This window comes from Paramisgurnus dabryanus, chromosome 9, assembly GCF_030506205.2.
Source record: "Paramisgurnus dabryanus chromosome 9, PD_genome_1.1, whole genome shotgun sequence".
In the NCBI taxonomy this organism is placed as follows: Eukaryota; Metazoa; Chordata; class Actinopteri; order Cypriniformes; family Cobitidae; genus Paramisgurnus; species Paramisgurnus dabryanus.
In genome coordinates this window covers 11,553,282-11,625,370 of record NC_133345.1, presented here as the reverse complement: position 1 = coordinate 11,625,370, position 72,089 = coordinate 11,553,282, and the positions used below count along the sequence as shown (strand labels likewise).

The following is a 72,089-nucleotide window of genomic DNA, read 5'->3' as shown; positions in this document are numbered from 1 at the left end:
AATAAGGCTATTTCCATCTCATATGCTTTCTGTTTAACAGTCCATCCAAAACTGTTTTTCATACCATTCTGTCTCTCTTGACTCTCTACCAGTATAGCTTGACTTAAATGGTCTTCCCTATGACCTCTAAGATTTGCCCAGAACACCAGACTGAGTTGGTCCCTTGTAAGGTCTAATGGCATCTCCCCCATCTCTACTTGGATGGCTGTCACTGGAGTAGTTTTCATAGCTCCACAACATAATCTTAGACCTTGATTCTGTATTCTGTTTAGTTTATTTAAAATAGTCTTAGCAGCAGATCCATATACAATACACCCATAGTCAAAAACTGATCTAATAAGTCCAATATATATTGTTTGCATAGCACTCCTAGTTGCACCCCATTCCACCCCACGCAAACACCTCATTACATTCAATACCTTTTTACATTTTCCTACCATCTTCTGAATATGTATTGCCCATGTCATTCTTTTATCAAACCACATTCCAAGATATTTAAAAACCTCTACTCTTTCCAATTCCTTACCAGCTATTTGAATATTTAGCTCCTGATTTATTTTCTTCCTAGTAAAGAAAATAACCTTAGTTTTTTCAACTGATATCCTAAATCCCCAATCAATTGCCCATTTATGCTCTATATCCACTGCTTGTTGCATCTTACTCACACTGTGATAGACATTTCTCCCCCTTTTCCACATTGCTCCATCATCTGCAAATAGAGCTACTCCAATATTTCTTTCTACATTTTTAAATATGTCATTTATCATTACTGAAAATAACAATGGACTAATAATACTCCCTTGAGGAGTACCATTTTCTACCTCATATACCTCACTCAAAACTCCATTTACTTTAACTCTAATTCTTCTTTTAGATAAAAATGATTTAATCCACTTGAATACTCTCCCCTTTACTCCCAACTTATATAACTTGATAAGAAGCCCCTCCTTCCACATCATATCATAAGCTTTTTCAATATCGAAAAATATGGCTAGTACAGTTTCTTTGTTTACTTGAGCCTTTCTTATGACATCTTCAAGTAGCACAATTGGGTCCATCGTCCCCCTACCTTTCCTAAAACCACTCTGGTAATTCTTTAACACATCCTTAGATTCTAATAAGAACACCAATCTATCATTTACCATTCTTTCCATGATTTTACCCAACTGAGATGTAAGTGCAATAGGCCTATAACTACTTGGCAATTTAGCATCTTTACCAGGTTTCTTGATAGGAATAATAATTGATTCCTTCCAGTTGTCACGGTTGATCCGTGTCATGTCTTGTTTCTGTTCTGATTGTCGTCACCTGGACTCTTGTTAATTAATTACCTGCCTCATCACACCTGTGTATCGTTAGTCTGTTTGTGTATATATACCCCTGCCTGTTGTATGTGCACTTGCCGGATCATTGTCATTACTTCCCTGTCTGTTCCTGTGTTGGATGTTCCTGTTTTACTTACTTACGTGCATGTTGTTTTACTCTTCGTGTTTTGTTTCTTATTTATTATTAAATGTTATCTATTTATTGTGAACTCTGTGTATGCGTCCTACTTCCTGTTTCCCAGTCGTGACAGAATGATCCGGCCTTCAAAGGACGCAGCGAGTTCATCGAGGAGTGCTTCCCATAATATTTTTTTGAAGGGGAGTAGTGGACATCGGGTCCTGCAAGCTGCCAAACCCCGATGCCCCTTGGAGCTGACTGTGAGGGAACGCTCGGAACTCCAGGACGGGCTCAAGCTTAGCGGTCGCCACGCTCGATTCATTCCCCGGGGTGGTCGCCGCGACAAACGAGCCTGTTCCTGTAGTACCGAATCGATTCATGTGGTTCCCCTGCTGGTCTATCCGTCTGGTCTGGTTCCTGGGAGGTCCTCTGCCGTGCTCGATTCGGGGCTCGGAACGGACGCCACGCCCGATTATTTCCCCGGGGTGGTCGCCACCGTGTATGAGCCCGTTTCCCTGAGATGGTGTGAGTCGACTTCCAGGGGGATCGGATCCCCGTTGGTTCCCAGGAGGGTCAAGTTGTCTGCCTCGGTTCCAGAGATGGCCGCTCCGGTCTTTCCGGCTTCGTCCCGGCTCCCCGCCCTGCCAGCTTCGTCCCGGCTCCCCGCCCTGCCGGCTTCATTCCGGCTCCCCGCCCTGCCGGCTTCATTCCGGCTCCCCGCCCTGCCGGCTTCATTCCGGCTCCCCGCCCTGCCGGCTTCATTCCGGCTTCCCGCCCTGCCGGCTTCATTCCGGCTCCCCGCCCTGCCGGCTTCATTCCGGCTCCCCGCCCTGCCGGCTTCATTCCGGCTCCCCGCCCTGCCGGCTTCATTCCGGCTCCCCACCCTGCCGGCTTCATTCCGGCTCCCCACCCTGCCGGCTCCGCTGTGGTCTCCAAGCCCTCCGTCCCTCCCCCTGAGTCGCCCTCCCAGACTTTGTATTGTTGTGTCTGGAAGCCACTTTTTAAGGGGGGGGGTAATGTCACGGTTGATTTTTGTGCTGTGCCCACACTGGTAACGTTATCTTCTCAGGAAACCAGGGTTACATACGTAACCAGAGATGTTTCCTTTTGAGGGAAATTTACGTTGGGTCAGAGAGCTGACGCTATGTGGAACACTACACCCAATCCGCCAGACTACAAGTGCCTGTCTTTGTGTAGATCCCCAGGAGTAGAGTTGAGATCCAACACAAAAGTGTACAAAAGTGAGTGGTGAGGACCTTCCTGCCGCATCACAGACATCCTGGATCGATGCCCCTGCCCACAGGGCCGTAGATGCTGCCATACCTAAAGTTGAATGCACTCTGACGGTTAAAGGAGAGGGCCATCCAGAGGCTTCATAAGCTAAATGAGATAGCCTTAACTATCTATTTATACATGGTCTACTTGGAATATAAATATAAATAACTGCTTTGTTTACCTGAACTGGGCAGTTCTATGCACTTACATGTCCAGTGCATGCAATTAAGCGCCCTCTGGCTAAAATATCCTTGAAAGGTGGAGGGCTGAAAGCCTGCAATATTATGGGATATGAAATATTATTCCGAACCTGAGGCACGTAACCTGGCAGGTGAGTGAAACGAGAGAGACACTAAATATCGTATCCTCTTAAGGGATGTAATAGCTTAGTTTACTCACGTAACCCTGTTCCCTGAAATAACGGGAACAAAGCATTGCGTCAGTTAGCTGACGCTATGGGGGAAACTCCTGTTTAGTCCGTGATTGAAGCCTATTGGTTAACGTCTGTACAAAGTACAGACCAATGACGTTTGAACCCGCGTGCGGGAATGTACACGTCCTTATATAAGCGCGGGTCAAGCGTCAAGAGCTCATTATTATTCGACTGAAGGGCGCAGCCGAATAACACTCGCTAGACGTTTGTAGCACGGCAAGAGACGCAATGCTTCGTTCCCGTTATTTCAGGGAACCGGGGTTACGTGAGTAACCTACAGATGTGGCCTTTAAAAATGCGCGTTTTCTCCCGCGGCATTCGCCAATTCGTCTCGCAGAGTCTCGCAGCATTCTGCAAGTGCTTTCGGGGGGGCTACTTTCCATTTTCCCTTAATGTGTTTCGCTTCACAGAATATCCACCAGGTGGGGCATAAAAACATTGCATTGCGTTGTTTCCAGAAGTTAATAAGGGCATTGCTGAATATTTTACATTGCTACTGTATTAAAACAGCAAAGTGATATGTCAACCCATTCTTGCCAGCATAACAGCGCATACAACTATTAAGATACGTGCAATGCGAACTTATAGGAAGTGCAACAGAGAATTTAGTGTGAGCCTAATAAACGCGACTCTATTTACAATGAATATCTTAATTATTTGTGTTGTCGAATTTTGACACCGTTTCATTGTTTGTTCATAATATTTATAATTGTCAGTTTTTCTAAAAGTATCAATATTTTAAAGAGATTAATGTGGTATAAAAAAAGACATGTTTTAAAGTTAAAAATGTCTCAACCACCACCAATAAAGTTTACAAATTATTCTTTAGAAAAAAGGCGTTTAAACCCGGACTGTACAGTTGGCATATGATATCTTTTTTATTTCGTTTTTACATATTTATATTTATAAAATCTTTAATAATAGGCTGCCTTTCTTGCGCATATGCAGTCAGTGTTTCTACGTAATTCATAATTGTAAAAAATATTATTGTAAAATAGAATATCACTAAAATAATTTATTAAAGTAACTTAATAAAATGTCTTAATGTCACTTATGTGTTTTTTTAGTTGGTCAAACCAAAATAATTGACGCGAACAGAGAAACTGTGCCTTTTGCGGACGAAAAACACCTCCGAAATGTTGAGTTTATGAATATTTACAATATGTACTTTGTGAAATGTGTGTGTAAAATAATCAATTTTATAACATGTGGCTGTAGAGACAAACACGCCGCATCGCCTTCCAGATATCTTACACGTTCGCATTCAACACTTTTCAAAACTTATTTATATTAAATCTAATTAATAATTATAAATTATGACATGAGAAAATTAGAAGTGTGCAAAGAGCCAATTCAGATATTGTTAATTAAAGCTGTTTTATACACCTTTCTGTTATAAATGTTTTAAAAAATATATTAGTATTCTTATATATTAAGAATAACAATATGATACATTTATATTGCGCTAAAATGCGTTACATATGGAAAGAGGAATTATTCTCAACCAAAGCCAATAAAGTTTAAACATTATTCTTTAGAAAAACGCCTCCGAAGTGTTGAGTTTATGAATATTTACACTTACAATATATACTTTGTGAAATGTGTGTTTAAAATAATAAATTTCATAACTGTAAAGACAAACACGCCGCATTGCATGATTTTATAAATACCGAGGTCCATATAAGTATTTTCCAGGGCATGCACCCCAGGAAAAAAAGCTTCTTATTTCCCTGCTCTACATATATGAATTTTAATACATCAGAAAACCAAAGAATCAAATACCTATAGATTTCAAACCATGTCAGTATGCAGAAGACTTGTGTTGGTCATTAGGAATACATTGTAATAATTATTTTACCATCCTGGGCACACTAGTTGCTGCACACTTTCTCTTCTTTTGTTATTTATTTAACTTTAATGACTTCAACAGGTACTGTTTATTAGGCTTTAAGACTGAATGCAATAAAATGTTCAAGCCAAAATATGAACATTTAAACTCCGTGCATGCGCGCTACGGGTGGATGAAGCGTTGTACCGTGCACGTGATGCATCGCGTTTTCAAGTTCAAGCTTAGCAGAAGTCCAGTGCAACACATGGAATCTAATCATTATACAGTTAAAAACATATCTTCAAGAATTAAAGGGTGGCGTGGAATGTTGTTAATAAACATGCTGAATAACGGAAAGTGAATTACTGGAGGGAGAGAAAGCAGCGCATTAAATTTGGACACCCAAGTGCTCAGCGGCATTAATGTTTCTTGTCCTGTCACCTTGACAGTCACTACGGTTTCATATTTCTCGTCAATAAACTGCTGTATAATAGTCAGCGTTTGATTACTTACATCTCTCTTGCACTTCCACTAACTGCGCATCTGACCTCTGTGTTGCACCTCTGTCTGCCTGGTTTGATTTTATTGGTCATCTCGGTTTCATTTTGACTTTATCTTACTTAATAGACCCTTTAACTGTTTGTACACCATGATGACATGGCACCGTATGCGTGCGCATTTAGGCAACGGAGGTATGGCAAGAATCAGCAGTGAAGCAACCTACCCATTACACAAAAAATGCACACGGCCGCGCCGCTCTCAGTGTGTCTGCATCTATGAAAAAAATGTGCACCACCTGCATGCAGAGAGGACGCGCGCTGCCTGCACGACATCCAATCACTGCAGTCCCACGTTGGTTTGGATGTTGGGACCGTACCAGTACAGCTCAGCAGTGGTGTAGTCTACTAGGAATTGTAAAGGATTTCCGTATACCCGCTAAAAATAGCGTGAGGATGCGTAACAGCATGGTTTTGTGACTTTTTAAACTTTTAGTAATAGTGAAGCACTGACCATTAGCATGCTACACTTGCTACTTTAACGGGTTGAAATGCATATACATATTAGGCTATATATTTGGTGTGTTTGACTTTCTGCCGAACTGCGCGATCCGATCGGCATATGAAATCACTATAGCGGCGCGAAAGTGACTGGGGAGCAGAGTGGTGTGGCGCTACAAAACCCACAGGCGAGTGACAGCAAAGTACCGCGAGAGCGATTCAAAGCGGATTTATCCACGTGATAACTGGAATCGCTCTCGCGGTACTTTGACATCACCAAGAGATCTATACCACTGCAGCTAAGTCACTACATTGACATGGCAGAAGGACAGAATGCCATTTTGTTCTGGGCACTCTTCCTTCACTCTTTCAAGTAGCCTTGGCAGTGCCTGCTTCTAGTGCTACAGTGGAGCGAGTTTTCAGCCATGGTGGCATCATGGCCAATTTGATCTTTTGAAAATGCAATGCAGTATAGGGGCCTCCCTCCACCTGTCCACAGCATGCATTTTATTTCTGTTGTAAGAGGACTTGACATGACTCGAAACTAAAATGGTAGGACTTTGGACTCGACTTGAGACTTGTTGGGTTTGACTTTTGACTCGACTTGGGACTTGCCTCATCTTTGACATGACTTGACTCGGGACTCGAGGGCAAAGACTTACTTGTGACTTGCATAACAATGACTTTGTCCCACCTCTGCTTATAGACGTCACATGCCGATTGGTCTGCGCTGCGCAGCAAGAAGCCACACGAGCGCTGAGCGTTGAGTCAAATTATAAGACGAGCGTAAGAAAATGACTGGTCAGGGAATTAACCCAACACAAAAGTGAAAATGATAGCAATGACTCTTTAGATAAGATCTATAGACATGCACATCAGTGTTTTATTTGTCTGGAGAAAAGGACAATTTGATATCCAAAATAGTGTCCAACATAATACTTACTCTATCAATATACTCAAATAAGTAGGGCCTACATGCACTGCTATCAAACGTGATGTGTTTTTGGTGTTGTAATCTGGAACTTGGTGTATATCAAATGTGTTTGTTAAATGTCTCCACATGGAAACAGAATGCCCTCCCCTCGCACAGTCCTGCAATGAGAACCAGAAAAACCAGTTTCTAACCATTTTATTTACATGTGAATAGTGAGAGCACCCCCTCAGGAGCTGTAGCAGGGTTTTTGCGGGGTCTTTATAAGCTTAAGCCAGGACTTAGTTTAAATAGGAAATATAACTAGTTTTAACAAACATGCCTTACTAAAAACATTATTTGTCTGCATTTTGAGGCAAAAAAGGGCATGGCCGCCCGGACCTCGGTAATTTTCTGACGCGTGTCTTATTTGACTCAATTCTCAGCGCTCGTTTGACGACTTGCGGCGCCACGCAGCCCGATCGGACGGCATGTGACGTCTTAGCACCGCGAGACAGTAGGCCTACAGTATGCTTTTGAATAGATCTCGCGGTAGTGGGATGTCACAGGCCAACGGGTTTGCGCTGCGCCCCATTAAGTAAGATAAAGTGAAAATTATTCCTAGATGACCAATAAAATCATACCAGGCAGACAGCAAAGGAGGAAGGATACCTCAGTTAGTGGAAGTAATAGGTTAAATTGGGCCGGAGCGCACCGGAGCGCAGCTCCCCCTTACGAAAATTAACCATGGTTTTATTGTGGTAAAAGTGTAGTAACCATGGTTTTTTGGTGTATTGATTACTATCAGCAAAACCATGGTTTTACTACACTAACTATGGTTTAACTATGGTTTTTGAAAACCATGATTGTCAAAACCATGGTTATTTTGTAGTTACTATGGTTTTACTACAGTTCCCATGGTTTTTTTGTTTTAACTGTAGTAAAACCATGGTTAATTTTCGTAAGGGCCGCCTCCTCGGGTCCACAACACACCTTGCCGGAGCTCCGGTCCGTCTCCTTCAGCAACAGGGTTTGACGCAAAGCGAATAATAACGTTTTCATTCATAGGCTTCAAACTCGTGCTTGCGGGGCACCCTCGACAAAAATCTTTTTGAGAAAATCATGCTTCTCAGAGGTCCACTGTGTTTTTAATCCCGTCTGAATCGGCCATGTCTGTGTTTTTCTCTGACGACCTCTGTAATCTGTAAATTTCAGAGCATTTTACCTACTGTTTCACGCCGAACTCAGAGGTCATCTGAGAAATGTAATTCCGTCCGATTGAAGACGTCTGTGTTTGCTTGCAATATGTTTTGAAAACGCGTTTCTTTTCATGTTTTGGCAAACGTGATCTGCCGACAGGTCTCACTAACGCACGTATAGACTATTGTACTTAATTCCTGAATCCCATTCATTCAGATAGCCTATGGATTTTTTTCCATTCGGCGGAATAAAATAATTAAATTAAGACGAGCTGAATATCATACACTGTTAAGACTGGACAAAACCGTTAGTTTTGTAGGTGTTCAGCTTGGGAGTTATACTCGGTTTAACCAAAAATGGGAATAATAATACAACAGAATATTTGGAATTGGGGCAAGCAGAACATGAATTCACAAATCACAAAAAATGTAAAATTAGATAAATTAGTCAATGATATTGCGCAAATGCTCTCGGTCTCTTCAAGGTCTACGCGAATAGAGGTTTGTTATAAGACTCAGTTATACATCACGTCTCTTCTAATTGCACAGAAAAAATGAATCAAATGATGCGCATTTAAGTCGGATTTTTATGGAGAATAGGCTTTGTGACCGTTTTACCCCACGTGGACTGAACAAGAAACGTATGCTTTCATGGAGTCCGTGTATGACATCTCCTTTATTTAGTTTTACATATTTTTATTTATATGCATTTAATAATACCGTAAGATCATAATGTATACACTGTAAAAATGATTCAGTGGCTTTGTAAATGTAGGCTATCTAAAATAAATGATTAAATTAACTTAATAAAAATTTTTTATGTCAGTTATGTGTTTTTTTTTTTAGTTAGACAAACCCAAATAAATGACTAGAAATAGATATTTTGTTTAAAATGTACATATTTTATTTGATGTATACGCCTTAATAATATAAGTATTTAATTTACAGATTATTTTAATCAATATATTTGATAAGGTCAGAATTATATATTTAAGTTTTTGAAACTGTAATAATTGCTTTCTTCAAATTAATATTATTTGCATTTAACATCAACTTAAAAAATGTACGTTTTACGCCTAACTTGAACTATGATGTACTTACTATTTTTACAATGATATTATTTGAGTAAATGTAGGCAAAAAAATAAATTAATAATAAGTAGAACAAATGTTAATTTTAAAAAATCCCATATAGCCAACAGGTTTTAATCAGCAACAGAGAAACTGCGCCTTTTGCCGATGAAAAACACCTCAGAAACTCCTCGAATTTATGAATTATTACACTCACAATATGATTTAATTTACTTACTACAAAAATATAACTCATTATACAAATTTATTCAACACCATTGCACACTTTATATCGAGTTTCATACCATGTAAAGGAAAACATGATAATATAAAAAGTACAGTAATGCAGAAAAGCGCATTACAACCATGTCCAAGCTATTAAAAACGTTCAGATGCAAAAATGAACTAAATGTACAATTAGATAAACTGGTTAATGATATTGCGCAAATGCTCTCGGTCTCTTCAAGGTCTACGCGAATAGAGGTTTGTTATAAGACTCCGTTATACATCACGTCTCTTCTAATTGCACAGAAAAAATGAATCAAATGATCCGCATTTTAGTCGGATTTTTATGGAGAATAGGCTATGTGACCGTTTAACCCACGTGGACCGAACAAGAAAACGTATGCTTTCATGGAGTCCGTGTATGACATCTCTTTTATTTAGTTTTACATATTTTATTTATATGCATTTAATAATACAGTAAGATCACAATGTATACACTGTAAAAAATGATTCAGTGGCTTTGTAAATGTAGGCTAACTAAAATAAATGATTAAAGTAACTTAATAAAATCTTTTAATGTCAGTTATGTGTTTTTTTTAGTTAGACAAACCAAAATTAATGACTAGAAATAGATATTTTGTTTAAAATGTACATATTTTATTTGATGTATACGCCTTAATAATATAAGTATTTAATTTACAGATTATTTTAATCAATATATTTGATAATGTCAGAATTATATATTTAAGTTTTTAAACCTGTAATAATTGCTTTCTTCAAATTAATATTATTTGTATTTAACAACAACTTAAAAAAAATGTACGTTTTACGCCTAACTTGAACTATGATTTACTTACTATTTTTACATTGATATTATTTGAGTAAATGTAGGCAAATAAATAAAATAATAAGTAGAACAAATGTTAATTTAAAAAAATCCCATATAGCCAACGGGTTTTAATCAGCAACAGAGAAACTGCGCCTTTTGCCGATGACAAACACCTCAGAAACTCCTCGAATTGAATATTTACACTTACAACATGATTTTATTTACTTACTACAAAATATAACACATTATACAAATTTATTCAACATCATTGCACACTTTATATCGAGTTTCATACCATGTAAAGCAGTGGTTCTTAACGTTATTCCTCGAGGCCCATTGCTCTGCACATTTTGTATGTCTCTTTTATCTGACAGACTCAGTTCAGTTCATTGAGAGCTCTTCTAATGAGCTGATGATTTGAATCAGGTGTGTTAAATAAGAGAGACATACAAAATGTGCAGGGCAGTGGGCCTCGAGGAATAACGTTGAGAACCACTGATGTAAAGGAAAACATGATAATATAAAAAGTACAATAATGCGGAAAAGCGCATTACAACCATGTTCAAGCTATTAAAAACGTTCAGATGCAAAGATAAACCAAATGTACAATTAGATAAACTAGTTAATGATATTGCGCAAATGCTCTCGGTTTCTTCAAAGGTCTTTGCGAATTATTTTGTTATAAGACTCCGTTATCATCACGTCTCTTCTACTGTAAGTGTACACAAAAAAAAATAAGACGAATGATCCGCGCTTAAGTCAGATTTTTATGAAAAATATTTGACTGTTTATGTAACTGGCAAAAGAAAACTTCGCCAACCAAATGTTTGTCAAAAAGCTTGCATGTGACATCAAAGTACTGCCAATGCACCAAGAATCCCTGTCATGTTACTTCGATATCATATAGTATGCTTAAAGCATAAAGTCGAGCACACATTGTCGTCAGTATGCCCTACTTGAAACACGACTGCCCTCTACAGGTTTTTTATTTCCTACGTCCCCCACCGAATCCCCCTTCTGCGGGATCTCGCAGAATTTCGGAAGTGCTCGCGGCATTCTGCTTTCAGAGACGCGCATTTTTAAAGGCCACATCTGTAAGCGTTCCCTTTCAATATGGCTCACTTCGCATTGCGTCAGTTAGCTGACGCTATGGGGAACGTAATCCCATCACGCCGTGCATACACAACGTACTGAAGTGCCCTACCGGAGAGACACTGCGTGTGGCCCTATACCCGGCATATTCGCGCCACGGGTGTGCGAGATAAGTAAATTCAAAGTCACGTTGATGAGCTTGCTGAGCGCACCGTGGTGTACACATAAAACGCATGAGCGTGCATAATTGAGCCGAGAGAACCTGCGCTCCTAGGGCAGGGACGTCTAAGCTGTAAAATCTGACAAACGTAGACGGCGAAGACCAGCCGGCCGCGTTACAGATATCAAATATAGATACCCCTGTAGACCAAGTCCATGATGAAGCCAAACTCGCCCAGAGTGGGCTCTAACATATAGGACATAGCTCATAGAGGGGCGTGAGCCAGTGCGATGGCTTCAATGATCCATCTAAATAACCACTGTTAGCAACAGGCATACGTAGTGAGTGATCTGCGAAGCTCATGAACGGCCGATCTGACTATAATATGCGGCAGAACGGTTCGTAGCGTGGGATTATACAGATACCACAATAGTGTGAACTAGGGGTGACCCCGAATAGTCGAAGATTCGATGCATCGATAGGAGAAGCCTGATTCGACTACCAATCTCATAGTCGAATCGTCGCAGATGTGTTATGAAATGAGGATCATTCAATTTTGGCCGTATATGGGTGCACACATTATATGATTTCACATATAACAGCTTTCTCACAATATATTAATATACTGCATATTATGATATTGCTGCAAATAATATGTGAAGTAGCAGCTTTCAATAAATATTTTTAAAATGCGTTTATAAATCCAACCACTCCTGTGTCCGGGCTACACGTGCATAAGAGGTTTCTATGCTAATAAACCATTGCCTCTTTGTTTCTACATTTAAAAGACAAAGCTGGCAAATTATATTATGCCTTTCGTTCTTTTAATAATTTCTATATTTTATTTTATTTATAAATCACTTTGGGTTATCTGATTTAACGATTTGGCTTGTGTTTTGTTTCCGTGCACTTGAGGCATTGTGCATATTTGTTCTGCACTTTGTTACTTCTGACCTTATTTTATTAAAAAAAAATTATTTATTATAAACGTAAATTCTGATCTAATTAAGTCTGTAAATTTTGGATAGCTTTTCGTTGTATGGATGTTGCGCTATTGCGTGCTGGATATTGCGCATGTAATTTAGCCGAACGGGCTAGGTGCTCTGCGTCTCATATTTAGGAGTTCATCAAACTAAACATTAAAAAACGGATGTTTTTCGACGAGTATAAGTTTTTAAAATGTATTTAAAACAGTTATCTTGTCAAAAGTAAAACTACAAAACAGGTAAGCCGTTTTTTTATTTCGGTGATAAAACGGAAACTATCTGCACCGAACCTATTTCTGCCTGACGCGAATGTCTTTCTTGTGATTTAATATTATGGTCGGGCGGAGTTCACTTTCAAATGATAGCAAAGAGATTCCTAAAATAAATAATATCATCTGGTCTTTCTGTATCTAAAGTTAATACAGAGATGATCAAAGTAAAAGCAAGCAAGCTGGTATTTCTGTGTTAAATAATAACGCGTAGTGTCTATAAAATCATTAATTTCAGTGTTTTTCTTTTTATAAATTAACGTTTAATGAATTGTATATAAAGATTAGTTTTTATCATTTACAGTCACAATCACAAATTATTTGTCATTTCTCATTTGTCGGGTTTTTTGGTCATGACTGCTTTGCCACAGAGACTTTTTACCAGCCAGTTATTTGTTTTTTGCCGGAATCGTGAATGATAACACTGTCTTTATTGTATGAATTAAATATTTTTTTTTCAGAGCTACAAAAGTGAATTTCTCTTTGTCTCAGGTTGTTTGATTAACATTAATGACACAGACTTAAGTAGGTTAATTGAGGTTACGGTCTCTTTGAGACCAGCACAGACTGTTTTTTGACTCTCTATACATACACTTAAGACATAAATAAATGTTTTATTAGAAAATGAATACTGTTGAGATCATTTTGTTTATATGTGCCCTGTCAAGAGCAGAAAGATTTTATGTACGCATGCTTTTAGGAACGCGTCTCTCCGATGTGCCCTATTGAGTCCCCTTAAACCTGCGCACACACACAGAGACAGAGGGGGCACAAACTGTGCACATAAACGCCCCACATACGTTGTTTTTCATTACTCTATTCTCAAAATGTATGTTAATGTACTACAGTATAAGACACAGTAGCGCAACTTTCTCTAAAGTTTACACATCAAGAGTTCCCATCTCAAGAGTTTTCCCATCTCACCAACAGTTTAATACTTACTCGCACATCCAAACGTAGTCAGAGAAGTGCCTCATCTTCTTTCCACTCGCATGAACGTTGCGAAACAGCAGTCGCATCCTCTCAATGAATCACTCAATTTGCATCAGTGATATGCGCAGGTTGATAAGAAATTAGCGGGTGCCGGTTACGAGTCATCCAAAAATATTTTAATGATATTCAGGTCGCAGTCAGTCGGTCGAGTTCAAATACTATTTTGAACAATTGCGGGCGCGTTAGTTGAAAATGTCGGTCGGGAGTGGGTTGTTTATACAATTACCCGCGCATTGCTGATTCGCATTGGCTACCCGCCGATGTGGCTGGTAGATTGACAGTAGCCTCTTTCACACAGTAATACTGGTAAATTACCATGAATTTACCAGAATGAATTTACCAGTAAATACAAAAATGTGCTGTTCACACACGCAGTGACATTCCGTCTTTTTACCAGTAAGACATCATTCACACATCAGTATCAAAATAACGGTAAATTCGTTGAGAAAGCGGAAGTACCTGTGGCGCGCGGCGAGCTCAGTGTTGTATTTGTAAACAATCCACGTCGTTCATATCCACGGTCCGTATTTTGTTGTTTTCACGTCTGTGGTAAACTCTGACAGTCGCGAAGTTGCTCATGACCAAACAACATTGCATGAGGGGACGTCAAACCGATGGCGTTTTAAACAACAGTACTTTTTGCACATTAGGCTTCACATAGGGCATGCTAAGGACGTCGGCAATTCGACAAGTAGGTGGTAAGATGTTTTAAACAACTTTGGTGAAGAAATGTGGACGTAAACTTCAGGTGTGCTCGACTTTCAAGCACAGCTTGTGTGGAAACGTCCGTAAACAGTCTGGGCGTAAACGCGTCATCTGTTTTAAAACATTATGATTGGCCCGAAGCTGTCAGCGCGGTCTGACGTCGTCTGTTCTAAATGCCGGTAATCCTATATTTTTCATTCACACATAGCGCTTACCGGTAAATTACTGGTAATCTTACAACTGTCTTACTGGTAAATTGGGAGCACTGATTTACCGGAAAGGTTCTGTTGACACATGATCTGTTAACTGCAATTTACCAGTAAATTACCAGTAAAGACTGTATGTGTGAAAGGGACTAGTGTTACCCGCCAATTGCAAAATCCACCCGCATTTGGCGCGTGGTCGGGTGTTAATTTCATGCCCTGGTTATAATGCACAGGCCGGCAAGATTCTTGAGCGTGCCGTAATGTGTTCTGATAATAAATTGTGCGCACACGGGTGTAATACTGGATTTTATTTAATCAACTTTAAGTTTATTTATGAAGAGACACTATAAAACAATTAAACCTCAGGTGGTGTTGCTAACCCAAGTTGACTCTTAGGTGAAACTGTTTACAGATATGCAACTCCCTGTTCTCCTAATCTCTTCATCACAAAGGCTTTGGCACTGTTAGCCTTTAGGCTCATATCATTGGGTATCTGCTGAAATATATGATGTAAAGTATACATATTATGTGGTTCTAAGGTTGTAATTTTATATTAATGTTATTATTATTTTAAGGGTCATAGTGAGATGAGTGAAAAGGTCTCATTTCTATAAGTCTAATATATGATGGATTAAGGTTTTAGAACTTTGGATAGAAGATGCATTTCTTGTAGAGGTGGGGTTTTGCCTTGATATTTCTGACTAGTTTGACCAGTTGCCAAGATACTCCTGGCTAGTTTGACCAAGTGCTCTTTTAGTATCACTTTGCACAGGTCAAACTGGATTTTGACCAGGTGTTCTTTAGTATCACTTGGTACAGGTCAAACTAGATTTTGGTAGTTTTCTCAAGCTGTGTATAAAAGGTGGCCTTGCAAAACATTCTGGGAGCCATTCTGTACCCAGAATCTCCCACACTATGTGTGTATTCAAACCTTATGGAGCCATTCTGTACCCAGAATCTCCCACACTATGTGTGTATTCAAACCTTATGGAGCCATTCTGTACCCAGAATCTCCCACACTATGTGTGTATTCAAACCTTATGGAAGCTTTCTGTAGTCAGATCTTCCCGCACTGCTGTGTGTCTTGAATTGCCAGGTATGATTTTATTTTATGTGTACTGTTTATTTTTCTATGCTGATCTATTAGTGAATGTTTTGATATATTTGTGATTGGTTGATTTGAATAACCAAATGATTGATTTAAGTATAACCTGCCTGGCAAAAATAAATTGTTAATCTTTATTCATTCTAAAACTTGTCAAATCTTTATTATATTTTCAGGGGTTAAGTTAGATGTATTGAAGGGGGCATAGATTAGGAGAATTGCCTCTATTGAAAATATTACTGGAGTAATTGCCTCCCCGTTTTAAGGTTAGATGGAGTAACCTCAACCTAAAACATAGATGGATCCTCTTATTTTCAATGTGTTTGGAGAAACCTCTAACTTTAACTTAAGTTAGAAGGAGAATGCCTCTATGCCCAGCTGTATGGAACTGCCTTAGCACCTTCAGAATTACACCTTATTCCCTATGTGAATATAATTCATTCTAAATAAATATAATAATAATTTTATAAATTATGATCAGCATCAGAATAGTATTGGTAACTAAGAAATTGGAGTCAGATTATAATTTAACCACAGAGGTCAATGAAACAAATTAAATAAATGGAATTACTCTTCTAGAAGCGCTACGGAAGGAACGAATACGAGACCCCTTCACCCACTCCACTTGTATCTGTCGTTGGGCTTGTGGGTGGCGTCTTACAGCTTGGTGATCCCGACGTGATGACGTATACCACAGGTGACGTATTTCTGGTGACGTAGTACACCCGAAAAAGTGACGTGGTACTCCAGGAAGCTTTCCAGCGCGACATTTCAACCATAACAGAGGATTCCATTCATCGCAAAATAGGAGGTTTAAACGTCTACTTTTTGTCTGCAGCTGTGTTGGTAAGTTGATTTTATTTGCCTATTAGAAATGTTGAGGGTGAGCATAAACGCACCCGTATATGTTTTAGAATGGGACGGTAAACTCAGTGAAAGTCCGGAGAAATCCGGTTATGCATGAAAGTTAAAACAACAACACCGCTGTCAGGGATATAACAATGACAGTGCAGATAATGAAATAATATATTTCCTCGCGCTCCGAATCAAACCTTTTCTCTTGCGTTTACACTCAGAAGGAGTGAATATTACATGGAGTAATGACTAAATATTATCATGGTACATTACGAGTTCGTAAATTTGAGTCTAAAAGTGGATACATCGCTGTGGCGATTATCTATTTGCTCCGTGGAACAATCTCGCAACTATGTTGGAAACCCGTAAAGTATTAGCGAATATCCGTGAATAATAAAGTCATGTCGGATGAAATGAGAAAACTCCGTGCCCAAGTCGATGCGTCCATGTATGTAAACAAACCTGCGCAAAACAGGCGATAATAACTCTGTTAATGGAAATACACAGCATTACAACAGCAGTGTAGATGAGGATTAATCCCCTTTGTTAGCAAATCAAATTTCTTTTGTTTGGTAAAGCAACAAAAGATAAACTTAAAATGGATTAACATCTTCCAAATTTTATGCTGGTTCTCAAATAAGGGTAAACATTGAATTACAGTAATTACTAAATGTATAGTTGTTTATGTTGTTCACAGCAAATGTGCAACATTTAAAGGAACAATCTTCTGAACAAGAATTAACTTAAATAAAGGGATGTTATATACATTTAAACTACAGTTTAAGTTAATGTGTTTGCATATGAGAAGGGAATTTCAGGTTTACATGATTGATATGACAAGAGCAAAGGTTCATATTAGTCTTTTTAAGATCATTAAATGAAGCAAACATCAGTGTTTTAACTATACCTGATGAGTTAAGGAGATAAGTGTAATTATGGGAATAAAAGATAAATGTAAGTGTATAAATGATTGAAGGCAGCATTGTTGGAGTTAGAGATTCAGCGTATGCAGAGTGGAACTAAATATTGGTATTAAGCAAAAGTAGGGATTTAATAATGATTGTGAGTGAATCTCCTAAAGAACACTCAGGATTGGATAAATGTAGAATGAAAAAAGTACATCTTAAAACTCCTAAATTATTGCAGGATTCCCTAATGGTGATATGAGGCAAATTAAGCTAAAGCTTTGACTGATGCACATAAAGATAATAATGAAACTGTTTTTACGATGGTCAATAAAACACATGTGATCTTATCTCACTGAGAAAGAATCACCTCTGAGATTAAAAGGGCTTAACCCCCCTCTCAGAAAATATGTGCTCTTCTCCTTGTTTCAAGTGAGATGTTTAGTTGTAACAAATAAAATGCATTATTATATTCTGGAAATCAATCAAAGTGAAATTTAACGTCATATCTAACATCATGATATACAGCAGTGTGTAGTCAGCACTATTAAAAGTTGTAGGCTTAATCCTTACTTTATGATGTTGTAAATAAACAATTTAACCCAGTTTTCTGGAAATTATCGAAGCTAAGTCTTTGTAGTTTCTTTATAAAACTGGAGGAATTGTTAAAGAGCAATTTGATGTCCAATTGTCTTAAGATAGTGAAATTCATAAAAATAAAAGTGTATAGCCTAATCCTGAAATCATCACAGGAATACAGATTTCCTGATTAAAATGAATCAGTGGGAGCTAAGAAAAGTCTTTTACACCTCTATATGTCTTTACCTAGAAAAAAGATAAAGCCTTTAAAAATAGAAAACAGCATTTGTGTTTGCTCTGCTTAAATTCCTTAATTCCTTCCATATTAAAATAGAATAACATCTAAAGAACACTTAGTTAAATCTCAGCTAAAACCTGCAAAAATTGTGCCCAATCTCAAAAATTCCAGCTGAGGAAAGAGTTGAGTCTCTCAGTATGTGCTTGTGGTTTAAAACAACAGAGAGCTGTTGTTGTTAGTGAACATGTTAATGTAGCTGATACCTTAGGGTCAATGTAGAGAAAAGTGTTCTTAATTTTGCAGATTTTAAAAAGTCCTACTAGAAGCCCTTGAGACCAGTTATAAAATTGTTATTTTAATAAATATTATTTTAAGATAATGTAATTTATATTGTAATCACATTATGATATACATTATATTGTAATGGCCAGACAGGCCTCAGATGGTGAAAAGTGAAAACACTACATGCATTTCAAACATAAACAGTTCAGACCCACCAAAAGACATTGAGAATATTTAGATTCAAATTTAATTGGTCAACTATCTAGTGCCAAACGGGGGTATGTGTATGTCTATGATTGTGTATGTTTTTGCATGTTGCTTTGTTTTTTGCTTTGTTTTTTGCTTTGCAGGAACACTGAAAATTATGCCACAAGATAGCAGACCAAATAACCCTTCCCTTTACTGAGACACTTAGACTGCCAAAAATTCCCCAATTTAATCTGGTTTGACAAACTATTTCAAACTTAATCTGGCCTCGGAAAATGAATTTGCAAAAAATAATACAAATCTTCTTAACATGAAGAATTTACTGATGTCATTAACCCCGTTAAATTACTAATGCTTCCATTGACAGCTTATTGGTTTTATCATCAGTGGAAATTAAAAATGATATCATGTCTTAATGCAAATTGGCCAAAACTTTAGAAATGAATGTTTCTCTCTGTTATCTTAACATCTTTCCTTTCAGGTGGATCATTCTGACTCCTTAAGAGTCCAGATGCCAGAGGGGTGTCTGAGCCTAAATTCAGGCACAAACCTGAAATACAGGAGATGGGTGTGATAATGATGTAAGGGGTCATACACATCTCACAGTAATAAACTATGATGGTAGTTAACTAGTTATATGACCTCCCGATGTAGCATCGGTTTAAAATTGTGCAACACAAATTCTTCTAGATTAGAATCCACCCATCTCCCAGATTTGAACATATAGTGCACACATTTTTACCACTACAACATAACACTGTTACCTGGTATAAGTTTTAAAACTATCCAGGCTTAAAACACCACACATATGTATGATAATTGATGGAGAAACCAATCCCTAGAGTTTGTCATACATACAATAGCATCTCACACACAGGAGAGAAAATTAAAGGTCTACTTATGATTTTAATTTCATGGTAATATAAACTATTGGGTCAATTTTCTATTGAATTATGTGAAACATATTTATGGTTATAGTCACACATCAATTGTTTTGTCTCTGATTGTACAAATACAGGTAAAATAAAAACTATTAATTGATAACATAAGAGATATTTGAGATTAAAATAAGTAGGTGAAGAATGAAATCGCTAGCATGGCTGCAGACATGTCTAAACATTTCAAACTTTACAAAATGGTTATATTTGAAGTGCTGGCACTTCTAGAGATCAATTACATAAATCCCAATCAGACTCCTAACCATTGAATGTGACTAAACCAACATATATGTACAGAATTATTTGACAACATGCAAATAATTGTTGACAATGGATAAATAAGAGATTCAGAAATCATTTGATTTAAGTTTAAGTTCTCTGGGTATGTTTTAAGTTACTTAATTGAAATCTTGGATCTACTTGATTAACTTGCATTTAAAGGTTCTGAATAATTCTAGGATTATTAAAATTATAAATATATCATATTATATATACCTTAGTATAAATATCTGTATTTTATATACATATAATTGCATTTGTTTGTATTATATTTGAATGGTATTGTTATTAAATGTTTTAATGATGTATACCACTGGTAAATATGCCAGTTAAATTCAATTTTGCCACTCTTCCTTTAAAATACACGGATTATATAAAAATTCCACTCTATACAAGAGATGCATAGTAGTGAAGAATTTGGTAATTAAATGGGATCATCTTATGGGAAATTACTTTGAAAAGAGAAATAAGACCTTTTTACAATTCGCACCTACTATTATGAAACCTCTAGTAATGTCATATGTTTTTGTAATCTTTCACAACCATTTTCTTCCAATGAAAGTCAAGTTCTTCAGTGTTCAGCCATTGCATGATCATGTGTATGATGTTCTTCAGATGTCCCACATACAGTGGTGCATTGTCAGTGTGAGGAATTCCTTCACCTACGGAGGTCTGACTATTCTAAAAAAAAAAATACCTTCATGTCAATAGGTAACAGAGGACTTTTCAAAATGTCAGATAAATATCCAGGGAAGGATCCCGCTAGACACACGTCTCTCCGTGGTGGGGAGACACTTTCAACGAACACAGCACACAGTCATTGACTGACACCATGAATTTGGTGCAACAGACGATTCTACAGACTGTGTATCATCTCAACCAGGCTAAGGTAGAAACAAACCTGGCCAAAGGAACAGCAAAGATTTTGTCAAGTTTCATCTATTCGCTTTGCACAGTATGTGTACACTTGGTGGGACTGGATGTTTCCTGGGTGTGTGATTGGCAGTGGACTTGTGTTTATGTTCTCTTTGCTTCAATGCTGGTATTTCAGATCGACAATTCGCTCTTTACGGACATCTGCCAATGCTGCTATCACCCTAAGTCCCCTACAAGTGCCCGCCATACAGAGACTGTTACAATAATAAAAAAAAACACAAGGATTTGAATGACCAGTAAATGGCCCCTAAGGACTATTCTGAGATTGCCCCAAGGGGCCAGGGAAGGATTGTAATACTGGATTTTATTTAATCAACTTTAAGTTTATTTATGAAGAGACACTATAAAACAATTAAACCTCAGGTGGTGTTGCTAACCCAAGTTGACTCTTAGGTGAAACTGTTTACAGATATGCAACTCCCTGTTCTCCTAATCTCTTCATCACAAAGGCTTTGGCACTGTTAGCCTTTAGGCTCATATCATTGGGTATCTGCTGAAATATATGATGTAAAGTATACATATTATGTGGTTCTAAGGTTGTAATTTTATATTAATGTTATTATTATTTTAAGGGTCATAGTGCGATGAGTGAAAAGGTCTCATTTCTATAAGTCTAATATATGATGGATTAAGGTTTTAGAACTTTGGATAGAAGATGCATTTCTTGTAGAGGTGGGGTTTTGCCTTGATATTTCTGACTAGTTTGACCAGTTGCCAAGATACTCCTGGCTAGTTTGACCAAGTGCTCTTTTAGTATCACTTTGCACAGGTCAAACTGGATTTTGACCAGGTGTTCTTTAGTATCACTTGGTACAGGTCAAACTAGATTTTGGTAGTTTTCTCAAGCTGTGTATAAAAGGTGGCCTTGCAAAACATTCTGGGAGCCATTCTGTACCCAGAATCTCCCACACTATGTGTGTATTCAAACCTTATGGAGCCATTCTGTACCCAGAATCTCCCACACTATGTGTGTATTCAAACCTTATGGAGCCATTCTGTACCCAGAATCTCCCACACTATGTGTGTATTCAAACCTTATGGAAGCTTTCTGTAGTCAGATCTTCCCGCACTGCTGTGTGTCTTGAATTGCCAGGTATGATTTTATTTTATGTGTACTGTTTATTTTTCTATGCTGATCTATTAGTGAATGTTTTGATATATTTGTGATTGGTTGATTTGAATAACCAAATGATTGATTTAAGTATAACCTGCCTGGCAAAAATAAATTGTTAATCTTTATTCATTCTAAAACTTGTCAAATCTTTATTATATTTTCAGGGGTTAAGTTAGATGTATTGAAGGGGGCATAGATTAGGAGAATTGCCTCTATTGAAAATATTACTGGAGTAATTGCCTCCCCGTTTTAAGGTTAGATGGAGTAACCTCAACCTAAAACATAGATGGATCCTCTTATTTTCAATGTGTTTGGAGAAACCTCTAACTTTAACTTAAGTTAGAAGGAGAATGCCTCTATGCCCAGCTGTATGGAACTGCCTTAGCACCTTCAGAATTACACCTTATTCCCTATGTGAATATAATTCATTCTAAATAAATATAATAATAATTTTATAAATTATGATCAGCATCAGAATAGTATTGGTAACTAAGAAATTGGAGTCAGATTATAATTTAACCACAGAGGTCAAAGAAACAAATTAAATAAATGGAATTACTCTTCTAGAAGCGCTACGGAGGGAACGAACACGAGACCCCTTCACCCACTCCACTTGTATCTGTCGTTGGGCTTGTGGGTGGCGTCTTACACGGGTGAACCCTTCAGTGCACCGTGAATGTGTATAGATAAATCAGTGCACAGAACGCGCCGTGAATGTGTACAGATATGATTGATGAAGGTAACGGTGGGCACCCAACGCACCGTGAACATACACAGATGAACAACAATGTATGTGTCACAAAGCATAACACAGCCGTGTATACAGGTGAGCTTTTCCAAGCGCATCTTAGTGTATACCGAAATGTTATAGCATGCATATGTGAGCTTCTCTAAGCGCACGGTGGACGCATATAATTAAAAACCATATCGTGCATACAGGTGAGCTAACGGGCGCACCTTTAATGCAACAAACCTCAGTAGTGCGCGAAGCAGGGATGTCGAAGCTGTAAACTGACAACGTGGACGGCGGGGACCAGCCGGCCGTGTCACAAATGTCAAATGAGAACCTCTAAGACCATGCCCGAGGACCTAATCCATACATGGAGTAGACTAACCACAAGTGAGCATCATTGTCACGGGAGGTGATAACGTCAACGATCCATAAATAACCTGTATTGACAGGTGCGCTAGTGAGTGATCTGTGACACAGATGAACAGTTGATCGTCTGATGTACGTCAGATGTATCTGTCATACAGGACCTTGGACAGTTCCAGAGCGCTGTGCCTCGGGCACCGTCCGCATCTGAGAAATGACAGGCTTATGAATAAAGTGAATGGTCGGTCGTAAAAGCGTGGTTAGCTGTTATCACCGCCACATAGATATAGGTAGGGGAGAGAGCCGCCGTGCAAAAGCCTCTGTAGTGAGGAGAAAAGTGTTCCACCCACAATTCGCGGGGGGTTTAGACTTTCTCTGTCACTAGACATAATAGATGAGACTTTGCATAAGGACGCCTCGCGAAAGGGGTCCTAGCAGCTCGTGTTAACGTGTCATAAGGCACGTAATGTAGGTCGTGTCCCAAATGCAATCTCCGCACGCCCATCGTAACAGGTTAATATGTCTGCATCTTGATAGTTTAAGCACGAGATGCGTATCACTCTGATTGAACATAGCTATAAAGCGATGCAATGAGTTTATAAAGGAGACGACTCGTCAGCTTGTACAGGGGCGAGATCTCAGTCTGGTTCGGTGAATAATGAAACCACCGTAGGTTGCCCGACCGCATTATCACAATAACACGGTCGAGAGTGCTGCAGTGCTAAAATCACCCCCTTAATGGACCGTATGTACAGTACAAGGTGATTTATATGAGACAAACGGGCGTTCCACGCGCCGAAGGCTGATTGCCGTCGTAAAGCGTGTTTAACCCACAGCAGATGCTGGGTGAGCTCGTAATGATAGCACTTCATGCAGCCGTGTGTAACTTAAAGCATAAGCTTCCCGGCCGTCAGCTCGGGGCGGGACCTTTGCTTAGTCAAACTGAAGTGGTCTTATGAACAGAATGCCACGATATTCAGCTTTCTGGGGCTCGTTAGAGGGGTACGTGAGCCCGTCTTAAATGAGATGCCGCTAGTCTGACTGTGGGCGCGCGTTGAGCTCGCTTTCCGAGCGTCATAAACGAAACTTATTGTGGCGGGTAGTAAGCTCACTTGGGGTTGATATTACCCTTAATATCTCCGAGTATTGGAGCGGAGCGGAGGTGTGAGCATCTTCGGATCCGCTGATTTAAATCAGCTATATGGCCGAAAAACGTCATAAACCGCTTGGCTGTAAGCCTTTGAGTGGCCGTCCGGAGAGGGCGAGATTCAAACGCTTGGAGCCATGAAAAAGTCTGAGGCTGCCGTATCTCTAGGAAGAGAAAATAACAGCCGTAAAACCGTGCTCGTTTGCTCCGTCAGTATCGTAGCAGAGAAACTGAGGTGGGCTGCAAGCGAATTTGGCAGAAAGGTGTTAGAGACACCGTACAGCCGTGGGGTGTCAATACACAGTATATGGCCGAACCGGGGTTTGTTCGGCAAGCGTCGATACAATCATGGATGGCGGGCCGTGTGTGCGTATTACTGACTGCTTGTCGGTAAGGCGAAAAAGTGTTTAGAGACACCGTACAGCCGTGGGGTGTCAATACACAGTATAGTAAGCACGGAAATTGCCCTTAGAGGAATTCAATATCGTTCGCCACTATAGTGAGGTCGCATAACCGACAGTATTACACAGTATGTTTTGGATAAGACGGGCAGATGAATGAGATCGCGCCGCTCCAGGAGGGGAGGGGCATGAAGCTCTGTAATCGTTGAACACTAGACAGCTGCATTTAGAGGCAGCGAGCCGTAAGACCGCGTGCTGACTCCAAGAAGCCGTTAAGAGACCTCACCACTGCGGGGAAAGGAGCGAGGGACTCCGCGAGCGTAGAGCACGAGTGGCTGTGCTATGACAGGGAACAGGGGCAGACCCGCCCGTGTTTGCTTGTCGTATGCATCTATCTTAGTTCTACTGTTCCCCCGCTTGTTCATCTCAACAAGAGAGGAACGGCAGAGGAGAGCAGCAACACAAATAGAACAGCCATGCGTCGTATGAACGGTATCACCCGATGCACTCGGGGGATTCATATGAATGTGCCAGAGATCTCGCCACTGAATGTGAGAGGAGCGAGGGACTCTGTGATTGTAAAGCATGAATGGTTGCGTTGTGACAGAACACAGGGGGGGTTAGCCCGTGTGTGCTTGTCTATGCATCCATCTAGTCTCATGGCTGGCCGTGTGTTCATCCCGGCGAGAGAGGAACAGCAGGGGGAGCACGAAACATGTATAGGACAACCGATGCATATAAGCGCGGTCCCGGCGTGGGAGGTGCCAGACCGGTGACGCCCTCTGGGAAATTCATAGCAGAGAGGCGCACTCGAGCCGCTGTGCTGGACGCTATTACAACAGCGCCTGCTCTTTTAGCTTGTAGCTTTATATTAAAAATATTGATCTTACCGGGCGGCCGCAGGGGAGACCTCGTCAGGCATGTGTCCGCTGCACAGGGCTCGTAGCACGGCAAGCGAAGGCTATCTTCGGTTCTCGGCCGGAAAGTGGCAGGGGAAGATGCTAGACCTGGATTCTGCTATCTTCGGTTCTCAGTGGAAAATGGCAGGGGAAGACGCTAAGGCTGGACTCCGCTGCAGGGCATGTGTCGACTGTGAGGTAAGGCTTCTTCTTCTTTGGAGCAGCGAGAGGTTCGCGCTGAAGGAGAAAATTAATGAGCTCTTGACGCTTGACCCGCGCTTATAGGACGTGTGCATTCCCGTGCGCAGGTTCAAACATCATTGGTCTGTACTTTGTACAGACATTAACCAATAGGCTTCAATGTGAACCGTATTGAAAGGGAAATATAGTTTTTAGAGTAAGAGACTTTCTGAAATGGTATGCAATGGCTGAAATGGTGCCCATGTTAAGCCCTCCAGGACCACAGACAGATCCCAAGCAGGGATCCTAAAATGACTCACAGGCCTCAGCCTCTGAGTGACACACAGGAAACCGAGACTTGTTGGTCTCTGTCTAATGAGAGACCAGCCACTAAGGTATGGAAGGCAGATATAGCTGCCACTTGGGCGGGCCAACACAGGGCTACGAGCAACAGCTGCCCTTGTGCTGCCGGACCCTCTCTAGAATTCCCGGGAGCAGAGCAATTGGGGACAAACATGCTGGAGGTCTGTGTCATGGCATCCAGCCTGAGTAGGAATGGGTGAGTGAGAGGAAACCAAAGAGGACAATGTGTTATTCCGGTTGAGACGGGAGGTGAAACGAGTGGGCTGAAAGAGAAAGAGAGAGAGACGTACTAAGGATATTGTGGATTTGGTAGCACACACGAAGAGGAATTAAAGGAGTAGTGAGTTCAATATATGTAAGAAGTCTTCATTGCAACCTTGTGTTTACATGCACTGCTTGCTCTTCAGTCTCCCGTATTGATCATCGGCGTCATTTAAGGACATGTTGGGGAGGATCAGGAGAGTGTTTCACCCATCGGTTGCTTTGTGGATATCGGACAGGAGAAGGAAATTGTCGTGGATCGACGAACCCGTGAGTACGCATTGTTACAGCTCTTGGAATGTTTGTATGAGCGGTGTATGCCAGCACGACTCGAAGGAGAACAGCAGTGTGGATTACGGTCGCGGGGTAACGCCTATCTAGCCATACTTCACGTCAGCCTTTCTGTCTGCCATCCCGGGTCTACTCCCAGCTCTTGTGGCGGTGCGGCCTTAAGTCACCGTGAGTGTGTGGATTGCTGTGGGTGAGTCTTGTCATTGCTGTGTTTACACTTGAAGATTTGAGTGCAGTGGTGTGTAAATGTTGTCAGCACTCGCCCCTTAGGCCGAAGAGGAAGCTCTGCATGAAAGAGAGTGAGCTGGTGTCGTTGGATGACTGCTACCCAGACGGCGATCTATAACCCATTCTTCCATCTGTTGGTGCTGTGGACTCTGTAAGGAGAGGAGGTTTACTGTGAGGACTGTGTGAAGTACTGAAGGCATAGAAGTCAGATAAATTACTGTGTGAAGAAGTGGATGTACTGTACTGTGTGATTGCACGCTGTGAGTGTTTCAGATGCCTGCTTGGGACTCCCGACCCCTTTTCCCTCACCAGTGGGCCCAAAGCAAAGATCCGGTGGACCCTCCTGTATACCCACCTGTACGCCCGGAGCCGAGAGCCCAGAGGACCTAAATGCCTCCCCCCCCGCTATGAGAATATTTTAGTATTTAACCCTTGTGTGGTGTTCGGGTCTGTGGGACCCGTTTTTAATGTTTACTAAAAGAAAAATTATGCAATTAATTATTGTTTCAACCTCAGATTCATTGGCCTTGGCTCATTTTCTATAAAGAACATAGAAATAAACAGCTTTATAATGACTGTACACTGTACACCCCCCCTACACATTTATATTACATATGTAGTGTTCGGGTCCACTGGACCCGGGGTTAATAAGAGTGTAAAAAATGAATGTGCTATGTAACTTCACTCTGTTTTTCTTCTATCTGGGACTGATGTGAGTGCATGAGTGTGTTTTTATATATGTCTGTACATTATGTGATGGATGCATGTCAGAGTTTTGTCCTTCTGCACTTGCTGTAGCAGCGCAAGGATACAACATGTTATATATCAAGCATGAACACTTGTCTGCCCCCACATTCCCAAACACTTTACCTTCTGTCTAACAGGAACCATTCTACATTTTACCATTATCTCCCTTACAAAAAATAACCATGGCTGTATTATAGTAAAAGTGTAGTAATCATGGTAAATTGGTGTATTGATTACCATTTGTAAAACCATGGGTTTACCACAAAACCTATGGTGTGCGCGCGCACGTGTGTGTGTGCGTATGAGTGCGGAGAGAGAGAAAGTAAATAGAGAAGTAGAAATAGAGAAAGTAAAAATTATATCCAAGCATTTTTATCATTTTAGGTTGTAGCCAATAGCAACACATTGTACTGCAGTGTGTGTGGACATAAGATGGAGAGGAACACACAGTATATGTCTCTAAAAAACAAGAAATGCATATGCAACACAGCTACATGGTAAAAATTTGCTTCTTATGTGTTGTGTAGGCTGGCATGAACAGGTTATGTGTTCAATGTGGATGATATGTTCTGATACGGCATCTTTCCAGATGGGGATTGTGCTGTGTAAACTGACACAAATGTGTACAATTTCAAACTTAGTTCAAAGAATTAAACATCAAAGTGATGAAAAACGTATTTGAGATGAAAAAGTGATAAATACTTATTTAAGATAAACATGTTTTTCCCCAATATCTGGGGGAGAATAGAATTTTCTTCTCTTATTTCATATTATCACAAAAACGAATAGCACTTGAATCTATAAATAGTCCTCTACTAGTGGTAAATGACAAATATTAACCATATATTCTGTTTATTTTACTGCAATAAGGCTAAAGTAAACATCTGTAAACAATTATACATAAATTTGTATGACTGCATTGTTTTAAGATACAAATAATGCAGTGGGTCCACTAGACCCACAAACATTGTCTAAGTAACAGAAATATGAACACCACACGAGGGTTAAATTCCCTTATGTTTTAATATTTAATAAAATTTGATAAATTGTATTTCTTCGTCTGTCTGGTCATTGGGGTGTTTTGGGACCTCCTCGGGGTGGAAATAAGAGGATGTAATAAGTTACTCATTACAAGTTACTCATTTTAAAAGTAATTAAATTATTAATTTACATATTCCACCCAGCCAAAAGTAAATAGTTACACTACTAGATACATTACTTTTCAAGTGCAACCAAAACAATTGGTAATTTGTTAACAAATTGGTCACAAACACTTTTGATTCTAAACATCGATATATTTTGAGCATAAAAACACACTTTAAAGAAATATATCAGGGCATAGAATTAAATTAGCTGTTGGTTCTTTTGTATATATAAATAATTTATGTTATTTTGTGCACTAAGAACTGCACCCCAAATAAAGACACATTCTGTGTAACAGCAGTGGCTATGGGGACATGACATGATGCTCAAATTTCATAGGTCGACCCCTTTATTTGTCCACCGATAGAGGGACAATTCAAGACAGTGGTTAAATAAAACCCTTCGGTTTTTTGAGGCGCGAATAACAGCTACCAATGTGAAGTCTTAAATTTATTGTTTCCATTTTACCGTGTTATAATAAAAATAATAATAATTCATTACATTTATATAGCGCTTTTCTGCGGCACTCAAAGCGCTTTACATATGAAAGGGGATTCTCCTCAACCACCACCAATGTGCAGCATCCACCTGGATGATGCGATGGCAGCCATATTGCGCCAGAACGCCCACCACACACCAGCTAATAGTGGAGAGAGACGGTGCTTGTTGACAGTATAGTGTCCCTGTCACTATACTGGGATGTTAGGACCCACACAGACCACACGACGAACATTCTAACTGAATATACACGGTCAGTTGGGAATATCCTTTACACTTCATTATAATGACTTAAAACCCCATTGCTATGATGGGATAGCAAAGGAATTGTTTTGAAAACATTATGTGTAAAAATAACAGCCGAACACATATATATTTAAGCCACAAAATGTTCTGGGTGTTAGAGATGATAAACATAAATGACAATGCTTATGGTGGAGTAGCAAGAAATCTTCAAACCAGATGTGACTAAATTACCATAAACAATAACAAATTAAATGTGCATCAGAATTTAAATCACAGCTGTAGGTCCTTTGCATTTGAAAGGTCCAACACTCAACAGACAAAGCTTTTTTATCATATAACTGTGGTATGTAACTTTACGTGGACATAAGAGCAACTCACAAGCACATTATAAATATACAAAGTTAGTGATAAGGACCTAACAGCTGTGATTTAGATTCTGATGCATGCTTACTGTGTTGTTTACGGTAATTTAGTCACATCTGGTTTGAAGATTTGTTGCTACTTCACCATAAGCACCTGTTGCCACATTCTTGGATCAGCCTTTTTTTGGGCTTGGTGTCAAAAATTATATATTTCAGTAACAAGGACGTTTTCAGTTCTGAAACTTGCAGAATGTTCGTGACCTCTTATATAACAAAAGTCAAGTTAAAATTGATTCTTTGATTCACCGCTGCTTTAAATGGGACATTTCACAAGACTTATTTAAGATGTCAAATAAGTCTTTGGTGTCCCCAGAGTACATATGTGAATTCTAGCTCAAATACTATATAGATAATTTTTTATAGCATGTTAAATTTGACATTTTATGTGTGAGCAAATATGTGAAATTTTTTGGATGTCTCCTTTTTAAAATGCAAATGAGCTGATTTCTGCACTGCAGTTCTGTGGTTGGAGTGCAGAGTAAGGCGCAGTATTATCCCCGTCTGACATCACAAGGTGAGCCAAATTTCAGTGACCTATTTTTTCACATGCTTGCAGAGAGTGGTTTACGAAAACTAAGTTACTGGGTTGTTCTTTTTCACAGGTTGATATAATCACTGACACCCAATTATAGCACTTAAACATAGAAAAAGTCAGACTTTCATTATATGTCCCCTTTTTACATAAGCTAATGCTTTTATCGTTATTTCAACAACGAATCATGTTTATATAAACTGTAAAAATTGCTGTTGAATTTATGACCAAGACAGTATGTAAAAAAGGGTCGTATGTCTTTATCTTTTGACAACAGGATTTGTACTGTATTAGTAACATTTTCTAGGTAAGCGTTGCTTTGCAACAATAGAGTATTTTACTCTTGTGAAACAACTTTATTTATTTAAACTTATACTGTGTCAAACTGGTAGCATTTTAACAAAATAATTAATGTATTTGTGTGGGCACATTTTGTTCTGAAATCAAAGCTTTTATATTGTGGTCACTGTTTCTTGATATAACATAGCTGCATAATATTTTAGCATTTGTGTGAATATAAAAGTTCAATGGTTTTCATATAAACAGTCTGTATGGAATATATATATATATATATATATATATATATATATATATATATATATATATATATATATATATATATATATATATATATTAAATCATTATTATTAAACAAAACCATCTCAGTGATATTTTAACCCTGATTCTTTTTATCTCAGTAAGACTTAGTTTGTGTTTTTCCCATCAAATGTTGCTTAGTATTTTTTTCAGGCTTAAACAGCATGATGTAACATTTAGGTGCAAATATGCAAAGTAATAAACCAAAGCTTGATGCTAGAATGGCAAATATTTCCACAGCTACAGTAAATTTTCCAGGTGAACTGACATAAGCTGGAATAAATGTGATCCATACAGCACAGAATATGAGCATACTGAATGTGATGAATTTAGCTTCATTGAAGTTATCAGGCAGCGTCCGTGCCAGAAAAGCCAGAATGAAGCACAAGAGAGCCAGTAGGCCAATATAACCCAACACAGCCCAGAAACCTACAGTAGAACCCAGACTGCATTCAAGAATAATCCTCTCCTTATAATATTTTATATTTTTATGAGGAAAAGGAGGAGATATTGTTAGCCAAAGCACACAGATAACAACTTGTATAAGCGTTAAGGCAAAAACACTGAGTCTTTGTTGTGCAGGCCCAAACCATTTCATGACATTACTTCCTGGAAGTGTGGCCTTGAATGCCATTAACACCACTAGTGTTTTCCCCAGAACACAGGAGATACAGAGGACAAAAGTGATCCCAAATGCTGTGTGACGCAACATACAGGACCACTCAGTGGGGCGACCAATGAAAGTAAGTGAACAGAGAAAACACAGAATCAATGAGAAGAGCAACAGGAAGCTCAGCTCTGAGTTGTTGGCTTTTACTATGGGAGTGTCCTTCTTACTGTAAAACAGGATGGCCACCAGTACAGTTATTCCTACTCCAAACAGAGAGAAAAAGACTAACACTATACCCATAACTTCTGTGAATGACAGAAACTCTACAGCCTTTAACACACATTGAATTTTTCTAGTATTAGACCAGTATTCCCCTGGACACTGCTGGCAGTTATTTGAATCTGGAAGAAAAGATTGTGATCACTATAGTTAGAGAAATAATTAAAAAATATTAAATTTCTGAACCTGATTAGTAATAAACTGTAACCTGAACAGTAGGAGAAAAACACAGAAGTAGCAACTAACCAATTTTCTTTGGATTATTAAGATTGTCTGAAGTTTACCTGTCTCATTACTAATTTCTCCATCTGCACATGTAATACAGTCATAACAGCAGACAGGTCTTCCTTTCTGTGCAGCCTTCCTAGTGCCTGGAGGACAACTCTCACTGCACACAGACCTTGGCTTCTAAATGAAACATACATGCAGTAATGCCTGTACATTCAGTAATGTATACATAAGAGTAACGATAATATGGTAATAATTTGAAGAATATTGAGATTATTGCATCTTTAAATCATAAAATAATGTAAATCTAAACCGGAAGCTAAAAATAGTGTATATTGTGTATAATTATTACATGACATACCAACACCATTTTAATGTATATAGACAAAAATCATTAAATAGACATTTTAGGAAATGGTATTTGAAGTAAATATATTGTCTGCTTTTTTATATATAATTTAGCATAAGACTAAAAAATCAATACCTGCCCATTTAGACATTAATACACTTTTTGAATAGTTAAAAGTTACCAAATCAGCTTTATAATCTTGTTTTCTGCATATCCACTAAATGAGTGAATTTTTTATTTTGCTTTATTTTACTTTCTCACCATAACTTTGTAAAATTAACAAGCTTTTACCATTTACCTCTCGCTGTCCTCCAGCCCAGATTATGGTTTCAGTGTTAATGAAAAAGCGCTGGTCAGGGTGCAGGGAGGCATCATAGTAACCCACTGCTTTAAACTGAAATGATCCATCAGAGTCCTTCTGCCAGTTCACAACTTCATACTGGGCTACTGTAGCACCAGTGCTGTCAAACCACACTTTATCTCCAAATGTATCTGTGAAATTTACTTTTTTAAGAGCTTCAACCACCTTTTTAAAGACAAATTTAGAACATTACTATTGTGGCATTTAAACACAAAATACAATTGGAAAGTCTTTTTTTCCACATTCTCTTATTGTTTACCTGTTGTGGTTTTATTGTCAGGGATTTTTCACAAAATTCTTGTTCTTTGCACCTCAGCAGACTGTGCATTGCATAAGCAACAGCATACACTGCTTTGTAGACATTGCTTGAAAATCTTTGTTCAGACACATCTTCATTGTAATTTTTTAGCACAAATAGATCCTGATATCTGCTGCAGTTTAATTCAGCTTGAGAATAATTACCATCTCTTTTTGAGCATGGAAAAGCTGTTTTCCAAAATGATTTATTAACATAATCAGAAAATCCTTCAATATGGAGTTTTCTTAAAGCAAGCCCTAATGACCCTCCCATCACATGAAATGTGTTTGGCGTTATCAAATTCTTTGAAGCTGACCATCCAACCACACCAATCATTTGTAGGCCTGTAATGTTTTGAATACTTAGTTGCTCAATTAGTAACCCGGTCTCAAACAATGCAAGAAATGCAACAACCACTTTTGCTGTGCCCTGCTTCATTGTTTTTACCACTTTTAGGAGTTTTTCGGGCTCTGTTCTGTAGAATTTCACAGAGTACTCGACACAAATCCCCTCCTCCTGTGCTGTTTTTAGAAATGTGGCCATTCCATTGTTCCCATAATCATTGTCACTGTTCACAGCTCCAACCCAAGTCCAGCCTAAGTGCTTGACCAAGAGTGCAAGTGCTCTGCCCTGGTGATAATCACTAGCAATAGTCCTGAAGAATGAAGGGTAATCTCTCCTGTTACTGAGACACTCACACGAGGCTGAGTGACTTATCTGAAAAATAAATCAGTCAATAAAAAGTCAGTTGTCAGTCTTATTTATGTCAGTTATTTAACTTTTACTGTCATTTCCTCTTACCACTGGAATTTTAAAAGGTCCTGTGGTTCTAGACAGAATAATTGTGGTGGCTGACTCTGTTTCCCCTATAATAGCATGAATAGGAGACTGTCCATTGCATCTGTTCCCTGCTGCAAACTCCTGATCGTTCATTAGTGCCATAATTGCACTCACAGAGGACAGTCTCGAACCACAGCTATCATAGATTCTATAGCCAATAGAAACATTTGGAAGAAAACTTTCATTCCTGTTAATCTCCTCAATCGCAAAAATCATGGTTTGAGCCAACCGAAAATCTCTAGGACTCACACTGTATAAACATTAAATCATAGGTTTGTTAGGTTTGTTTTAATACACTATTTGTTATAATTTTTTTTATTAATTCCAATGTACCAAACCTGGAGCATGATAGAAGCTGAGGTTTTTGTGTGAATTCAAATGAAGGTAATGTTTCTTTAGCGTGTAGTGGAAAAATTGCTCCAATAGTTATGTCTCCATCCTTTGACAGCAGCGGGTATTTAGGGTCCCCCATTATTTTACAACGAGTATTTTCCACCTTTGCGTTAAGGTGATGGAATAGCAAGAGTGTGTATAGAAAACAAATCATCCCAAAAACTGAGCTCACCTTAAGCTGCAAAATGTAATTGACTCTGATTCTGTGATGTCAGTTGTTTTAAACACCTAATATGGATAAACAGTACGTACCCAGTGACCTCATAGGGCAGAGCATGAAGCAAGTCAAGCAGGAGTCAAATAGATGTTTGTTCCATCTTGCCATTTTTTTTGTTTTTTTGAAAGAATAACAAAACATGAAAAATATACATTATTTGCTGCTATTTTTAATAATAACATTATAAAAAGTAAAAGTTGGATCAACTTAAAAAAAAATACTTGGTAACACTTAAAATTTTCTTCATTTACATTTTTTCTTACTTTAAGTAAAATTTGTAAAATATTTTATGTTTATCCAGTTAAAATAATAAAGTGAGAAGTACCAATGGAAGTAAGTTATTTAAATAGAACTGTTTTCACTTTTACAATGCAAAAAACAAACAATCGGGAAACAAATAGTTTTGAAGTCATGAAATTGAAATTTAAAACTTTACATTTTGGAATATTGTTTTTTTTTTTTTTACAAAATACTAATCTGTGTGCTTCACTTTTTTAGTGAATTCATGTGCCCTTATAAAATTTAATTAAAAACGCTAGTCTCCTCGAAATTATCTCTTTTTACTTATGGTCACGAGGAGTGGCACAAAGGTGGGGCCCGGGAAAAGATTGCAGCAATAATCAATTAGTTCCCTTTAAAGAGAACTTGTGCTGCATCGCCGTAGTGATGCTATGGGAACGTCTGAATGTGTATATCAAATTCAGGCAACCTAAAAACCCCCTCGCTAGCTTTTTTCCTCAGATGGCTATCTGTGTGTGTGTATCTGAGTGTTTGAATAGCTTAAAGGCTCTCTAAGCGAATCTGTGTGACATCACTTCTTGTTGACGTTCGAAGTGTTGTCAAACAAAACGGAGTGTTGCTAACTCCTCCCCTCCTCCTCCCTTCTGTGCTTTCTGAACGAGTCATGAACACGCCCAACCCCCACTCCCAAATCCTTCTTGTCGTTTATTGGCTGGAACACTTTGTTGTCTTTCCTGGTGGTAGGTTTGACCACTTGGTTTTTGTTGCAGTTTGTGAAGCCTGCGCGGTCTACAGAGACCAATTTTTTTACAGTGTGTTCAGGGGACAGGCATTTAGCAGATAGTGAGGAGATGTTTACTGTATGCAACAAAATATGTTTTATGGATTAAATGGTCAATCGCACACCATAAAACAATTTCAAAGAATGTTGGGGCTCATGGCGGCTGCAACCAATATGATTACACTCTGTCTTTTTGCACATGAGACCCTGCAGTGGTGGGTTTTTTCCCTAAGGGGCAACCCTTTTTGCATGTTCAGGGTAAGTGCACATGTCTTCGCATATTATTTAAATTACTGTGTTCCCTTTCAGTCGGTCACTACGACGTCACATCGTGACCAACGAATTGGGAACTTGCTTAGAGAGACCAATCTGCTTCGTTTACTACTAAAACGCCAATGAACTTGGCATTGAGGTATTTGCATAATGCCGGCGCCGCCCCGCCAGGTGCGTATATAAGCTGCAGGTGCATTTAGGGAAATTAGCTTTTTTGCTTCGAAAACGGGCAGTATCTGCTACTGAGAACCTACTATATTGCTCTTTGGGGAAACGATTGCTGAAGTTGGTTGGACAAGCAGTACCACAGCGGACGCTCGCAGTTTTTCCACTGCTCTACATCTTTTTGTTTTGAGATTTAGTGAGTGCGTTGCTGATCCCTGATGATTGGGCATCATCAACTGGGCATCTAAAGAGTGATTTCCTAAAAAAGTGATACGGAGAGCTTTGTGTCTTTTTGAAGACAGCCACTCTCTCGTATATCCGGAGATTAGTGTCCTTTTCAGGATAGCTTTTCGTCCGTGCGATCTTGGGTGCGATCAATGAGTGGTAAACCCCCCTCAGCCCGAACCATCCCGCCTGGATGATTGGTTTTTGGAGCTGCCCGGGCCTCACATCCCTCACCTCCCATGCCTTTCTTCCCCGAGGTTCACGAAGAGCTGACACGTACTTGGAAGTCGCCGTTTTCTACAAGATTGCGGCCTGTTCAGCCTTCCCCCCTCACCGATGGAGCCGCTAAGGGTTACACCGGGATTCCTCCTGTGGAGCGGGGGTCGCGATGCAAATGTGTCCGGCCACCGCTGCCTCATGGAGAGATTGTCCCACCCTTCCTTCGCGAGCTACGAAGGTCACAGCGCAGGAGATCGGTCGTGCCATGTCTACAATGGTGGTCCAAGAATGCCATCTTTGGTTGTGTCTAGCTGGCATGACGGACGGGGACAAGAACAAGTTCCTGGACGCTCCGGCCTCTTCGGCGAGTTGGTGGAGTCTCTGCGAGTTGGTGGAGTTCTTCGCCCAGCAGTTCTGCCCACGCCTCCCTACCTAGGACGACATTCCGGCACGCAGAGGATCTCTTTTCTCGGTATGGAACTGGACTCAATCAATTTATCGGTGTGTTTAACAGAAGCGCACGTCCAGTCAATCCTGACTTGCCTCTACACGTTTTGAGGGAAGAACGAGGTCCCACTGAAACAATTTCAGAATCTCCTGGGCATATGGCAGCAGCCGCAGCTGTGACACCGCACGGACTGCTCCATAAGAGACCACTTCAGCGTTGGCTTCCCGATCGAGTCCCAAGAAGAGCGTTGTGCGCTGACATTCATCGTGTAACCATTACACCTGCGTGTCGCCTAACATTCACCCTGTGGTCAGACCCCGCATTTCTGAGAGCAGGTGTGCCCATGAAACAGGTCTCCTGGCATGCTGTTGTACACACAGATACATCTGACACGGGGTGGGGAGCCACGTACGACGGGCTTGCAGCCTCGGGGGTGTGGACAGCACCCCAGCTGCACTGGCACATCAACTGCCGCAAGTTGTGGGCTGTATATATGGGACTTGTACGCTCCGCTACGGAGCTGCGAGGAAAGGATGTATTAGTTCGCACCGACAATATTGCGACTGTTGCGTATATAAACCATCAAAACATAAACCTGTTTTATTCACTAACCGAGGGCAGCCTCGGCGTGGACGCGTTGGCACACAGCTGTCCGCGGGGCATGCGCAAATGTGCATTTCCTCCAGTGAGCTTAATTGCACAGACGCTGTGCAAGGTCAGGCAGGACGAGGAGAGCCTTCTACTGGTCGCTCCTTACTGGACAACCAGGAATTGGTTCCCAGAACTGATGCTCCTTGCGACAGCCCCTCCCTGGTGGATTCCCCTGAGGAAGGATCTTCTGTCTTAAGGAGGGGGCACGTTATGGCACCCGCGCCCGACCTGTGGGATCTCCATGTGTGGTCATTGAGCGCGCGCAAGGTTTAGGTGATTTCTCGCAAGCGCTATCTAACACCATCGCCGCAGGATGAGCACTGTCTACTAGACACGTGTACGCGCTAAAATGGAACCTGTTCGTCGATTGGTGCTCTTCGCAACACGAGGACACCCAAGAATGCCCCATTAATGTCGTGCTTTCGTACCTTCAACACCGGTTAGATGGTAGGCTGTCACCCTCCACCATTAAAGTTGACGTTGCCGCTATATCTGCACATCACTCTTTAATAAACGGCAGATCGGTTGGCCAGCACGATCTAGTTATTAGATTTTTAAGAGGCGCACGAAGGTTGCATCCTTCGCACCCTCCCTCTATTCCTCCTTGGGACCTGTCCATTGTGCTGAAAGCCCTGCAGGGACCCCCGTTCCAGCCTCTGCAGTCTGTGAGTCTGAAGTTTTTATCAATAAAAACTCTGACCCTGCTCACTGCTTGCTTGCCTTCAGTTTGGTCCTGCTGTCTCAAGCGTAACTCTCAGACCCAGACCAGGCTACGTGCCCAAAGTTCCCACCACTCCTTTCAGAGATCAGGTGCTGAGCTTGCAAGCGTTGCCCCTGGAGGAGGCAGACCCAAACATGGCTTTATTATGTCCCGAACGTGCGCTGTGCCTGTACGTGGATCGCACACAAAGCCTCAGGACCTCAGACCAGCTCTTTGTCTGTTACGGTGGTCAGCAGAGAGGGAAAGCTGTCACTAAGCAGAGGATGTCTCATTGGATTGTAGACACCATCGCCCTTGCTTATAATCTGCAGGGCACCCCATGCCCATTTAATTTGAGAGCACACTCCACTAGAAGTGTTGCCTCATCTTGGGCTCTTGCTCGTGGTTCCTCGCTAACAGACATTTGCAGAGCTGCGGTTTGGGCGACACCTAACACGTTCATTAGGTTTTACAGTGTTCATGTCGGTTTTCTCTCGTGTTCTCACTTCATCTGGGGGATCATTGAGCACCGGCTCGCATGTTGGCTTGCAGCCTCCGACTGACGCTACACAATAACTCTCAGTATGAAAGGCCATCCAGTCAAAATGCGTAATGGTTTGATTGACTCTCCTCCGCCGCCCTGGCAGCCTGATGTTGCGGAGCATCCGCTGTCAGCCTCTCACTAGATGCATCCTCGCGAACCTATGTGTTTGGCTCGGGCCTCCACATTGCGTCCCACTGGGTTCCTTTGTGAGTATTTTTCAGTGGGGTTAATCCTTCTAGCCCACGTTTCCCTCAGCAGTTTAAATTTAAATTTTTGAATGTTTTGATAAAAATGTGCTCTGCGTCGCGTTTAAGTGTATAAATCCCCCAGCAGAGAAATGTATGCGATGCTGAGAGGTAATGCAGAAGTGTAAATGCCCACTGTCTCTAGAGTATATATGTTTCTTCTTGCCTCCATGTTGTTACAGTAAACAACGCATGAAACACAGTTCTCCGCTTCTGCCTGTGATTTATGCACTGTCGGATGAGAAGCGTTACAGTCGCATCAGCCTTACGATGGAGCAGATATTCTGTTGAGGCAGGCGTTGACCCCAGGGGAATGAAGATTCTACCCAAACATGGTGGAGAAAATCTGTCTTAGGTTCAGCCAAGCGAAACCTGACCTGTTTGCGACTAAGGAGCTCTGAAGAGGTTCCACCAACAGAAGCCGCAGCTGTTGCTTGTAGCCCCATGTAGGCAGACCTAAGTATGGTTTTCGAACCTGGTGTCCCTTCAATATGCTTCCCATTTCAGTTGCAGATTAGGAGGGATCTGTGGTCTTAGGCAAGGGGCACTGTGTTTCACCCATGCCTAGAGCGAAGGAGTTTGTGGGTTTGGCCTCTGAGGGAAACACTCATAGAAATGGGTCTCTCAACCAAGGTTGTGCAGACTATTTGACATTCCAGAGCCTCTCCACCAGGAAATGTTATGCATTAAATGGAAGTTTTTAGTTGCATGGTGCCAGAGGCACTTATATTACCCAGTTAAATGCCCAGTAGGATTATTTTAGGAGTTTTTACAGAAACAGTTTGCAGCAGGCCTGACTCCTTTGACCATTAAGGTTTATGTGGTAGCTATATCTTTCCACACCTTAGTGGTTGGTCCCTGATTAGGTAGAAACCAACTAGTTTCCTGTGTGGCACTCTGAGGCTGATGCCTGCAAGTAATTCCAGGATCCCTCATTGGTGGAGATCTGTGCCTGATGTTGAAGGGCTTATCAGGGGCATAATTTCAGCAGTTAAAAACTGTGTCAGAGAAGTTTATCACACTAAAAATGATATTTCTCCTAGCTGTTACCTCCTCTTTGGCTGTTGGCTCTTTTGAGGGCTCCGATGTTGTAGGAGGGACCGGCAGTGCATGAGGACTGGTTTGGAGAGGAGCAGGCTGAAACCGGGCCTTATGTGTTTTAAAGGCAGCTCCTTTGTATTTAAACCCCTGCCTAAGTTCAGTCCTGGTCAGTTCTCGTTAATGTTCCCTGTGTTCCACCGTCAATGTTACCCTGTGTTAATAATGTCTCCAATGTTTTGTTTCTAAGTGTTCATCGTCATCTTTATGTAAGTTGAAACATGACTGAAGAACTGACCAACTGTTTAGCGGCATCCATTGCAAGTGTTTTTTTTTATTTTCCATCTGAGTTTTTGTATTTAGTGTTTCACTGACCTCATCCTAACCCATGGATTTCCCTGCTGTCCGTCTTCTGTGCCTGAAGCAAGGATATCGCTCCCTTGAGGAACACCTAGAAGAATTTCTCCTGTTGGTTTCTGACACCCCCTTCCCAGACTACTGCCTTTGCACATTTCTCTGTTGTGGCCTCAAACACCGCCACACGTGCGCAGTTGTCTGGGGAGGATCCTCAAGGGGGCTTTGCCACATTCTTGGAGTGGGTGCTGGTATCCTGTGGATCATTGTTCATCGTTGAGGTTATCACCAGCCCCACTCCCAACCCAGAGCCGTCACCCTGCTATGCGGAGCCAACGCCCATTGCAGACAAAGAGCCCGAATCTGCCACGATCACCGAGCCAGAGCTAACCGCCCCTGAGCTCAACGTCGCCCCTGAGCTCAACGTCGCCCCAGAGCCACAGTCTCCAGAGCTGTCTGACTAAGTGCGTGAGCCGTTACACCGTGTGTCACCCTGGGAGTCTATGTGGAGTTTGAGGGCTACGAGGAAAGCCCAATCCACACTCCCGCCGCTGAGGGTGAGCCACAGTTAATCTCTGGACATTTACTGGATTATTCAAATGACTTTTGTTGTGTACAGTCTCTGCTGGTCCTGCCCAACCATCCTTCATCCTTGCTGGTCCCACCCAGCCTCCCTCTCCATCCTCCTCTCCTATCGTCAGTCATCAACTCAGCCACTCATCATCCGGCTTCTGTCTACACCCCAGCTCACCCTCAGTGTGTCTGCAACACAGGGCCGTTGAACTGGGGCGTAACCATCTGCCAGCTGTCTCGGAAGCGGTTCCCATGTCCCCACCTGCAGCCTCTGAGACCCTGACTCCGCCTCAGTCCTCCGACCTATCAGCTACATCTCGGGTCTAGACTCCCTCACCTCCACTGTGGCCATTGGCCTACCAGCTCCACCAGGCTTCCTCATCCCTCCTGCTCCCCTTGGCTGGTCATCGTCCTGTCCTCCCTTCTGGACTACCCTCCTCTACAGATGTGGCCTTTAAAAATGCGCGTTTTCTCCCGCGGCATTCGCCAATTCGTCTCGCAGAGTCTCGCAGCATTCTGCAAGTGCTTTCGGGGGGGCTACTTTCCATTTTCCCTTAATGTGTTTCGCTTCACAGAATATCCACCAGGTGGCGCATAAAAACATTGCATTGCGTTGTTTCCAGAAGTTAATAAGGGCATTGCTGAATATTTTACATTGCTACTGTATTAAAACAGCAAAGTGATATGTCAACCCATTCTTGCCAGCATAACAGCGCATACAACTATTAAGATACGTGCAATGCGAACTTATAGGAAGTGCAACAGAGAATTTAGTGTGAGCCTAATAAACGCGACTCTATTTACAATGAATATCTTAATTATTTGTGTTTTTTTTTGACACCGTTTCATTGTTTGTTCATAATATTTATAATTGTCAGTTTTTCTAAAAGTATCAATATTTTAAACAGATTAATGTGGTATAAAAAAAGACATGTTTTAAAGTTAAAAATGTTGTAAAAAATATAGTAGTATTCTTATATTTGAAGAATAACAATATGATACATTTATACTGCGCTAAAATGCTTCACATATGGAAAGAGGAATTCTTCTCAACCACCACCAATAAAGTTTACAAATTATTCTTTAGAAAAAAGGCGTTTAAACCCATGCGGGGTGTACAGTTGGCATATGATATCTTTTTTATTTCGTTTTTACATATTTATATTTATAAAATCTTTAATAATAGGCTACCTTTCTTGCGCATATGCAGTCAGTGTTTCTAATTCATAATTGTAAAAAATATTATTGTAAAATAGAATATCACTAAAATAATTTATTAAAGTAACTTAATAAAATGTCTTAATGTCACTTATGTGTTTTTTTAGTTGGTCAAACCAAAATAATTGACGCGAACAGAGAAACTGTGCCTTTTGCGGACGAAAAACACCTCCGAAATGTTGAGTTTATGAATTTTTACAATATGTACTTTGTGAAATGTGTGTGTAAAATAATCAATTTTATAACATGTGGCTGTAGAGACAAACACGCCGCATCGCCTTCCAGATATCTTACACGTTCGCATTCAACACTTTTCAAAACTTATTTATATTAAATCTAATTAATAATTATAAATTATGACATGATAAAATTAGAATTGTGCAAAGAGCCAATTCAGATATTGTTAATTAAAGCTGTTTTATACACCTTTCTGTTATAAATGTTTTAAAAAATATATTAGTATTCTTATATATTAAGAATATAACAATATGATACATTTATATTGCGCTAAAATGCGTTACATATGGAAAGAGGAATTATTCTCAACCACCACCAATAAAGTTTAAACATTATTCTTTAGAAAAACGCCTCCGAAGTGTTGAGTTTATGAATATTTACACTTACAATATATACTTTGTGAAATGTGTGTTTAAAATAATAAATTTCATAACTGTAAAGACAAACACGCCGCATTGCATGATTTTATAAATACCGAGGTCCATATAAGTATTTTCCAGGGCATGCACCCCAGGAAAAAAAGCTTCTTATTTCCCTGCTCTACATATATGAATTTTAATACATCAGAAAACCAAAGAATCAAATACCTATAGATTTCAAACCATGTCAGTATGCAGAAGACTTGTGTTGGTCATTAGGAATACATTGTAATAATTATTTTACCATCCTGGGCACACTAGTTGCTGCACACTTTCTCTTCTTTTGTTATTTATTTAACTTTAATGACTTCAACAGGTACTGTTTATTAGGCTTTAAGACTGAATGCAATAAAATGTTCAAGCCAAAATATGAACATTTAAACTCCGTGCACGCGCGCTACGGGTGGATGAAGCGTTGTACCGCGCACGTGATGCATCGCGTTTTCAAGTTCAAGCTTAGCAGAAGTCCAGTGCAACACAGGGAATCTAATCATTATACAGTTAAAAACATATCTTCAAGAATTAAAGGGTGGCGTGGAATGTTGTTAATAAACATGCTGAATAACGGAAAGTGAATTACTGGAGGGAGAGAAAGCAGCGCATTAAATTTGGACACCCAAGTGCTCAGCGGCATTAATGTTTCTTGTCCTGTCACCTTGACAGTCACTACGGTTTCATATTTCTCGTCAATAAACTGCTGTATAATAGTCAGCGTTTGATTACTTACATCTCTCTTGCACTTCCACTAACTGCGCATCTGACCTCTGTGTTGCACCTCTCTCTGTCTGCCTGGTTTGATTTTATTGGTCATCTCGGTTTCATTTTGACTTTATCTTACTTAATAGACCCTTTAACTGTTTGTACACCATGTTGACATGGCACCGTATGCGTGCGCATTTAGGCAACGGAGACGGAGGTATGGCAAGAATCAGCAGTGAAGCAACCTACCCATTACACAAAAAATGCACACGGCCGCGCCGGTCTCAGTGTGTCTGCATCTATGAAAAAAATGTGCACCACCTGCATGCAGAGAGCACGCGCGCTGCCTGCACGACATCCAATCACTGCAGTCCCACGTTGGTTTGGATGTTGGGACCGTACCAGTACAGCTCAGCAGTGGTGTAGTCTACTAGAAATTGTAAAGGATTTCCGTATACCCGCTAAAAATAGCGTGAGGATGCGTAACAGCATGGTTTTGTGACATTTCAAACTTTTAGTAATAGTGAAGCACTGACCATTAGCATGCTACACTTGCTACTTTAGCGGGTTGAAATGCATATAGCCTACATATTAGGCTATATATTTGGTGTGTTTGACTTTCTGCCGAACTGCGCGATCCGATCGGCATATGAAATCACTAGCGGCGCGAAGCAGAGTGGTGTGGCGCTACAAAACCCACAGGCGAGTGACAGCAAAGTACCGCGAGAGCGATTCAAAGCGGATTTATCCACGTGTTAACTGGAATCGCTCTCGCGGTACTTTGACATCACCAAGAGATCTATACCACTGCAGCTAAGTCACTACATTGACATGGCAGAAGGACAGAATGCCATTTTGTTCTGGGCACTCTTCCTTCACTCTTTCAAGTAGCCTTGGCAGTGCCTGCTTCTAGTGCTACAGTGGAGCGAGTTTTCAGCCATGGTGGCATCATGGCCAATTTGATCTTTTGAAAATGCAATGCAGTATATGGGCCTCCCTCCACCTGTCCACAGCATGCATTTTATTTCTGTTGTAAGAGGACTTGACATGACTCGAAACTAAAATGGTAGGACTTTTGACTCGACTTGAGACTTGTTGGCTTTGACTTTTGACTCGACTTGGGACTTGCCTCATCTTTGACATGACTTGACTCGGGACTCGAGGGCAAAGACTTACTTGTGACTTGCATAACAATGACTTTGTCCCACCTCTGCTTATAGCTAGACGTCACATGCCGATTGGTCTGCGCTGCGCAGCAAGAAGCCACACGAGCGCTGAGCGTTGAGTCAAATTATAAGACGAGCGTAAGAAAATGACAGAGGTCTGGTCAGGGAATTAACCCAACACAAAAGTGAAAATGATAGCAATGACTCTTTAGATAAGATCTATAGACATGCACATCAGTGTTTTATTTGTCTGGAGAAAAGGACAATTTGATATCCAAAATAGTGTCCAACATAATACTTACTCTATCAATATACTCAAATAAGTAGGGCCTACATGCACTGCTATCAAACGTGATGTGTTTTTGGTGTTGTAATCTGGAACTTGGTGTATATCAAATGTGTTTGTTAAATGTCTCCACATGGAAACGGAATGCCCTCCCCCCGCACAGTCCTGCAATGAGAACCAGAAAAACCGGTTTCTAACCATTTTATTTACATGTGAATAGTGAGAGCACCCCCTCAGGAGCTGTAGCAGGGTTTTTGCGGGGTCTTTATAAGCTTAAGCCAGGACTTAGTTTAAATAGGAAATATAACTAGTTTTAACAAACATGCCTTACTAAAAACATTATTTGTCTGCATTTTGAGGCAAAAAAGGGCATGGCCGCCCGGACCCCGGTAATTTTCTGACGCGTGTCTTATTTGACTCAATGCTCAGCGCTCGTTTGACGACTTGCGGCGCCACGCAGCCCGATCGGACGGCATGTGACGTCTTAGCACCGCGAGACAGTAGGCCTACAGTATGCTTTTGAATAGATCTCGCGGTAGTGGGATGTCACAGGCCAACGGGTTTGCGCTGCGCCCCATTAAGTAAGATAAAGTGAAAATTATTCCTAGATGACCAATAAAATCATACCAGGCAGACAGCAAAGGAGGAAGGATACCTCAGTTAGTGGAAGTAATAGGTTAAATTGGGCCGGAGCGCACCGGAGCGCAGCTCCGCCTCCTCGGGTCCACAACACACCTTGCCGGAGCTCCGGTCCGTCTCCTTCAGCAACAGGGTTTGACGCAAAGCGAATAATAACGTTTTCATAGGCTTCAAACTCGTGCTTGCGGGGCACCCTCGACAAACATCTTTTTGAGAAAATCATGCTTCTCAGAGGTCCACTGTGTTTTTAATCCCGTCTGAATCGGAGTCCGTGTATGACATCTCCTTTATTTAGTTTTACATATTTTTATTTATATGCATTTAATAATACCGTAAGATCATAATGTATACACTGTAAAAATGATTCAGTGGCTTTGTAAATGTAGGCTATCTAAAATAAATGATTAAATTAACTTAATAAATTTTTTTAATGTCAGTTATGTGTTTTTTTTTTTAGTTAGACATACCCAAATAAATGACTAGAAATAGATATTTTGTTTAAAATGTACATATTTTATTTGATGTATACGCCTTAATAATATAAGTATTTAATTTACAGATTATTTTAATCAATATATTTGATAAGGTCAGAATTATATATTTAAGTTTTTGAAACTGTAATAATTGCTTTCTTCAAATTAATATTATTTGCATTTAACATCAACTTAAAAAAATGTACGTTTTACGCCTAACTTGAACTATGATGTACTTACTATTTTTACATTGATATTATTTGAGTAAATGTAGGCAAAAAAATAAATTAATAATAAGTAGAACAAATGTTAATTTTAAAAAATCCCATATAGCCAACAGGTTTTAATCAGCAACAGAGAAACTGCGCCTTTTGCCGATGAAAAACACCTCAGAAACTCCTCGAATTTATGAATTATTACACTCACAATATGATTTAATTTACTTACTACAAAAATATAACTCATTATACAAATTTATTCAACACCATTGCACACTTTATATCGAGTTTCATACCATGTAAAGGAAAACATGATAATATAAAAAGTACAGTAATGCAGAAAAGCGCATTACAACCATCTCCAAGCTATTAAGAACGTTCAGATGCAAAAATGAACTAAATGTACAATTAGATAAACTAGTTAATGATATTGCACAAATGCTCTCGGTCTCTTCAAGGTCTACGCGAATAGAGGTTTGTTATAAGACTCAGTTATACATCACGTCTCTTCTAATTGCACAGAAAAAATGAATCAAGTGATCCGCATTTTAGTCGTATTTTTATGGAGAATAGGCTATGTGACCGTTTAACCCACGTGGACCGAACAAGAAAACGTATGCTTTCATGGAGTCCGTGTATGACATCTCTTTTAATTAGTTTTACATATTTTATTTATATGCATTTAATAATACCGTAAGATCACAATGTATACACTGTAAAAAATGATTCAGTGGCTTTGTAAATGTAGGCTATCTAAAATAAATGATTAAAGTAACTTAATAAAATCTTTTAATGTCAGTTATGTGTTTTTTTTTAGTTAGACAAACCAAAATTAATGACTAGAAATAGATATTTTGTTTAAAATGTACATATTTTATTTGATGTATACGCCTTAATAATATAAGTATTTAATTTACAGATTATTTTAATCAATATATTTGATAATTTCAGAATTATATATATTTTTTAAACCTGTAATAATTGCTTTCTTCAAATTAATATTATTTGTATTTAACAACAACTTAAAAAAAATGTACGTTTTACGCCTAACTTGAACTATGATTTACTTACTATTTTTACATTGATATTATTTGAGTAAATGTAGGCAAATAAATAAAATAATAAGTAGAACAAATGTTAATTTTAAAAAATCCCATATAGCCAACAGGTTTTAATCAGCAACAGAGAAACTGCGCCTTTTGCCGATGACAAACACCTCAGAAACTCCTCGAATTGAATATTTACACTTACAACATGATTTTATTTACTTACTACAAAATATAACACATTATAGAAATTTATTCAACATCATTGCACACTTTATATCGAGTTTCATACCATGTAAAGGAAAACATGATAATATAAAAAGTACAATAATGCGGAAAAGCGCATTACAACCATGTTCCAGCTATTAAAAACGTTCAGATGCAAAGATAAACTAAATGTACAATTAGATAAACTAGTTAATGATATTGCGCAAATGCTCTCGGTTTCTTCAAAGGTCTTTGCGAATTATTTTGTTATAAGACTCCGTTATCATCACGTCTCTTCTACTGTAAGTGTACACAAAAAAATAAGACGAATGATCCGCGTTTAAGTCAGATTTTTATGAAGAATATTTGACTGTTTATGTAACTGGCAAAAGAAAACTTCGCCAACCAAATGTTTGTTAAAAAGCTTGCATGTGACATCAAAGTACTGCCAATGCACCAAGAATCCCTGTCATGTTACTTCGATATCATATAGTATGCTTAAAGCATAAAGTCGAGCACACATGTCGTCAGTATGCCCTACTGTACTTGAAACACGACTGCCCTCTACAGGTTTTTTATTTCCTGCGTCCCCCACCGAATCACCCTTCTGCGGGATCTCGCAGAATTTCGGAAGTGCTCGCGGCATTCTGCTTTCAGAGACGCGCATTTTTAAAGGCCACATCTGTAGCTACGCCTCGTCACTCCCTCCTGCCGGCTCTGTTGGGCTCTTCCCTCCCTTCGACTCACCTCTGTCTTCGGGCACTCTATCTCCGCTGCAGGCTTCTGGATCCGGCTCCTCCTTAGTCACTAGACCCTTTGGCTCCGCCCTGTCACTTCGCCTTTCCCTGGGCTCTCTGTCTGCTTGGCTCCGCCCTGCTCACCTTCTTCATGGGTGTCATCACCATCACTCTGCTCCAAGGTGTTGAGTCCCATCTCTACACCTTGGCTCCTCCCTCCGGCGACTCCGCCCTGGGGCTTCCCCATGACTGATCTCTGGCCATCCATCATGGATCCCCTTTTTCGGTCTCCTCCCTGGCTCCTCCCACCATCGTCATCACCTCTCTTCCATTGACTTTTTGTTGTCATCTCCCCCTCCCTCCACTTTGGTGTTGTTTATGTTACGCCACAGGAGAGGGGGAGTACTGTAACAGTTATCCTCATTTGTCTGAGAGCAGCTTTAAAATTATGGCATGTACCATTTATGTAAAGAGGGTTGATAATTGTGTATGACCCTGTTGTGTCAACTCAGTGTTGAGTAATGTGTATTTATGAGATATATTAATTTGGTAATACTGAAATAGAATAAGATGATGCTTTTATGTGCATTAGTTATGATAATACCATATGGTTTTGTAAAGCTACACTGATGGTCTCCGCTATTGTGAGCTGTTCCCCATTGCTGGCACGAAAATCGGTTCATTAGCCTTTGAGTGCTTGTGAGAGAGCCAGTATTGCATTGCTGTGAACGAAGGGGTATAACCTCGTTAAGTGTGCTGTGAGACATGTGTTTGAGAAGCTAGGCTCTGTGAGTAAAAAGTGTTTAATAACACCAGTGTTTGCTGTTTAAAGCAATTTTCTTTATTTTATTTGTTTTGTACTGTTTTTGTAAAATAACCAAATAAATCACTTGGGATAATTTTTCTGAACATCAAACCATCGTTTTTTGATTGTTTGTTACAACCAGACATTAAGAAAAAACAAAAATTAACATAAGCTAATAAGCTAGTGCTTTTGAGATTATTTCAACAACGGATAATGTTCATATAACCTGTAAAAGAATAATTGCTGTACAACTTATGATCAAAACAGTACGTAGAAAAGGGTCTTATGTCTTTATCCTTTGACAACAGGATTTGTACAGTTAGTAGCATATATATATATATATAGCACATAGGTAAGATTTGCTTTGCAAAAAAAGATGGGGGCTCTTTTACTCCTTTGAAATAACTTGGTTTATTTAAATTTAAACAGTGTCAGACTGGTAGCATTTATTTTACAAAATAATTTATGTAAATGTGTAGGCAAATTTTTTTCTCAAATCAAAGCTTTTATATTGTGGTCACTGTTTCTTAATATAACATAGCTACATAATATTTTAGCATTTGTGTGAATATAAAAGGTGGTTTTTCATAAACAGTCTGCGTGAAATAGAAATCTTTAATATTTTAGTTTGTGAAATAAACAAAACCATCTCAGTGTTGATTTAAACACGGTTCTTTCTCTCAGTAGAATTTAGTTTGTGTTTTTCCCATCAAATGTTGCTTGGTATTTTGTTCAGGCTTAAACAGAATGATGTAACATTTAGGTGCAAATATGCAAAGTAATAAACCAAAGCTTGATGCCAGAATGGCAAATATTTCCACAGCTACAGTAAATTTTCCAGGTGAACTGACATAAGCTGGGATAAATGTGATCCATACAGCACAGAATATGAGCATACTGAATGTGATGAATTTAGCTTCATTGAAGTTATCAGGCAGCGTCCGGGCCAGAAAAGCCAGTATGAAGCAAAGGAGAGCCAGTAGGCCAATATAACCCAACACAGCCCAGAAACCTATAGTAGAACCCAGACTGCATTCAAGAATGATCTTCTCCTTATAATATTTCATATTTTTATGAGGAAAAGGAGGAGATATTGTTAGCCAAAGCACACAGATAAGAACTTGTATGAGTGTAAAGGCAAAAACACTGAGTCTCTGTTGTGCAGGCCCAAACCATTTCATAACATTACTTCCTGGAAGTGTGGCCTTGAATGCCATTAACACCACTATTGTTTTCCCCAGAACACAGGAGAGACAGAGGACAAAAGTGATCCCAAAAGCTGTGTGACGCAACATACAGGACCACTCAGTGGGGCGACCAATGAAAGTAAGTGAACAGAGAAAACACAGAATCAATGAGAAGAGCAACAGGAAGCTCAGCTCTGAGTTGTTGGCTTTTACTATGGGAGTGTCCTTCTTACTGTAAAACAGGATGGCCATCAGTACAGTTATTCCTACTCCAAACAGAGAGAAAAAGACTAACACTATACCCATAACTTCTGTGAATGACAGAAACTCTACAGCCTTTAACACGCATTCAGTGTTCTCAGTATTAGACCAGTATTCCCCTGGACACTGCTGGCAGTTATTTGAATCTGGAAGAAATGTTTGTGATCATTATACTCACTAAAATTAGAGAAATATGGAAAAATATTCAATTTCTGAACCTCTTTAATAATAAATTGCACCTTAAACAGCAAGAGAAAAACACAAAAAGAGCAACTAACCAATTTTCTTTGGGTTATTAAGATTGTCTGAAGTTTACCTGTCTCATTACTGATTTCTCCATCTGCACATGTAATACAGTCATAACAGCAGACAGGTCTTCCTTTCTGTGCAGCCTTCCTAGTGCCTGGAGGACAACTCTCACTGCACACAGACCTTGGCTTCTAAATGAAACATACATGCAGTAATACCTGTACTTTCAGTAATGTATACATACTCTAAAGAATAAAGATAATATGGTTATCATTTTGAGAATATTGAGATTATTGCATATTTAAATCATAAAATAATGTAAATCTACACTGGAAGCCAATAGTAGTGTATATGATATATATTCTGAAAAAGAAACTGTAAGTGCTATTATTTTGGTACTATTTAAGTTTATTATGGTTGTCAGTCTTATTTATACTTTAGGTTAATTATTACATGACATACCAATACCACTTTATTACATATCAATTTCTAGACAAAACATTGAATAGACATTTCAGGAGTGGGTTTTGAAGTAAATATATTGTCTGCTTTATTTTTTTATATCATTTAGAAAAAGCCAGATACAATTAAGTCAATTTGTAAATGAGAGAAATCTATACCTGCCCAACACGTTTTGGTTTTGAATTTTCGTTCGGTTTTGAGTAGTCATAACCAAATCAGCTTTATAATGTTGTTTCCTGTATATCCACTAAATAAGTTAATTTTTACCTTTGCTTTATTTTACTTTAACATTACTGAGAATTACTGGTTCAGCAGTTTAAACGAACTTTGTTGGTTCTCGACATAACTTTGTTAAATTAACAAGCTTTTACCATTTACCTCTCGCTGTCCTCCAGCCCATATTATGTTTTCAGTGTTAATGAAAAAGCGCTGGTCAGGGGGCAGTGAGGCATCATAGTAACCCACTGCTTTAAACTGAAATGATCCATCAGAGTCCTTCTGCCAGTTCACAACTTCATACTGGGCTACTGTAGCACCAGTGCTGTCAAACCACACACGATCTCCAAATTTATCTGTGAAATTTACTTTTTTAAGAGCTTCAACAACCTTTAAAAAAAAAAAGATTTAGAACATTACTATTGTGACAATAAAACACAAAATCAGACTAAAATTGCTGCTTACCTGTTGTGGTTTTATTGTCAGGGCTTTTTCACAAATGTCTTGTTCTTTGCACTTCAGCAGACTGTATAGTGCATAAGCCACAGCATACACTGCTTTGTATACATTGCTTGAAAATCTTTGTTCAGACACATCTTCATTGTAATTTTTTAGCACAAATAGATCCTGATATCTGCTGCAGTTTAATTCAGCTTGAGAATAATTACCATCTCTTTGTGAGCATTTTGGAAAAGCTGTTTTCCAAAATGATTTATTAACATAATCAGAAAATCCTTCAATATGGAGTTTTCTCAAAGCAAACCCTAATGACCCTCCCATCACATGAAATGTGTTAGGAGTTATTAAATTCTTTGAAGTTGTCCATCCGACCACTCCAATCATTTGTATGCCTGTAATGTTCTGAATACTTAGTTGCTCAATTAGTAACCCAGTCTCAAAAAATGCAAGAAATGCAACAACCACTTTTGCTGTGCCCTGCCTCATTGTTTTTACCACTTTTTGTAGTTTTTCAGACTCTGTTCTGTAAAATTTAACAGAGTACTCGACACAAATCCCCTCCTTTTTGGCTGAGTTCAGAAATATGGCCATTCCATTGTTTCCATATTCAGTGTCACTGTTCACAGCTCCAACCCAAGTCCAGCCTAAGTGCTTTACCAAGAGTGCAAGTGCTCTGCCCTGGTAATAATCACTAGCAATAGTCCTGAAGAATGAAGGGTAATCTTTTCTATTACTGAGACACTCACATGCAGATGAGTGACTTATCTGATAAGGAAATCACAAGAAACAATAAATAGTTATCAGTCTGGTAATTTTGTCAAGCAATTACTGTTATTGTCTCTTACCACTGGAATTTTAAAAGGTCCTGTGGTTCTAGACAGAATAATTGTTGTGGCAGACTCTGTTTCCCCTATAATTGCATGAATAGGAGACTGTCCATTGCATCTGCTCCCTGCTGCAAACTCCTGATCGTTCATTAGTGCCATAATTGCACTTACAGAGGACAGTCTCGAACCACAGCTATCATAGATTCTATAGCCAATAGAAACATTTGGAAGAAAACTTTCATTCCTGTTAATCTCCTCAATTGCAAAAATCATGGTTTGAGCCAACCGAAAATCTCTAGGACTCACGCTGTATAAACATTAAATCATAGGTGTGTTAGGTTTGTTTTATTTACACTCTCTGCTATAATATTTCTTAAATTAATTCCAATGTACCACACCTGGAGCATGATAGAAACTGAGGTTTTTGTGTGAATTCGAATGAAGGTAATGTTTCTTTAGTGTGTAGTGGAAAAATTGCTCCAATAGTTATGTCTCCATCCTTTGATAGCAGCGGGTATTTGGGGTCCCCCATTATTTTGCAATAAGTATTTTCTGCCTTTGTGCTAAAGTGATGAAAAAGCAAGAGTGTGTATAGAAAACAAATCATTGCTAAGACTCAGCTCACCTTAACCCTGCAAAATGAAATTGACTCTGTGATGTCAGTAGTTTTAAACACCTAATATGTATAAACAATACGTACTCAGTGACGTCATAGGGCAGAGCATGAAGCAAGTCAAGCAGGAGTCAAATAGATGTTTGTTGCATCTTGCCATTCATTTTCTTTACATTATTTGGAAAGGACAATAAAACATAAAAAGCATTATTTGTTGCTATCTTTAATAATCACACTATATAAATTAAAAGTGGGATTAACTTAAAACATTACTTTAATTGGCTATTAATTAAAGTAATTTGAAGTAAAAAAAAATTAAAGAGCATCTATTTCGTTGCTTAAAAACAACATTATTTTGTGTATTGATCTGAAAACAGCTGTGTTTCGGTGGGCCACCTTACCAGTATGGAAAGAGTAAAGTAAAGTTACTGGTTTAAAAATCTACTTGAGTAAAAGTAAAAAGTAAGTCATTGTAACTTTACTCAGAGTTGAAGTTCCTTTTTTGTTACAGCAGGGTGAGGTGGGGGATTCTAGTATAGTTAAAAAAGGACAAGAGAATATAAATCCCAAAACTAGTTGTTTTTAATTGAAGGGACATCATTTCAATTACAGATTTACTGCTGGTAACATACATTATTTTATTAAACTCTCTCTCTCTCTCTCTCTCTCTCTCTCTCTCTCTCTCTCTCTCTCTCTCTCCCGCTATATATATATATATATATATATATATATATATATATATATATATATTCATTCTTTTTAAGAGGGACATAGTTCTTACTATCATCTGCATAGAAGTGAAATGGACATACCATGCTTCCTGAGTACATACCACAGTGGGAGCAAATACACAGAGAACAGAAGGGGGCCTAAAATTGAGCCCTGTGGAACCCCACAAGACAGCAGGGCAGAGGAGGAGACAGTATCATCACAACTGACACAGAAAGTTCTTTTTTAAAGGACAAAATAGCCAATTAAGCTATTACCTAGTTATACATATTTTTTCAGGACGTTCTTGGGACCCGGTGGCAACTTGTCCATGACCAAGTACTGGGTCGGGACCCGGTGGTTGGGGACCTCTGTTCTATCAGGGCCATGCACGTTCCAACATGGGCGTGAATAGGGATGGGTATCGTTAAGGTTTTAACGGTATTACTACTCTTACCGATACTGCTTAACGGTCCGGTACTTTAACGGTATTCTTATCGGTAATTTGGCCAATGTTAACATTTGATCATGAACCTATGTTCCTATGATTAAGTTAATTATGTGTCTGCATTTCATCATTACAAATTAATTTCTGGATATCATTTCTAAATAATGTACATATATTTGTTAATGCACCAGCGTGAAAGCTGCAGAAAAAATACTCTAAATAAGATATTTATATGTAGGCTATTTTTTAAACTAACTTGAAGTGCTGAGCATTTAGCCAAATAAATGTTTACATACTGATTTTTCTTTATTTAGGATTTTAAAACAAGTAGAAAATATGTTGAATGCATAACGTCATTTCTCCCAAAAGAAATCAACAGAATTTTAACTTAAGGTAAGCAAACCAATTAGGGAGATGGTTCATTTATATTAAATGAGGTGAACAACGTTGATTCAACATGATTTTAGCATACATGCCTGACCGCGGCGGTGGGTGCGTGCAGCAGGTGACGCAAATTATGGGTACTCCGAGGTTTAGACCGTCTCATTTCAGTTCTCTTCGCGGACTTCTGAGGCTGCCACCTTGAAAGACCAAGTGCTCGCCTTGTAAGGTTGCATACTTAGAAGGTCGCAGCTCTTGAATTGGGACAGTTTCTGACTGCACATAATGCACTTTTGAAAGATGCTTTGACAGATTGCTTGTGTTTCCGCCCTTACATGCAAACATCTTGTTGAACTTACCTGTATGACAATGAGCGTTGTCTGCATCAACTCTTGTGAAGTATAACCACACTTTTGAATGTTTTCCTCTATCGGCCATCGTCACTCTTTGAATTAAGCGGGAGTTGTGTGCTGTTATGCATGTGCGTGCGGCCGTGCGCCACGCTCGTTGTTGTGTATGTGTGTGTGACAGACAGCTTCCGCGGCGCGCATGAGAGATCTCTCTGATCTCACAGACAAACGTCTTGATTTTATCGCAAATTAGAAATGTTTGGTGAGATAAAATGTGCACGAAAACATTATTAAGCAAGAATACATAGTACATTTATTTTAATTGTTTTCTCCTGGACCAAAAGCAGAACCGATAGCGTCAGATCTTACTGATACTACGGTCTTTCATAATTTAGCCCTGGGGCCAGTTTAATACCGGGTTTCGGTACCCATCCCTAGGCGTGAACATGCTTTCTCGCAACAGCCCGCCAACTGGAGATTGGAGAATTCACCCTTTTTTATCAATTCAATTCAATTTTATTTATATAGCGCTTTTCACAATTGGTCATTGTTTCAAAGCAGCTTTACAATAAAAGAAGCAGGGAAAACACAGAAAAATCGACAGACAATATAAGAAGCAAAATACAACGGCTATGAATAAACTTTACAAGCGAGCGTATTAATAATGTATCGTATACAAGAGGAAATGATCAGAGAAGCACGGGGCGGCGCCATGTCAGTACTCCGGAGAGGACTCCCTCTAGTGTCGCTGGGGTATGGACGTTACAGAATCCCCCCTCCTATGAGTGCCTCCTGGCACTCTACGGGGCCTTCCTCGAGGAAGTGGTGCAGGTCGGTCGGGTCTGGCTCTGTGGAACTCCTCGATGAGGTTGGGGTCCAGAATGTTGTCCGAGGCTACCCAGGACCTTTCTTCAGGGCCATAGCCCTCCCAATCAACCAGATATTGGAGACGACCCTCGCGTCGCCTCGAGCCAAGCAGCTCTCTCACGGCGTAGGCCGGCTCCTGGCAACGTCGAGAGGAGGAGGTGGCTCTTGAGGCTCCGTGTTGGGGTTGTACTCCGCATGATAGGGTTTCAGCAGGGAAACATGGAAAGAGGGAGAAATACAATAATTAACAGGGAGTTCTAAGTGGTACGTAACATCATTGATTTGTCAGACTATGCGGAATGGTCCTACATACCTCGGACTCAGCTTCTTGGATGGGAGCTGGAGCTTGAGATCTCTCGTAGAGAGCCAGACCCTTTGGCCACGTTGATACGGGGGATGTGGACGTCTGTGACGGTTGGGGTGGAGCTCCTGGTTGCGGATGGCCCTTTGGAGTATAACATGGGCGCTTTCCTAGGCTTCTTCACTCCTCCTCATCCAATCATCCACTGCAGGGACAGCAGAAGGTTCACCAGACCAGGGGAACATGGGGGGTTGGTAGCCGAGTACGCACTGGAAGGGGGTGAAGTTGGTGGATGAGTGCCTAAGCGAATTCTGTGCGTACTCGCCCCAATGCAGGAATTAAGACCAGCTGTGTTGTTAACGGGTGCAGTACGATCTCAGATATTCTTCGATCTCTTGGTTTAATCTTTCTACTTGACCGTTAGATTGGGGATGATAACCAGACGTTAAACTGACATTAATATCCATATTATTGCAGAAAGCCTTCCAAACCTAAGAGGTGAATTGTGTTCCACGGTCCGAGACGATGTCTTCAGGTATTCCAAAATTTCTGAACACGTGGTGAAACATGGCTTCAGCAGTTTCCATGGCTGTAGGTAATCCCCTGAGGGGCCTTAACGACATGATTTAGAAAAACAATCAATTATTAAAAGTATGGCTGTGTTATTGTTGGAATTAGGCAGATCTGTAACAAAGTCAATACTGAGATGAGACCAGAGACGTTGGGGAATAGGCAGGGGTTTCAGGAGACCAGAGGGTAATTCTTTGGGTGTTTTAGACTGGGCACAGACTATACAAGATTTGACAAAGTTTTGACCCATTGCATGATGCGGGGACGGAGAGTGAGTGGAGTTTTTTTTCAGGGAGACATTCAGGTGGTATGGGATCTTGTTGGTGTTCTTGGTTGATTTCTTGCATGATATCCCAGGCTATAGGAGCAATGATGTGAGTAGGTGGTATGATGGGTGCAGGTGAGCGGTCAGAGGGTGTAGGGTCATGATATCTTGAAAAGTGCATCTGCCTTGCCGTTTTTATTTCCAGGCCTGTAGGTGATGGAGAAATTAAATCGGGTAAAGAATAGGGACCATCTTGCCTGACGTGCGTTGAGTCTTTTCGCTCCTTTCACGTACTCCAGGTTTTTATGGTCTGTCAGGATCACAAAATGATGTTTGGCTCCTTCGAGCCAGTGCCTCCATTCCTCCAGGGCTGCCTTAATAGATTAGAGTTCCTTATTGCCAACATCATAGTTGCATTCTGCCTGTGTGAGATTCCTGGAGAAATAAGCACATGGGTATACCTTATTCAATGGTTATTGGCGTTGGGAAAGGACAGCTCCGTTTCCTGTATCAGAGGCATCTACTTCTACAATTAACTGTTCATCCAGATCAGGGTGCTTCAGGACAGGCGCTGTGGTGAAAAAGATTTTTAGTTTTTGGGATGCCTGTTCAGCTTGAGGGTTCCAGGTCAGCTTTTTGGGTTTGGCTTTCAAGAGAGATGTCAGGGGTGCTGCTACCATACTGTAGTTACGTATACATCTTCTATAGAAGTTAGCAAATCCCAGGAATCTTTGGAGATCCTTAACTGTACAGGGTGTGGGCCATTCAGTGACTGCCTTGACCTTAGAGTTGTCCATCTCGACTCCCTGTGAACTGATATTATAACCCAGAAAGTTGGTTTTCGAAACATGGAACTCACACTTTTCAGCTTTGACGTACAACTGACATGACTGACATGGAGTACTGTTGGAGTAAATCAGGATATCGTCAATGTAAGCAATTACATACTGGTTCAGGAGGTCTCTGAAGACTTCATTGATGAATGACTGGAATATGGCGGTAGAGTAAGATAGCCCATACGGCATCACAAGGTATTCATAGTGCCCTCTAGTGGTGTGGAATGCTGTTTTCCATTCGTTGCCTTCACGGATACGAATGAGATTATAGGCACTGCCTAGATCCAGTTTTGTGTCGATTTTTGCTTCTCGTAGCTGTTCAAGGGCAGAAGGGACAAGAGGTAAAGGATATGGAAATTTCTCAGTGATATTATTCAAACCTCGATAATCAATGCAGGGTCTCAGGCCTCAATCTTTCTTCTCAACGAAAGAGAAACCGGCTGCAGCAGGAGAGGTTGATGGTCGGATAAATCCATTTTGTAACGCTTCAGAAATATAGTCCTCCATAGCGTGGATTTCAGGTTGAGACAGAGGGTAAACTTTACTCTTGGGGGGCATGGCGTTCAGGAGTAGTTCAATAGCACAATCCCAAGGCCTGTGGGGAGGAAACTCAGAAGCCTTGGATTTACTGAACACTTCAGAATATTCATGGTAGATATCAGGAATCTTAATATCCTTACCAGAAGGGCCTTCAATACTGGTAGACAGACAGGGTTTGAGATGGTTGATGCAAACCTCCATGCAACGAGAAGACCACTGTAAAATTTCTCCAGATCACCAGTGAGTGGTGAAAACCCCATTTGCATAGGTTCTACTACATTAGAAGCATCAACAGGGAAAGCGATACTTTTCGGGTTGTACTCACAGCATTCGTAGTGTTCGCCGGGCTCTTCGCTTAAGCGGGTACATTCATTATCAGGTTATCAATATGGACTGCCAGAGTTACATAATCAGAAAAAGGGAAATCCTCACCTTTACAAGCCAGCTCCGCTTAGAGTTAAGTATCGAGACTGTTTTGAAACACATCCTTGAACGATTTATCATTCCATCCACTTTGTGCGGTAAGCGTGCGAAATTCAATGGCGTATTCAGCTACTGGTCGGTGATTTTGAGACATGCGGATGATCCGTGATGAAGCACTTCTTACCCCAGCTGGATATTCAAATACTTCCTTTAGTTGTTGAATGAAGTATGTGTAAGAAGTGCGGATACGATGATCCGTGCCCCAAACAACGGCTGCCCACTCGACTGCTTTACTAGATAGCAGTGAAAACACTTTAGAGCACATAGTATCGTCAGACAGATTTTCACCCACATGATCCTTGAAATAAATATCAAGTTGACGAAGAAAACTTATCACATGTTCAGCAGTACCGTCAAATTTATCCGGTTCGGATACACTCACCCGTTTGGCAGACATTGTAGGCAAGGCTTGAATGTAACAGGTGAGGTGCTCGTTAACAGACTGGAGACGTGTGAGTTGCTCTTGATAACCCTGCAGGAGAATGCTTTGATGTTCGTAAGCAGCCCTCAGATTGGCGACATCCGCTGGATCGATGGTAGGCAAAGTATTCTGTAAGGAAGGCTCAGAAACAGCGTGATCCATTTTGCGGATGTTTATTAAAAAAAAAAACAATCTGGCAAACAAATCCAAGACGTAAGGCAGAAGAGTAAACCGTAACAGGCAGGCAGGTCAAACACAGTAAACAGTCCAATCCAGACAAACAATATCAGGGGATAATCCAAAAGCAGAAAACAGATAAACAGGCAGATGATCATAAACAGGCAGTCAGATAAACACTCAGAAAAACGATTGGTATGCAGGGGTAAGCTGGCAATTCTTCGCCCTAGCCCTATGCTAGCTTTAGGCTTAAGTAAAGCAAAACAAGAAATGATCAGAGAAGCACGGGGCGGCACCATGTCAGTACTCTGGAGAGGGCTCCCTCTGGTGGTGCGGCGGTATGGACGTTACAGAGCGAAAAAGTCCTATGAGGAAAAAAAAACCCTGACGTTATATATATATATATATATATATATATATATATATATATATATATATATATATATATATATATATATATATATATATATAGGCTAAACCCTCCATGACCCTGCACAGTCCCATCTTGGGATCTGTCCACGTTCCTGAAAGCACCTGTGCGGGATATACATGCTTTCTCTACAGATCCTACGGGGCGGCTTCCTGGACAGGGATAGACTAGTCCTAGACTAAAATAGTCCTAGACTAAAATAAATGTAAAAGCTGTCCAAACTGAAAACAACTGACATATCTTAAAATACATTGCCTCAAAATGCACACAAGTAATGTTTTTAGTAAGGCATGTTTGTTAAAAGTAGTTATATTTCCTAATTAAATTAAGGCCTAGTCCTGATTTAAGCTAATCCCTGTCCGTGAAACAACCCCTTTGTGTTTGGAATCTGGCCCTAACAACAGCAAGTGTGGCATACGTCTCTAAAGTCCTATCAACACCATTCAGGGTCCAGGTGGTTTTCCTGCTTGCTCTCCTTCCAGAGGACAGCAAACAGCCACTTAACCCGATCTGGCACATCAAAGCTTAGAATTTACAGGAACCGCTCTGCCTCCTTTAGGAAGTCAGAACAGCTGTTTGTGAGCTTTGTAGATCGGTCATTGGGTAGGCGCATCACTGAACAGATGTTACCCAAATGTATCGTCGAAGCCATTACATCGGCATACGCCTCCCTGAATGAATATTGCCCTCTTGGTATTAGAGCCCACCCTACACAAGGTATGGCTTTTTCCTGGGCATGGTCTGCAGGGATTTCAATCTCAGACATTTGTGAAGTGGCGAGATGGTCCTCGCCATCAATTTTTTTTATAGATTTACAGCCTGGACATCCTCACCTTACAAACGCAGGTCATGTTCGCTTAACTGCAATGTTGTATTCCGCAATGTATAAAACCTGAAAGTATCGCTCTAGGGCAAACAGCTGTATGTCCATGTAAGTTTTGAGGATCGCTCTGCATCTGATCTCTATCAAAATTCCTTCACAAAAATGGAATTATCTTAGCTTTTTGCTCAAAATATGGTGTTTTTGAAAAACCTACCCATATTTGAGAGGTGATAAAAGAGAACTTATCAAGGTAAGATGAACATTTTGTTGTTGTTTGAAAGCAGAATGTCTGTTCTTTCATTTGATATATTGTTTATACATTTTAATAAGAACATTTTCTGGAAGGCATTAAACTTTTGTGAAAAACATGAAAATGCTGACGCTGGCTGGCAACATTGTTTTTAAAACGCTGGCAAGGAAAGAGTTAACTATGTATTTTGCTATACACTCTGAGCTCTGTATTCCTGAGCTTGCTCTAGCTGGTTTAAATGGAGTCCCGTTTAGTGCCTATTTTAAAGCAAAGTCTGTTATAAGCATGGCGCGATGGCATTATGTTCCCTATAGTGTCAGCTACGCAATGCTCGTTCCCAATATTTCAGGGAATCAGGGTTACATGAGTAACTGGTACCAGGTAAGTGTTTCTCTCCTACAGGTGGTTTCTCTGAGCCTGCATATCAGAAAAAGGTAAGTTTAGCTATAGCTTAATTCAAGGTAAGTATCTCTCTCCTATAGGTTCTTCTCTGGGTCTACGAGTCAGCGTAAGGCAGCTTTAGCTTCAACTCGTTACAAGGTGAGTATTTCTTCCTACAGGCTTGCTCTGTGTCTACGAGTCGGCGTAGAGTGGAGTTAGCTTTAGCTCGTTCAAGGTGAGTATTTCTTTCTACAGGCTTCTCTCTGGGTCTACGAGTCGGCGTACAGTAGGGTTAGCTATAGCTCGTTCAGGGTGAGTATTTCTTTCTACAGGCTTTTCTCTGGGTCTACGAGTCTTCGTGAGGTAAATTTAACGTTAACTGGGTACCGGGGGTCAACAAGAACAAGAACCATACGTCAGCTCGAGCGTCTACCACGGGCAGAAAGAGGGGGGCTTTTACCGCCGTCCAACTGTGACCGATGAGACAACGTCCCGTCGGGGGTGGAATCCAGAGTGGCACAATGAGCACACGTCCGTCTTCCCGGACCAACACGTCCTCTTCCCTTCCTCCTGCGGATAGGCGAAGATCTAGACGATAAGGTAAGTATTCAACATGCACCACCACACACACAGCGTATATACAGCCGCCAAGATCTTCTAATGCTCACAACACCTCTTCTGACGTTATGTGTTCGAGTCTGGCTAAAATGTTCCCCACAGTACCTCACTCAAATGGATCCATAGGACTCCCGCTGGATATAGTCATGCCGCGTAGTTATTTAATTGGACGCCCACCATCTCGGCAGCTCCCGGTGATCTCCACAGAGGCCTGATCCTTCCTGGGGTAAGTACAAAAACCAGGACACGGCACAACACTGCAAAAGCTTCAGGTGTACTCACATCAGATAAATCACTCACACGCTGCACAGCACACACTCCAGTGAATATTTAGGGTCCGTACTCCTCTCCTGGCTAGACCGGCTCTGGGGGGGAGATCGAAATCGCTATGCCGAGCGATGTTCGAACCTGTTTGTAGTAGCTTCGCCACACAGCGTCAGCACAGTACACATACTCCGGCTCGCCCACCCGTCACGCACACCTGGTGGGGCCGCTATGAACAGACAACACTCTTCTTTAGGTATGTAAGTATATATCACACAGTTGTGGTTAAATGCTACTCACAACTCGTATATCATTAATCACTCTATCTTCTGTTTCCTCCTCTTCCAGGAAATCCACCGTGTATCCAACTCCACCGGTGTGACTCGCCCAGACCTTTGTGTAAACACAGGCAGTAATGAGTATATCGACTGGCTTGTGTAAACCCTTGCTCACCCTTCGTTTATTTTTGACTCTTTCTCTCTAGCCACAGGTCTCTGGGGCTACTCCAACAATGCCGTTTGTCCGTACTCGTAGCTCAACCCAACGTGCACTCGCGGCGTCCCTCCTGATACAACAGCACACTTCCTGTCTCTTTACTCTCCTCTTTATACCCCTCCTGCTGGCATGACTTACCCAATTACCACTCGCCACGTTGTTTACACAGCTGCGATTCATTCCGTGTGATTTTGTGAAATCCGGCCCGGGCGGAAACCATCTTCTCTCACTTTGGTTCCGCCCTACCGAGTCACTCCGTGACATAACCTTATCGTTTTCCCTCATTGAATTCAGTTATTTAACAAACTACTGTTAGTGTGCAATGTAGCTTTTAGCTTGATTTAACAAACAGTTGGATTATAATCTGTTTAGTATAACAGTTTAATTGATTGGTTTGTTTATGTAGTAATCTAGTTTATTCGTAAAATTTTTTATGAATTTCCAAAAAAATACATTAGTAATATTTGTTATCTAGATAAATAAAAATCACTGCATTGTTAATTTAATAATGTTTATTTCTCAGTAGGACTTAGATTGGGTTTTACCCATCAAATGTTGCTTTGTGTTTTGTTCAGGTTTAAACAGGATGATGTAACATTTAGGTGCAAATATGCAGAATAGTAAACCAAAGCTTGATGCTAAAATGGCAAAAATCTCCACAGCTACAGTAAATTTTCCAGGTGAACTGACATAAGCTGGAATAAATGTGATCCATACAGCACAGAATATGAACATACTGAATGTGATGAATTTAGCTTCATTGAAGTTATCAGGAAGTGTCCGGGCCAGAAAAGCCAGAATGAAGCACAGGAGAGCCAGTAGGCCAATATAACCCAACACAGCCCAGAAACCTATAGTAGAACCCAGACTGCATTCAAGAATAATCTTCTCCTTATAATGTTTCATATTTTTATATGGGAAGGGAGGAGATATTGTTAGCCAAAGCACACAGATTAGAACTTGTATAAGTGTAAAGGCAAAAACACTGAGTCTCTGTTGTGCAGGCCCAAACCATTTCATGACATTACTTCCTGGAAGTGTGGCCTTGAATGCCATTAACACCACTATTGTTTTCCCCAGAACACAGGAGATACAGAGGACAAAAGTGATCCCAAACGCTGTGTGACGCAACATACAGGACCACTCAGTGGGGCGACCAATGAAAGTAAGTGAACAAAGAAAACACAAAGTCAATGAAAAGAGCAACAGGAAGCTCAGCTCCGAGTTGTTGGCTTTTACTATGGGAGTGTCCTTCTTACTGTAAAACAGGATGGCCACCAGTAAAGTTATTCCTACTCCAAACAGTGAGAAAAAGACTAACACTATACCCATAACTTCTGTGAATGAGAGAAACTCTACAGCCTTTAATACACATTCAGTGTTTTCAGTATTAGACCAGTATTCCCCTGGACACTGCTGGCAGTTATTTGAATCTAAAAGAAAAGATTATGATTAGTTAAGTTACAGACAACGATAGAGAAACAGAAAAATATTCCATTTATTTACTCCACTTATAAAATAAGATCTTTGGTCTGGGCTGAGATTTACCTGTCTCATTACTGATTTCTCCATCTGCACATGTAATACAGTCATAACAGCAGACAGGTCTTCCTTTCTGTACAGCCTTCCTAGTGCCTGGAGGACAACTCTCACTGCACACAGACCTTGGTTTCTACATAGAAACAAAATACAAAAATATACAAAATACCTGTATATTCAATAAAAAAACATAAGTTAAAGCATATGCCAATGTGTTCTTGCATGAAAAGCCACCAAATGGAATGAAGGAAGGAAGACATTTTAGCAACATTGAAAATTTCCAGCAGAAAAAAACACTCCAAATGTGTCTGTAATATATATATATGTGTGTGTGTGTGCTTGCTAATATTATAAAAAATATTGTAAAGCTTTGTCTGTTAAAGAGAAAGTATTTCCTGTTCACTCAGAAATAAATTAAATGTCTCTTTTGTAAATGATTATGAGATTTTCATGTCAAATCAGTCTTATATTGATGTATGCTTTTCAGCTATTATACAAGTGTACTTAACTTTCATTTTACTGTAACTTTATATAATTTTTTTAATTTCCCCAGTTTCAACAAAACCTTTTGAAAAACGGATTCTTCATTTACCTTCAGCTGCTGTCCAGGCCAGATTATGTTTTCAGTGTTAATGAAAAAGCGCTGGTCAGGGGGCAGTGAGGCATCATAGTAACCCACTGGTTTAAACTGAAATGACCCATCTGAGTCCTGCTGCCAATTCACAACTTCATATTGGCCTACTACACCACCAGTGCTGTCAAACCACACACGATCACCAAACTTTACAGTAAAATTTACCTTTTTCAGAGAGTTAACCACCTAATTATAAAACAGATTGGAACATCGTTATTATTGCATCAGTTTGTCACAAAAATAAAAATTCCCCAAACCCTTGCCTTTCCCCCAAATTCTCTTTTTGTTTACCTGCTGTGGTTGTATTGTCTGGGCTTTTTCACAGACTTCTTGCCCTGTGCACTTTAACAGACTGTGTAGTGCATAAGCCACAGCATATACTGCTTTGTAAACATTGCTTGAATATCTATGTTCAGACAAATCTTCATGGTAATTTCTTAGCACAAGTAGATCTTGGTATTGGTTGCAATTTAATTTAGTTTGAGAATAATTACCATCTCTATGTGAGCATGGAAAGGTTGTTTCCCAAAATGATTTATTAACAAAATCCAAAAACCCTTCAATATTGATCTTTTTTAATGCAAGTCCCAGTGACCCTCCCATCACATGAAAAGTTTCAGGAGTTATCAAATTCGTTGAAGTTATCCATCCAAACACTCCAATCATTTGGAGGCCTGTAATGTTCTGAATGCTCAGTTGATCAATTAGTAATCCCATCTCAATAAATGAAACATATGCAACAATCACTTTTGCTGTGCCTTGTTTCATTGTTTTTATAGCTTTTTGGAGTTTTTCGGGCTCTGTTCGGTAGAATTTTACAGAGTACTCTACACAAATCCCCTCCTTCTTAGCTGTTTTCAGAAAAATATCCATTCCACTGTTTCCATAGTCATTGTCACTGTTCACAGCTCCAACCCAAGTCCAACCTAAGTTCTTTACCAAGACTGCAAGTGCACTGCCCTGGTAATAATCACTAGCAATAGTCCTGAAGAAAGAAGGGTAATCTTTCCTATTACTGAGACACTCACAAGCAGATGAGTGACTTATCTGAAAAAGAAATTCACATAAAATAATGAAACTGTTTTACAGTATGTTAAAAAGTCAATGCTTCAAGCATTACTCTTCTTGCTTCTTACCACTGGAATTTTAAAAGGTCCTGTGGTTCTTGACAGAATCACAGTGGCAGAAGACTCTGTTTCTCCTATGATAGCATGTATAGGAGACTGTCTATTGCATCTTTCTCCTGCTGCAAACTCTTGACTATTCATCACTGTCATAATTGCACTCATAGAAGACAGTCTTGATGAACAGCTATCATAGATTCTATAGCCAATAGAAACATTTGGGAGCAAACTTTCATTTCTATTAATTTCTTCAATTGCAAAAATCATGATTTGAGCCAGCCGAAAATCTCTTACACTCACACTGTAAAATATTAAACAAATAGGTTAAAAACATGAATTTGTTTTATAAACATTATCTTCTGTAGTGTTTATAAATTTTTCAATGTAACAAACCTAGAGCATGATAAAAGCTGAGGTTTTTTTCTAAACTCAAATGAAGGTAATGTTTCTTTAGTGTGGACTGGAAATATTGCTCCAATATTTATGTCTCCATCTTTGGACAGCATTGCGTATTTTGGGTCTCCCATCATTCGGCAAAGAGTGTTTTCTGCTGTTGCGTTCAGGTGAGGGAAGAGCAGGAGTATGTATAGAAAAAAAGGCATCCTAAAAATTGAAATGGCCTGAAGCTGCAAAATGCAACTGACCTTGATGCTGAAATAGCAGTATTTTTATAGACATAATATGGATAAACAATACGTAGCCAGTGACCTCATGAGGGAGTGTGTGAACCAAATCAACAATAGGCGGTGCTGTTAACAAATTTTATGTGCAGAAAGAAATACTGTATATTCAAGATGCTTTGTGATAATTATAGAGCATTACAAACCCCCCAAAATGTAATCCTGCAGAAAGAATTAAGACTCAACTGATGGATTTTTTTTTATTGAAATTTGTGAGAAAGTTACTGGCCTTTCACTCATATTTGTGACTGTGGACCACAAAACCAGTTATAAGTCCCATGGGTATATTCAGGGCCGCCTTAACCTAATGTGAGGCCCTGGGCCGAGAGGTTTGTAGGCCCCCCATCCCCTCGATTACTAGTCTCATAAAAAGTGTAATATCTAGGTAATCTACATCACAAAGTGCATTGGTTTCTTTCGAGACATACAACTGTGAGTTTTCCCTTTTTTTCCCCCCAGAAAACACCATACAGTAACATATCACTGAGCCCACTTGAGCATAAACACAAGACACTTTATTTAACAACCACATACAGCCAATTGTGGTGATAATAAAACCAAAATGTGTGAAAGTGTATATGTTTATAAGCTTAATATTGTTTTTGGAATATAAAAATGTGCAGAAAATTGCCACTCACTAACTAAATGCTCACCACAGTTTTAAAAATATAATAAGTTAAAGTACGTGTTAAAGTGAAAATGCACAAAAGATAAGTCTTTATAGAATTAATCTTGTTTTTTAATCAGTTATTCATTTTGTAGGCTATTGAAGATATAGTATGCATTGTATTTTGTATTTATGCATACATAAGCATGTAAAACGACTAAGTATGAATATCCACAAAACAGACAGGGAACATATCTTTATATAAGATCTTTAGATAAGGAGATTATAAATATGAATGGTGCTATCAGGGGATGATCATGGAGTCTGTTTTGAGAAGGTCTTGTCGCTCTTTACTTTCTTAGACCTCCACCTTTACCGTTGCATCTCTTTCTCGTCTTTCTAAACCAAGATGTGTGTACTATGAGCTAACGTTGCGTCAAACTACATCGCTCCAGCTTCGCACGCGTCACTGATATAAACGCGAGTAAACTTAAACTTTATAACAATTAACAGCATTATGCGCTGGAACTCCTTTCTTTATTTGGCGGCACAGTTTCTTGCGCATGGTTGGAGAGAATTCTGCATGCCAGAGACTCAGCTGCACAAGCACAGAGAGAGCGAGCGTGCGCAAGAGAGAGAGACCTGCACCCCTCACTGGTATATTTGTAGCAATAGCAAACAATACATTATATGGGGCAAAATTATCAATTTTTAAATGCTAAAAATCATTAGGATATTAAATAAAGATCATGTTCCAAGAAAAAAAAAGAGATTTTTTACACCTTCAGATTCCAGATATTCAAATAGTTGTATCTAGGGCAAATATTATCAAACAATACAAGAAAAGAGGGCACATGTGTACCTAAATTGTTCCCTTACTGACACTTAGTTTGACCTTGTGTAGAGACATTAAAGGGCCCTATACCAAACCCTACAGAGTTTGAACTGTGTTACTAGGTCCAGCGATGTGAACACTTAGCTATGTCATAACCTTCCAGCTTGAGAAAAGAAAAGCACTGTCCTCCCTGTCTGGTGGGAGCAGGGACTTACCAATAAAGGTTATGTTTACAGTATCCCACCTAGCATGGAAGCATTCCTCATCTCACTGGAGGGAAAATACCAAAAAAAACATATGCATATATTTAGGATAGTGCACATACAAAAACCCTATCCTATGAGAGGGAGGTCAACCACAGCTGTGGAGAGAGGTAAATCTGTCTAGGGCAAGACAGGCTTTACCTATGGGGAAACCTGACAGTGGAGAACACAACACATGAGATTACCCAAGGGGGAATTGCCACATATGCAGTACTGAGCACAGGTACATGGCTTGCCTGGAAAGAGACAAGTACCAGGCTTGGGACAAACATTATGTGGCACTGAGCACAAGTACATAGGTGTGCCTGGAAATAGAGAAGTACCAGATTTGGGACAGACTTTCAACTAGTGGTACACCCAACCATCACCCAAACTCACTATTGATTGTTTTGTAACACTCGGCTGATACCATCTGAGAATACAGACTCTTGCAAGACACTGGGTGTATCCCAACCCGCTGCTCTATATATGTCTGCTAGTGAAGCTCCTCATGCCAATGCCCATTAAGTTTGCAGCTCACCATCTGATCCCTGAAGAGAATCAGAGGAATTGTAGGCATATAGTCGGGCCAGGTCCTTTGAGAATAACTTCTCCCAGGCCTATGTATTGTGGTTACAGACAGTGCCTGAACGTCACCCACCCTCTTGATAGAAGTGAGCACCACCAGAAGAGCCATATTGATTGACAAAGCACTGAGCACAAACACTTTTGGGGGCCCTGCAAAGACCACAGAGGGGTCACAAGAGGGAATATAACAAGACCTAGGATGAGTCAACCTTCTAGCTGCTCTGAGGTACCTGATTACAAGGCCATATTGCCCTACGGACCTCCCTTTTATGGTTTCATGATGTGCAGCTATGACCACTTTGTGCACATTCAAGGTGTAGGGTGAGAGGTCCCTCTTTAAACTCTGTTGCAGTTGGTCTCATGTCCCAGATCATGTCCAGCCCCTGAGTAAAAGGTCCTGACAGAGAAATTTGCCAGGGAGGAGCTACCAACAGGAACATGAGCTTCGAGAACCAGTTCTGCCTGGGCATTCAAATTGACACACTACTCCTCCGTGACCTTGCACAGTGTCTGTGCAATGAAGCAATGGGGGAAACGCTTACTTGCATGGACCCTTGTGCCAACTGTGTAACATTGCATCCTTGCTGAGGGGAGCCTCAGACAAGCAGTGCCACAGGGGGGAATAGGTGCAGCCACAGGAATCAAACAGGTCCACCCGGGCTTCCCTGAATGTCTCCCAGATCAGTTTGACTCCTAGAGGATGGACCCTCCATTTTGTCAGGGTCTGAACAGAGTTATGAGAGTGCATCTGCTGCATGGTTGAGGTTAACCAGGACAGGACATGAATAGCTTGATGAGATCTTATCCACTGCTGAATCCAAAAGAGAAGACAAATAGCAACCTGTGCCATGCGACATGACCTTAACCCTTTTAAGTCCCTTGGGGTCAATCTGACCCCCAAGCCACTTTTCTTTAGTTTAAAAATGGTTTCCTTTATCTCAGTGGAATAAGATTTTGTGACTTTTCTAGATTATCTGTCAATATTCATAAAAAATTGGGCTTGATTTGGTCGTTTTGAAGATGTGTAAAAAAAATGTTACCAAAAGAGGCCCTTGGGGGTAAAAATGACCCCAATTGAAAATTAATGGGAAATGCAAAAATCTTTTTTTTTTTTTTTAAATCCATACATCCGTATTTAATCTTGATAGTAGAGCACAAATGCAATATAGAATAGACATGCTCAATCACACACAAACACACGCTCAGTAAGGCCCGGTCTTGGTTAGTTTGGCACGACACTTTTAGTTTGGCAAAACACTATTACTTAGTTAGTTAACATTGGAGTGTGTAACCGATAGCATTTCTAGTTTATGTTAATTTGTTATACTGGCTACGTTAATTAAGGGCGTTTTCACATTAGCACTTTTGGTGCGCACCCGAGTTCGATTGACATCAGAGTTCGGTACATTTGGATGATGTGAACGCTGTCTTCCGAACTCGGGTGCGCACCCACGAAACGTACTCGAGTCCGCTTAAAAAGGGTGGTCTGGGGTCCGGTTCATGTGAACTCCAGATTGGTTCGCTGATAATGTGTTTGTGTGCGTGCACTTACCTTGACAATAGGGATGTCCCGATCAGGTTTTTTTTGCCCTCGAGTCCGAGTCATTTGATTTTGAGTATCTGCCGATACCGAGTCCCGATCCGATACTTCTATAATACATAACAAAAAGAAGAGCGAAAAAACAGAACAATGATGTTCCTTATGTCATGCCGCACGCATTGCTGTTTTTGTGTCAAAAGGGTCTAACTCTGTGCCAGAGCATAACTATTGATGTGTTAAAAAATAATGAATATATACTATATATGTTCATGGGTTAAATTGGGGTTTGTTTTGTGGGGATGCTCTGTTAGGAGGGAGGGTTCGAGGGGTAACATGTTTAATCCTGATGACAGCAAAGCCACTGGTGTGTTTCAATGACATTTTGGACCTCTGATAGGATTTTATAAGTTTCAGCTTTAAAGCTGTGCCACAGGTTGACCCACACTTTAAAACCTGAACTTTAAATTATGCAAATCTATGAGTCTGACACCCTATATGCATTTGTTGAACATGTCATTATGCACAATTGATCAAACTTTTAAAGGAAGTTATAAGAATCAACCTCCTTGACTAATTCTAGGCATAAGATAGACTACCCAAAAAGACTCAATTAACAAGAAAAACAACATACTGATTCGGCAATATGTCTTATAAATTAGCCATAGAGATTCCCTAAGCTGGTCAGCAGTTAGTTAAACAATCACTATAGTTAGGTTGTAATTTATTTGTATAATCAAAATACATTATTTTATTAAACAATACAATAAGTTGTATCCAGTTATCTAGTTAACATATTGTAATAAGATGATTGATATGGCTATACATACTTTAATACTTTGTTTCTAGACTTCTATTAAGTTTTTTCGACGTGTGCACCCTTCTTACCTCTCTCTCTATCTCTCATCTTTACAATGTGTAATGTGATCCTGACGTCGGCGGACAGACCGTTGTCATCGAAACGACTTTAGTATGTTTGGGGCAGACAGACGCAAGTGCGTTTCTGTATTATTTCTTTGAAAACAAAACCAAAGGTTTAAAAAAATAAGAACAAAAGACAAGCAAGCATTCTATGCATTTTGCTGTCAAGTAGGGATGTCCCGATCCGATCACGTGATCGGAAATCGGCC

The 72,089-nt window shown here is 40.0% G+C and overlaps 3 protein-coding genes across 3 annotated transcripts; all 3 read right to left on the bottom strand.

The window, feature by feature from the left end:
• Window positions 1-31,207: 31,207 nt before the first annotated feature.
• On the bottom strand, window positions 31,208-34,622 carry LOC135769356 (extracellular calcium-sensing receptor-like). The gene is made up of 6 exons (XM_065278688.2): window positions 34,414-34,622; window positions 34,037-34,325; window positions 33,197-33,952; window positions 32,875-33,102; window positions 32,284-32,407; window positions 31,208-32,121 (listed from the first exon to the last, which is right to left on the bottom strand). The coding sequence occupies exons 1-6, from the start codon at window positions 34,620-34,622 to the stop codon at window positions 31,208-31,210; spliced, it is 2,520 nt and encodes an 839-aa protein (XP_065134760.2).
• A 15,349-nt stretch (window positions 34,623-49,971) lies between these two features.
• LOC135769358 (extracellular calcium-sensing receptor-like) lies at window positions 49,972-53,559 on the bottom strand. Its single transcript, XM_065278689.2, has 6 exons — window positions 53,351-53,559; window positions 52,971-53,259; window positions 52,132-52,890; window positions 51,829-52,056; window positions 51,056-51,179; window positions 49,972-50,885 (listed from the first exon to the last, which is right to left on the bottom strand). Exons 1-6 carry the CDS (start codon window positions 53,557-53,559, stop codon window positions 49,972-49,974), a joined length of 2,523 nt encoding a protein of 840 aa, XP_065134761.2.
• Window positions 53,560-63,692: 10,133 nt separating this feature from the next.
• LOC135773986 (extracellular calcium-sensing receptor-like) lies at window positions 63,693-67,072 on the bottom strand. The gene is made up of 6 exons (XM_065283918.2): window positions 66,864-67,072; window positions 66,483-66,771; window positions 65,638-66,393; window positions 65,305-65,532; window positions 64,722-64,845; window positions 63,693-64,606 (listed from the first exon to the last, which is right to left on the bottom strand). Exons 1-6 carry the CDS (start codon window positions 67,070-67,072, stop codon window positions 63,693-63,695), a joined length of 2,520 nt encoding a protein of 839 aa, XP_065139990.2.
• Between the last annotated feature and the right edge of the window lie 5,017 nt (window positions 67,073-72,089).

Coding starts and splice junctions, on each gene's coding strand:
- LOC135769358 (XM_065278689.2), bottom strand. CDS start 53,559: ATGATTTGTTTTCTATACACACTCTTGCTTTTTCATCACTTTAGCACA. Junction 53,260..53,350: donor CAGTTTCTATCATGCTCCAG/GTGTGGTACATT, acceptor ATGTTTATACAG/CGTGAGTCCTAGAGATTTTC. Junction 51,180..51,828: donor GGGCTGGAGGACAGCGAGAG/GTAAATGGTAAA, acceptor TGTTTCATTTAG/AAGCCAAGGTCTGTGTGCAG.
- LOC135773986 (XM_065283918.2), bottom strand. CDS start 67,072: ATGCCTTTTTTTCTATACATACTCCTGCTCTTCCCTCACCTGAACGCA. Junction 66,394..66,482: donor GACCTTTTAAAATTCCAGTG/GTAAGAAGCAAG, acceptor TTTCTTTTTCAG/ATAAGTCACTCATCTGCTTG. Junction 65,533..65,637: donor AGACAATACAACCACAGCAG/GTAAACAAAAAG, acceptor TTTTATAATTAG/GTGGTTAACTCTCTGAAAAA.
- LOC135769356 (XM_065278688.2), bottom strand. CDS start 34,622: ATGATTTGTTTTCTATACACACTCTTGCTATTCCATCACCTTAACGCA. Junction 34,326..34,413: donor CAGCTTCTATCATGCTCCAG/GTTTGGTACATT, acceptor ATGTTTATACAG/TGTGAGTCCTAGAGATTTTC. Junction 32,122..32,283: donor AGAAATTAGTAATGAGACAG/GTAAACTTCAGA, acceptor CTTTTCTTCCAG/ATTCAAATAACTGCCAGCAG.